The sequence below is a fragment of the Telopea speciosissima genome, chromosome 10, assembly GCF_018873765.1.
Source record: "Telopea speciosissima isolate NSW1024214 ecotype Mountain lineage chromosome 10, Tspe_v1, whole genome shotgun sequence".
Taxonomy (NCBI): Eukaryota; Viridiplantae; Streptophyta; class Magnoliopsida; order Proteales; family Proteaceae; genus Telopea; species Telopea speciosissima.
Genome location: NC_057925.1, coordinates 12060899 through 12132441, shown reverse-complemented (window position 1 = coordinate 12132441; position 71543 = coordinate 12060899). Strand labels below are relative to the sequence as shown.

The 71543-nt window shown below is 38.4% G+C and overlaps 7 protein-coding genes and 1 pseudogene across 9 annotated transcripts in view; 5 read left to right on the top strand and 3 right to left on the bottom strand.

Annotated features, from left to right (window-relative positions):
* The window catches only part of LOC122643261 (MDIS1-interacting receptor like kinase 2-like), a 3830-nt gene extending 3293 nt beyond the window's left edge, over positions 1-537 (top strand). Inside the window, exon 3 of the mRNA XM_043836901.1 lies at positions 51-537. Coding sequence (XP_043692836.1) covers positions 51-346 — 296 coding nt within the window. The 3' untranslated portion in view covers positions 347-537. The remainder of the gene's footprint in view (positions 1-50) is intronic.
* A 13314-nt stretch (positions 538-13851) lies between these two features.
* On the top strand, positions 13852-15524 carry LOC122643260 (probable leucine-rich repeat receptor-like protein kinase At1g35710). The gene is made up of 2 exons (XM_043836900.1): positions 13852-15429; positions 15516-15524. The coding sequence occupies exons 1-2, from the start codon at positions 13852-13854 to the stop codon at positions 15522-15524; spliced, it is 1587 nt and encodes a 528-aa protein (XP_043692835.1).
* LOC122642468 (MDIS1-interacting receptor like kinase 2-like) lies at positions 15379-23062 on the top strand. Its single transcript, XM_043835960.1, has 2 exons — positions 15379-17116; positions 22615-23062. The coding sequence occupies exons 1-2, from the start codon at positions 15529-15531 to the stop codon at positions 22947-22949; spliced, it is 1923 nt and encodes a 640-aa protein (XP_043691895.1). The 5' UTR covers positions 15379-15528; the 3' UTR covers positions 22950-23062.
* Positions 17834-20814, bottom strand: LOC122642156 (annotated as a pseudogene).
* A 12171-nt stretch (positions 23063-35233) lies between the features above and the next one.
* Positions 35234-36676, bottom strand: LOC122643258 (malonyl-coenzyme A:anthocyanin 3-O-glucoside-6''-O-malonyltransferase-like). The gene has a single exon (XM_043836899.1). It carries the CDS (start codon positions 36674-36676, stop codon positions 35234-35236), a length of 1443 nt encoding a protein of 480 aa, XP_043692834.1.
* Positions 36677-42262: 5586 nt separating this feature from the next.
* Positions 42263-46195, bottom strand: LOC122643257 (probable glutathione S-transferase). The gene is made up of 3 exons (XM_043836898.1): positions 46134-46195; positions 42733-43054; positions 42263-42623 (listed from the first exon to the last, which is right to left on the bottom strand). Exons 1-3 carry the CDS (start codon positions 46193-46195, stop codon positions 42270-42272), a joined length of 738 nt encoding a protein of 245 aa, XP_043692833.1. The 3' UTR covers positions 42263-42269.
* Positions 46196-58695: 12500 nt separating this feature from the next.
* Positions 58696-59694, top strand: LOC122643256 (probable leucine-rich repeat receptor-like protein kinase At1g35710). Its single transcript, XM_043836897.1, has 2 exons — positions 58696-58943; positions 58980-59694. Exons 1-2 carry the CDS (start codon positions 58696-58698, stop codon positions 59692-59694), a joined length of 963 nt encoding a protein of 320 aa, XP_043692832.1.
* A 195-nt stretch (positions 59695-59889) lies between these two features.
* Positions 59890-68225, top strand: LOC122642466 (MDIS1-interacting receptor like kinase 2-like). 3 transcript variants are annotated; one of them, XM_043835958.1, is made up of 2 exons: positions 59890-61541; positions 68080-68225. In XM_043835958.1, the coding sequence occupies exons 1-2, from the start codon at positions 59903-59905 to the stop codon at positions 68181-68183; spliced, it is 1743 nt and encodes a 580-aa protein (XP_043691893.1). In that variant the 5' UTR covers positions 59890-59902; the 3' UTR covers positions 68184-68225. The 3 variants fall into 3 exon arrangements, with proteins under 3 accessions (XP_043691893.1, XP_043691894.1, XP_043691892.1); XM_043835959.1 differs by lacking the exon at positions 68080-68225 and adding an exon at positions 66371-66398; XM_043835957.1 differs by lacking the exon at positions 68080-68225 and adding an exon at positions 65368-65755.
* The last annotated feature ends 3318 nt before the right edge of the window (positions 68226-71543 follow it).

The window sequence follows — 71543 nt, the reverse complement described above, 5'->3', positions numbered from 1 at the left end:
TTTTGCTATTTATACATTTCCACTAAATCCCTTTCTTTCTTCCTTTGCAGAGCTTGCTTACACCATGGTTTTAACTGATAAGTGTGATGTATATAGTTTTGGAGTAGTGACATTAGAAACAATTATGGGAAGGCATCCAAGGGAGCTCATTTCATCTTTAACGTCATTAGTTGGTCAAAAGATACTATTAAGGGACATGTTAGACTCATGCCTCAGCTTTCCATCAGATCAAAAGGTTGCCAAGGATGTTATTTCTGTTATGAGAATAGCACTTGCATGCTTACGAAGTCACCCACAATCCCGCCCAACTATGCATCAAGTATCAAAAGAGCTGCTTGTTCTCTGACCGTCATTTGTGGATCATTTTCATACAATCACTATAGGTGACCTAAATGATATTGAAGTACAATAATTGTGATCGACGTTTCATTTCACCAACAGGGGACTAAGGCAATTCATTTGAGACTGCACTCAAAATTAAGCAATAGTTCTCAAGGTCAGCCTTTCGTTAATTGCATGATTTTCAATCTAGTTTCCCAAAGTATATCAGCCTTTTGGTATTTTGATAGGAAAGGCATGGCTGAAGTTCTCACTATAGACCACAAAGTTGGTCTTTATTTCTTTGGAGGTGATTCTTGTTTGAGAAAAAATTGTAATTATGATTTCTTTATTTAAATATGTACGTTTAGCATTGTAGTATCTGAAAATACCACCAGCGCCTGCCCTCCCTTGATTCCTTGAATACGAAATGTATCCTTCATTTATCATCTGTTGCGGAATTGAATTTTTTTGATATACCTTTAGTCGGGGTGATTTGATGTTTAATCTCTTATTTAATCTTTCAACAATTTTTATTTATGAATTTAATCAATCCTTGTAAGTTGTTTTTCATTTCTTTACCTCAATAAGGCCCAACATGTCAGTCTTGACTGAAATAGATTTTGGTCTATTTCTCTATTAATCGAAATAGACAAAAAATAGGGTGTAAACAAGAGGTGGACCCAAGATTCAGTGGGGTCTTAATTAAAGTATCTTTATAAATCTCAAGCACTAAGAAAATTAAGCTAAAGTTGGACAAGGATTTAGAAAATGGAAATGTTTGTCATGAATCTCGTGTGAGAGCCTAGTCAAAGTGCCTTTATGAATTGTAGGAATAAAATATCCTGGGCCGCAAGTATAAGACTAGAAATACAATAAATAAATATTAAATACAAGACCTATCTGATTGGCATGACAGATTGTATCGCACCACGTCAACAATACAAGTCCTCTTGTATAACCCGAACAATAAATGGTAGAGTTGAGTTGCATCAAACGATGCTCTCCTTAAGGTTTTTAGATGTCCGAATTCTGCAATCCGGGTTGACCATGCATCTATACCCCCCAAATAAAACAACTCTCTAATCACGTAGGTTGCAGTTCCAAATGTGATTACAAAGGGCGTCCAAAGTCTATATTCACTAACTCATCGACACTGACCAACTACGGTGGAAAAGAAAACATATACTTAAAATTGCTTCTAAAGATGTTTCCAAAAACAATTGTTAGAGAATGAGCAAGACCTCCTCTCTTTATATATGAGAGGAAAAGACACCACTAAGGGGTATCTCCAAGAGATATGTCCCAACTCATGTCTTTTCTCATAAGGCTTGTTTGTTAGCCACTTAAACAAGTCTTTCAATAAGCACCTATTAACTATTTAGGTGTCTATTAGGCAAGAACTCAACCCTCCAACAAAACCACATTTCGAATCTTTAATTTTAAAAACAATTAAAAATCCAACATGAATGACAAACAGTAGTAAAGTTAATCAAGTTGGAGAATGATTTAAGAAAAGTTAGAAGGATGTATATATATTTTTTTTTTGAGAGGGGGTTGGTTAAGACAAGAAAATATTTTGAGAACTACTAAAAGTGTCTTTTTTTAGTGAGAAGTGCTACGAAAAGTTAACCATGACATAGAAATTCATCATGAGTCTAGTTCTATCACCATCAACAATGTTTTCAAGATTAATTTTTTAATTGGGAAGTGGGGGGAGGGGTGCTAGGCATTTTTCAGTCCCAGACTTGTTTTCTCAAAAGCCCAAAAACTTTAGAATGGGTGACCTTGCCATATGTCTTGGAAGTAATTTTAGAATGGTAATAAAGTGGTCATCATGTGAATTAAATAGGAAAACGGCCGGTTCGGTTTTATGTTATTAGTGACTATTAGAGTGAATAATATTCCTTGATTTCATTCACTCAAAGAAAGTACAATATACAGATTACAAAGACTACATTCCTAGCTTAGTTTAAACTAGGTAAGATATTTCTTAGGATCACATAAAATATTTTTTTTGGGTGAATATCACATAAAATATTGACTTTACAAGTATATGAGGATCTCAATTCAATGTGCTAAATGAAGAAGGTTTATTATCACATGTAATAATAAACCGAGAAAGGAAACTCGACTATGGTTTCTCTCAATACACCCCCTCAAGGTGGAGAATCGGGCACCCGAATCTTCAGCTTGTCCCACAAAAAATAAAACCGCGCCGAAGCAAGAGGCTTAGTCAATCTATTGGCGAGTTGATCATGTGTAGAGTTACTGGATCTGGAGCTACTTCTTGGACACACGATCCCGAACAAAATGAAAATCAATTTCGACATGCTTTGTGTGTGCATGAAACCCTGGATTTGCCGAGAGGTAGGTGTCGCCAATATTATCATACCAGAGTATTGGGGGCGTGCCAGGGGATACCCAAGTTTGCCTAGTAATGATTCCAACCAAATTAAATCGGCCGAAGCATCAGCCAGGGATTTATACTCAGCCTCTATAGAGGAACGGACAATAGTCTGTTGCTTCTAGGAGATCCAGGAGATCAGATTTGCACCAAGAAAAATTGCGAAACCACTTGTGGGTTTGCGATCAGTGCTGTCACCTACCCAGTCGGCATCAGAGAATGCTTGAAGAGAACGAGAAGTAGAATGCTCAATAGGTAGCCCAAAATTCCTGGTACTTTTCAAATACCGAAGAATGCATTTTACAAGTTGCCAATGATCTTCTACAGGGGCATGCATAAATTGGCATGCTCTATTGATGGAGAAAGTGTCATCTAGGCGAGTAAGGGTGACATATTGCAGGGCTCCTACAACAAAGCGATACTTGGTAGGGTTGGACATTGACGCACCCCCTGAATCTGAAGGCTTAAAAGTGGCAGCCGTGGGAGTCTTCACAGTCTTGCAATCGACCATACCAATGTGTTGCAATAATTCCAAAATGTAACAAGACTGAGAAAGAATAATTCCACGAGAATGCTTGACAACTTCTATGCCCACGAAAAAATGCAGGTTGCCAAGATCTTTAATAGAAAATTCCTTGGATAGCTGCTACATAGGAGAAGTGACCATGCTAGAATCTCTGCCAGTCATCAAAATATCAACATAAACAAGAATATAGCACACATGAGGCCCAATGCGACGAATAAACAACGAAGTGTCTGTCTTTGAACCAGAAAAACCAAGGTGAAGAAGAAACTCTGAGAGACGAGAAAACCAAGCATGAGGAGCCTGTTTAAGACCATAGAGGGACCGATTTAATTTACAGACATAGTGTGGTTGAGAATTGTCAACAAATCCCGGAGGTTGAGACATAAAAACCTCTTCATGAAGCAAACCATGGAGGACTGCATTATGAACATCAAGTTGTCGCACCGGCTAGCCCTAGGAGAGCAATAGAAAGAACACACTGTATAGTAGTGGGTTTAATAACATGCAGGACAGAAGGTCTCAACATAGTCAATCCCATGTTGCTGGTGGAAGCCTTTCGCAACCAAACGCACTTTGTAGCACTCAAGAGAACCATCGGCCTTTCTTTTGATCCGATATACCCACTTGCAGCCAATAATGTTCATGTTGGGTGTCTGTGGCACAAAAGTCCAGGTACCATTCCAAATCAGGGCATTAAACTCATCTGCCATTGCAACCCGCCATTCTGGTAACTTATTTGCCTGTGTAAAACATGTAGGTTCAGTAGAAACAGTAATTTTAAGGGCATGGGGAACCTGAGGTTTGGACTGAAGCTGCATGGGATGGTGAGTAGCAGGCAGGGGTGGTAGTTGGGCCGTGGCTGGAGAGTAAAGGTCCTGGATGGGGCGTGTCCTAAGTGGTGGAGAGTCAGGAGAGGGGCCAGTCAGAGGGACAGTAGGGCTGGTTGTGGGTGTTGGGTTTGGGGTAGGCATAGGGCTTGTTGGCATCAGTGGGGAGGGCTGTAATGGTGAGGCCAAATGCAATGATGGTAAGGGCGCGGGCCGTAGTATAGAGGACTGTTGAAACTGAATAGGGGCTGATGCACAAGGCTATGAGAGACCTAGAGAAGAGGGAGGGGGAGGTCCCAAAATAGAGATTGAGAAGGGGAAAAAACTCTCATCAAACTCGATATGCCGAGCAATTATAATGCAACTAGTAGAGAGATTAAGGCAACGATAGCCCATGTTAGATGGACTGTAACCCAAGAATGCACACAACGATGAGCGATAGTCCATTTTATGCTTATTATAAGGACGTAAATAAGGAAAACAAAGACAACCAAAAACCTTAAGAAAAGTATAATCAGGGAGACGATGAAATACCAATTGAAAGGAGAAACACCAAGGGAGACAATTGAGGGCATTCGGCCGATTAAAAATACTGTCGTTTCAAAGGCAAAATGCCGATACATTTGGGGAATTGACCCATGAGCAAGCAGGGATAAGCCTATTTCAACAATATGGCGATGACGACGCTCAATGGCACCCTGTTGCTCATGAGTGTGGGGGGCAGACGGTCGATGAGAAATACCAATGTTGGAGAAATAAGTAGGTAATGTCCGAAATTCACCTCCCCAATCGGTCTGAACGGATTTAGTTTTGTGTTTAAATAAACGTTCCACAAGAGCTTGAAAATACTTAAACACATTAAATACATCAGATTTACACACAAGAGGATAAAACCAAAGAAAATTTGTATTGTCATCCATAAAAATAACATAAAAATGATGGCCATCAACAGAAGCAGTGGGTGAAGGACCCCAAACATCACTATGAACAAGATCTAAAGGAAATAAACTCTTAGTATGAGTCTCGACCAAAGACAAACGGCTGGCTCTACCCATCTAGAAAGCCTTACAAAGAGAACTAAGACGAGATGAAATAAAAGGTAAATTATTATTATTAAGCATAGTACAGAGTAAATGCTCATGTGGGTGTCCCAGGTGACGATGCCACATATCAAGAGAAGTGCGAACATCATGGTGAACAGACGGAGAAGAATGGGGAGAGTTCATAAAGACCCCCTTTGCTCGGACCGGAGAGAAGAGTGGACTTGGTGATTTGATCCTTCACAAGAAAATGAGACGGGTGAAATTCAAAGAACTTTATTATCACGTGCACATTTCTGAATAGAAAGAAGAGATTTAGACATGGATGGAACATGCAAGACATTATGTAACAAAAAAGAACGAGAAGAAGTAGAAGGGAAAGAAGAAGAACCAATGTGAGAAATAGGGAGTCCCTTACCGTTACCAACATGCAATTGATCCTGACCATTATATTCGTCATATTGAGAAAATGTTTGAATATCAGGAGTGACATGGTGAGAAGCACCAGTGTTACGGTACCATGGTAATGATGAAGTGAGATTTGATGTGGGTAAAATAGGTGGGCTGGGATGACCATAAGGGGAGGTGGGATAACTGGGATAGGTGGGGCAGGTATAATGGGCTGCCAGAGAGTTGGAGGAGGGGAAAGGTTGCGGGTTAGGGTAACCTAAGTGGGATCTATAGTAGCAGCTGTTTGTAGAGTGGTTTGTACGCCTGCAAATCGAGCACCAGAACCGGCAAGGGAACTGATTGACGAAGTCACGACCACCACGGCCCCTCCCACCGCTACCTCCACAGCCACCCCTATTGGGAGAAGGAGAGCCTGGATCACCAGGGGAGGAGGAGTGTTGAACAGTGTTGGCCATGGGAGGGGTACCAGATGGAGCGTCAGAAAGTGTCAACTTCGTCATGGATGTGCCATGAAGAAACTCATGGCTGAGTAGCATTGCATGTAAATCATCATCGGATATAGGATCAGTCTGAGTCAACAAATATACGAAATTCAGTCTTGAGACCACGATAGATGTGGAGATTAAAAATGCTCGGCCGTAGAGAATGACCGGCAACATGAAGTTCGACAGCGATTGATTTTGCTCACTGCAAAAATTGAGACACAGGTTCATTAGGTTTCTATGCTATGTCTTGTAAGGCCATAGTGAGAGACATAATATGGCTTTCAGAAGGAGAAGAAAAGGCCGTAGAGAGAGTCTCCCAGATTTCACGACTGGTTCGCCTGCCAAGAATAAGGGGAAAAACCTCCTCAGAGTGGGAGGCAATAAGAAAGGTCCGAATCAAAGAGTCTTGTCGGTGCCAAGTAGCAGCACCAACAGCCTCGGTTGGGCATGGTATAGTGCCATCAAGATGTCCATACAAGTTTTGACCCTCGGGAAAAGGTTCAACTTGAGTTTGCCAGAAAAAAAAGTTCTTGGAAGTAAGCTGGATAGAGATGTAGTGGTGTGCTTGATTGAAAGATGGAGAAGAAGTAGAGCCCGTGCGGGGGATGGGTTTATCATTATAAAAAATTAAAAAAAAAAAAAAACGTTTTTCGTTACGTTCTCTGAGAGGAACTTTGGTGATAAAGCCTCTAATTACCATATATCCCTTGTCCTACTCTACTTTCGAAGTCAAGAATCAAAGAGTTTTGATTACTTATGCATCAATTTAGACGACCAACTTGTAATGCAATATTGACCTATTTTTCGATTCTTTTATCAATCAAAGTCTTTCAGATATTTTGGGGTTCACACTGGCACATTCCCTTTTTCTTTGGACTCATGAGGTCCTCATGTGGTGATGTCATTCTTTGAATTATCCATTGGTGTAACGTGTAGATTCCTCCCCATCTTGGCATCGTGAAGAACCCTCTCTATTTGGTGAAATAAAAGACTTGATAGGAAATTTGATAAACCCAAACCTATTTTTGATAATTTGATAATTATACCAAAAAATAAAATAAAATAAAACATGTAAAAACTTACAATTGAGTAAATGAAAAATTGGTAGCTCAAATATGGACTATGGGTAAGCATGGCTAATTTCGTCATGTGTGGATATAAAATTTCAAATACTTTTATTATATCATAAAAAAATCATTTTTCAATAAATAAGTAAATAACATGTAATTATGATACTCTAAGGCTGCCATGGCTTCATCCATTATCACTGGACCGGCATAAAGGTCATATTAACTCTACTGACACAATCATAGTTGTTGAAACTGAACCAACTCCAGCAAATGACAAATTATATTGATCATCTCTCAGGTTCTCATTGAATATGAAAAATCATTTTTTTCCCATTTTCTATAACAGAGCTTCATATTCATGAAATGGCAAAAATTAGTACCTATTTAGCTTCAAGGGATATTGAAATCCCGTCCCATAATGCAAATATATGAAACATAAAAATCGAAAAAGAAAATTAGAGGAATTATAGTGTCAAGCTTAGAATATGCAGCAGTGCTTAGCAGGTAGGTGGTATGAACAAAGATGAGAATGGAGGTTCACCACGGTAGAGACTGAGTTCGATTTACCTCCCATGGATTTCAAAAAGCCTATTTGATTATGTAAATCATAAGAAGAAATGACCCAGGTGTGCTTCATCCTTTCAAGCCACTGGATCAACCTCAGCACACGTGGCACATTTTCCTGCCGTGCCAGAAGATGTCCGAGGCACCCCTGCGCCGTAGAGGAGCCTATGGTAAAAATCATGTTTTAATAACCTATCATGATTATACTTCTTGAAATTATAAACTCAGTTTTGACGAATTGGACATTGAAGTAATCATAGTTTGAATCACAAATTCAAAATTGAATATCAAATTTCCCTTAGATTAAGGTTTTAAATTTTGATCCAACTTGGCTAATTTTATTTTACTTGGATATAAACAGAGAGTCATCTTTTACTCGACAAACTCAAACCAAACTGGTCATTTTCTAACCTGGTTTTCACCCCCCAAAAAAAAAAAAAATGGCGAAATTGACATGACTAATGATCAAGTTTTGCTATTTTTTGACTTACATTCGGGTGACTCGCCCGAATCAAAAACCTGAATTTTCAATTATGCTTATTAGTAGTTTTTGGGCATCTCCAACGACATTGAAGAGATATCCTCCCAACTATAGGTACCTTCTCTCTCTCTCTCTCTCTCTCTCTCTCTCTCTTCTCCCAGAGTCCATTAAATTTCATTTGCACTCAAATAGGTCTAACGGGTTCTTTTTGGCGAGGTGGTGTAATATGCTCTTCCCATCTATAATCATATTCCAGTTGTTTAAAGCTTTATCACCGTTTAATTTAAAAGTTTTGACAAGACAGTTTAGTTTGAGATATCAGTATGGCCTCGACCGTATCAATATCGCAAGTCACCAATCCCAATACTGTGTTGATACCGTATTGGTGAAATAGTACAGACAAAGAGTAAAGCAGGAAAAAAAAAAACCCATTTTTTAAAATAAAATTAGGGGTGAACTTGTCTAATACGATTGATCAGTGCCGATACCATATTGATAACGTATCGGTTTTGCAGTTGATCGATACCCAATAAAATACAAGTGACCAATACCCAATCCGATACCATGCACTAAAACCATGATCTTAACCTACTTGACCTTTGTAAGCAAGCAACTCAAAGGGGTTTGGACGAGATACAACACAGAGAGAGAGAGAGAGAGAGATTTATTCAATTCAAGACTACTTATTAGTAGGGATGGATCGACCTCGTCCGTGGCTTGGGGTTGAGTGGGCATCATGTTGCGCTCAACTCCCAAGACACTACGTTGATTCAGTGCTGATCTAATTGTTGGTAGACGAGTTCAATTCCAAATTACAGCTAAAAATTCCACATTGTGCAATAATTTTGAATTTTGAATTGTGCTCATCTACCAGCCATTGGTTCGGCATGAAATTCACGTGGCGGCGTATGAATTTAGCGTAGCACGATTGCAATCTCAACCCTAGACCACACACGAGCTCGATCCACTTACTAGTAGGGGTCCTTTGTTGACTTAGTAGATCCTTTGCTGACTTGTACATATTTTTTGAGAAAATTACTTGGACACCCCCTAGACTATTGCCTGTTTTCTTACTATCTCCTGCATTTTAGCATTTCTTTCAAGTAGGTCATGCCTGTTAGTTTAGTGATGATGTCATTGGTTAAATTTTTTGTAATGCCTAAACTACGCTTGAAGGGTATTGAAGTGATAGATTTACCCCTCTTCTCCTCCTCCTTTTTCTTCTTCGATATTCTCCTTCTTCTTCTTCTTCTTCCTTCAACCCCAGCACCCCTACCCCTACAGCATTGCATCTACAACACAACTGTTCAGTGCCCGTGGAATGAAAAAAAAAATTGAAATAACCCTATTAATTCCATATTTCTAGATACAAAGGCTAGTTCTAGGGTTCCTAGGGATAGATTCAATCTCATTTTAAATTCAAAGACAGAACAGAAATTGGTGGTCAAGAACCCTAAAATCAGTCCTCAAGAAACCTAAAATCAGTCTTCAAAATAGAAATCTCCCCCTTCCCCTCTTCTTCTTCTGTGCGAGCTCTCTCTCCTCCATATCTCTTATTTCTTCTTCTTCTCTTACTTTCTGTTGTCCTTTTCCTTTCTATTTAGTTCTTTAGAAATTGCTTCTGTGTAATAAGTTCTTTGATCACTTCCGTGTTATAAGCTCTGGTCGTCATGCGGTAGAACTCCTCACATACAATTCCAACTGTTCTGAAACTTTGGATAGGAATTCCTCTTTCCTAAGTGCTTGAAATCCCAAGATTATGCTCCTAGAAACCACTGCCCCGTGAGGTTAGAATTAGAAAATCAATCTGCTTGTCAGATTTCCGCCCAACTTTTATCAGCCAAACTTTATCAACATGTTCCCTGAAATCTGGGTTTGCGCTTGGATGATCTTGAAAGGCCGGAGTGTTGCGGTAGCTTTGCCTAGAATTTCAAATTGATTGAGCCTCCAACGAAGGATCCTTGAAAGATCTAGTGTTCTCACCAAATCTGAAGAATAAATTTCATTAACGGCTGAGACTGAAAAAACGAGGGATTTTGTTTAACTTTCATTTAATTCCTCGCAAAACTAAAATTTTAAGTCAAGTTATGGGGGTAGGAGTGGGTTGCAAGAAGAAGAGGAAGAAGAAGGAGGAGGATCATGGAGGATGGTAAGTTGGTCATTTAATTTCATAAGTTTCAGTTGAATTACTCAGAAGGGTAAAATGCACATTTCCATTTAAACAGTAATAGTACGGGTGTCAAGTAATTGTTTGAAAAGTTAAGTATTGTAAGAAAACGGGCTATAATCTAAGGGTTGTCCAAGTAATTTTCTTGTCTTTTTTTCTCGGAGAACAAACTATTTATTACCATTAATGGGTAAAGCTGTTTGTAACCGAGATGGTTACAACTGACTATTGTAACCACTTTTTTATTCTATTCTTACCCTTGAATATATTTTTCTCTCATCTTTTAAGTACATTTTTTTTCGTAATTTCTTTATCCCTCTTTACCCATCTTCCCAGTGTCTGTCTCAGTCTCTGTTTTCCCATCTTCCGCACCTCTTCTTAGCCTCCGTTTCCAGCCCCCTCCTACATCCTCTCTCTCCGAGTTCCTCCGCACCCACTTGGCCAGCATTATGTGAAATGATGGATGATACGTTGAAGTGAATTTTATTGGTGAATCAAATCAAAACCCATCCTCCAGATGAGTTTCAACAAACATCGGTAATTGCAGAAAGTAAATGAAAACCTAAATGATATACAAAAGAGTTTGGAAGTAGTAGAACGATATAGAACTAAGAAAAAACAATTAGGAATAAAAGATGCAAATCATGACAACATGTGCTCCTTCTTAAGGCAGAGAATCTCCCATAATGGGAAGAAAATGTAAACTCCAAATTGGTGCATCAAATCGAAGTTTAACTCCAACAAAGATGAAATATTCAAGAGGATAAATCACAAGTATCTCTTATGCAGTTCAAGTTGCAGAGTTCAAGCGTACGTATTTATGATTCATTACAGGGATGGGGGAAGGAAGTGGGAGAATGGAAAGAGGAGCCGAAGCTGAAGCCCAAAGAGAAGGGAGTGGGAGTAGCGGACCTGGAAATAGGATGCCTGCAATAGAATCAAGAAAAAAAGCCAAGTAGCAGGAGGAGAAAGAAGAAGAAGAAAATCGTACAATGTTGAGAATTTACAATATTAGATGACTTGTTATAGTAATTAAGCACTCTTTGTTTACTTGATACGTTTTTCAAGGGTAAGAATGGAATAAAACAGTGGTTACAATAGTCACTTGTAACTAGGGGTGTAAATGAATAGCCGAAATCCGTTTTTGTATCCGTGTCCATATCCGTTTAGCACTATCCAAATCCATCTGAAAACTAAATGGATGCGGATACGGATAGGCTATAGCTATCCGAAAATCTATATTTACATGTAAATGGATAAAGTATCCGATCCGTATCCATGTCCGTATCCGTTTAGCAATATCCGAATCTATCCGATAGCTAATCGGATGCGGATGCGGATATAGTACTATCCAAGTCGAATCCGATCCGTTTACAGCCCTGTGTAACCTTCTCGGTTACAAACAGTTTTACCCATTTATTAGAAAGGAACTTTATTGACTTGCAGATTCATTTTTCTCATGTAAAAATAGAGAGATATAGCTAGGGCTGTAAACGGATCGGATTTGGCTCGGATAGTGCTATATCCGCATCCACATCCGCATCCGATTAGCTATCGGACGGATTCGGATAGTGCTAAACGGATACAGACACGGATACAGATCAGATATTTTATCCCTTTACATGTAAATATAGCTATTTGGATAGCTATAGCCCATCTGTATCCTCATCCATTTAGCTTTTGGACGGATTCGGATAATGCTAAACAGATACAAACAAGAATATGGAAACGGATTTTGACTATTCATTTACACCCTTAGATATAGCTAGCCTCCAGCGTGTGGAAAAACGAATCCTCTCAAGTGAATCTCTTTTGTTGATTGAGTCAAGAATACATATTAATAAGGACCATTATTGACTTGCAGATGCGTTTTTTCTCACGTAAAAACAGAGAGATATAGCCAGCCTCGAGCGTGTGGAAAAATGAACCTTCCATGTAAATCCCTCTTGTTGATCGAGTCAAGACTACGTACTAATAAAGACCCTTATTCACTTGCAGATGCGTTTTTCTCATGCAAAAAAGAGAGATCCAGAGAGCCTCGAGCGTGTGGAAAACGAATCCTCCCAAGTGAACAATCGTTATCCCTTGTAATTCGCCGCCTCTTTCAATTCTTCCAATTCGTCACATGGAGACGGGAATGACTACCCTACCTCTTACCCGAAAACACTGATCAAGGTGAGGTCCACCCCCCCTTATTAGAGGAATTGGGGATACCCGCGAATTAAAAGTGATAATTATACTTCGGGATGTAGTTCTCTGTTTGGGAGTGCTGGCGTAGGGGAGTGTGGCCTACGCTAGCACTCCCATGTGTCTATCTCTCTCCTCCTTAAAACAAGGGGGCAGAAGTGTCTTTTGATATGGAGAGGAAAGAAATAGACTCATGGGAGTGCTGGTGTAGACAAAAAACTTTTTCCCTTATTCTCCTAGTGAATACCTTTTTTTTTTTTTTTTGGTAAAAAGATTTTCATTCAGATAACGGATATGGATTACACAAGGTTTCAACACACTGTATTAAAAACTAAAGAATAGAATATAGTCTAACTCTCTTACATGTCATTGATAGGACCTTCCGAACTAAGAAATGGTTAAAACCAGTTGCGTGACCGATGTCACGAAGAGACTTTTAGGAAAAATAAGACTACAAAAGTGAGTTAGCGTTCTTTCACAAAATATATCAACAGAGACAAAAACGTATGTAATAAGTAGTAGTCCAAACTCCTTTTCATTAATAACCGTTGGATTGAGATTACTTTATTCTCATGTTCCTTCATGGGACCAACTAGAAGTTTTTCCACAATAAGCGACCGATAAGGTCAAGGCTCAAAATCTAGGAATCGGTCATTGTCAAAATCTTTCTCAAAATTGTTTTTTATGGATCAAAGTTGATGAGTGTTTTGATCTCAGGATCGGATCGATCGATATTATCTAAATCGAATTGATCAATATCGATTGGTATCGGCTAATATCGATGAATATCAGTCAAGATAATTTAAAAAATTAAATACTTTAAAAAAATAAAAAAATATTCAATCAAATCGGACAAGGATTGGATCGACAGATCCAATCGAATTGTCCAATGCAGAGAACGATCCAATCAAATCTTACAATATCAGTCGAATCTTGAGATCGACCTCAACCAATATCGATCCGATCCGATCCAATCCGATCTGATCCAATATCGATCGATGTGATCTGAGATTATGAACCATGTATATGGTCCTTTCCTTCACGCAACGAAAGAGAAATGATTTGAGGTACATGTGGAAAAACAAACCCAACTAGGTAGGCAATCCAACTAGGTAGGAAATCCCTTTCGGTGACTGACATCGTTGTAGGTACATGTGGAAAAACAAACCCAACTAGGCAGGAAATCACTTTCGGTGACTGACTTCGTTAATTAATTAATTAGCAAGAGACTTTTAGATAAAAATAAAATAAAAAATTGATACAACTTTTTCAAAACAACAGGCCGTCTCTATAAATTCGCAAAAGGTATCATGTGAGAATTTGTGAGAACTAAAGATTTTTAGAAAGGGAGATACCATCCACCCATCCATGGCTTACTCCACCACAACCAACACTCCTTCTACTCGATCTCTCACGACTCCTCCGTTCTTATTCTTCTTTCCGACCGTTGTAGCGTTTCTTTGCCTTGTAAGCTTCTTCACTTCCTCTACTGCGTTTAGTAGTGAATCAAGGCTGGTCGTCTCTGATCAGCTGTCAAGTGAAGCAGAGGCTCTCCTCAAATGGAAAGCCAGCCTTCTAAACTACTCTGTTGCTGCTCTCGATTCTTGGAAGCTTACTATTACATCACCATCTCCGAATGTGAGTACTATGGCTTCATCACCAATCTCACCATGCAAGTGGTTTGGGATAACTTGCAACAAAGTCGGAAGTAGTGTGGTTGAGATAAGCCTTCCAGAAGCAGAGCTGCAAGGTACGCTTCATAACTTGACCTTCTCTTCCTTTCCCAATCTCCTCCGTCTCAATCTCAGCCTCAATGGACTCATTGGACCCATACCAATGCATATTGGTAGCCTCTCCAAGCTCACCCACTTCGATCTCTCCAATAATAATCTTTCGGGCGTTCTGCCTCTCACCTTGAGTAATTTAAGCAGCCTGCGCTTCTTAGTCCTCCATGCCAATGAAATCACTGGCAGGATTCCTTTAGAAATAGGGAATATGAAAAATCTGATTAAATTATCAATAGGTTGGAATAAATTCACTGGTTTGATCCCCCCTGTCCTAGCTAATTTAACCAACCTCAAATATCTATACCTGCATTCCAATGAATTCAGTGGTTCAATACCTTCAGAAATTGGAGATCTGGAGAATCTGATTGGTTTGGCACTAAATCAGAACAAACTCAGCGGTCCAATCCCTCGTTCTCTAGCTAACTTAAGTAAGCTAGAGAAGCTCCATTTGTATGAGAATGAATTTTCTGGTCCGGTGCCTTCAGAAATTGGAGATTTGGAGAATCTAGTTGAATTATATCTACCTCAGAACAAACTCAACGGTCCAATCCCTCGTTCTCTAGCTAACTTAAGTAAGCTAGAGAAGCTCTATTTGTATGAGAACGAATTTTCTGGTCAGATGCCTTCAGAAATTGGAGATCTGGAGAATCTGATTGAATTAGATCTATCTCAGAACAAACTTAGTGGTCCAATCCCTCGTTCTCTAGCTAACTTAAGTAAGCTAGAGAAGCTCTATTTGTATGAGAATGAATTTTCTGGTCTAGTGCCTTCAGAAATTGGAGATATGGGAAACCTTATTGAATTATCACTAGGTCAGAACATACTCTGCGGTTCAATCCCTCGTTCTTTGGGTAACTTAAGTAAGCTAGAGAATCTCTATTTGTATGAGAATGAATTTTCCGGTCCAGTGCCTTCAGAAATGGGAGATTTGAAGAATCTGGTTGAATTATATCTACCTCAAAACAAACTCAGTGGTCCAATCCCTTGTTCTCTTGCTAACTTAAGTAAGCTAGACAAGCTCTATTTGCGTGGGAATGAATTTTCTGGTCCGGTGCCTTCAAAAATTGGAGATATGGAGAATCTGATTTTATTATCATTAGGTCAGAACAAACTCCGTGGTCCAATCCCTCATTCTCTTGCTAATTTAAGTAGACTTGAGGTGCTCGCTTTGTTTGACAATCAAATATCTGGAAGCTTACCACAACAAATATGCCAAGGACGATCACTTCAAATTTTTGCAGCTAGCAACAATAATCTCATGGGTCCTCTTCCAGACTTTAGAAATTGCACAAGTTTAGCAAGAGTTCGACTTGACAACAACTTCTTTGTTGGAAATATAAGTGACAGTTTTGGTGTCCATCCACATCTTTCTTTCATTGATATGAGTTTTAATAGACTCTACGGTGAGCTCTCACCAAATTGGGGAGAATGTAAGAATTTGTCAGTGCTAAAGATTTCTGGAAATATTATTAGTGGGAAGATACCACATGAAATTGGCCATTTAACTCGACTTGGACAACTTGATCTTTCTTCCAACAAACTTGCTGGAGAAATACCAAAGGAACTTGGTAACTTATCCACTTTGCTTTGCTTGAATTTAGGTGGCAACCAAATTATAGGGCACATACCACTTGAAATCGGCAAATTAATCAATTTGGAAACTCTAGACCTCTCAGCAAACAGGCTAATTGGATCAATTCCGGCTCAACTTTGTCAATGCTCCCAACTTTTGTCATTAAATTTGAGCCAGAATTCATTGAATGGAAGCATTCCATCTCAAATTGGTGATTTGGTGTCCCTACAAGCTGAATTGGACCTTAGTCATAACTCAATTAGTGGACTAATACCACCACAACTTGGAAAGTTGATAATGTTGGTAATTTTGAATCTATCCCACAATATGGTCACAGGCTCGATACCCCTTTCTCTCATAGAGATGGTTAGCTTAATATCTCTTGATTTTTCCTATAATGAGTTGGATGGTGTTGTTCCTAACAATAGGGTTTTCAAAAGTGCTGCTTCACCACAAGCATTTAGAAACAATAAAGGGTTATGTGGTGAACTTCAAGGTTTAATCCCTTGCCATCGTTCTCATACAAGCAAGGGATCGGAAAAAAATGGACACAAAGTCATCATATCCATCGTTGCTTCTTTGATAGGAATTGTGTTCCTTGCATTTGCAATTGTTGGTGTCCTTTTCCTCATGCAACAAAAAGAGAAAAAAGCAAATATAGAAGCAACAAGAAGAAACCATGGCAATATTGTTTCAATATGGAATTTCGATGGAAAGATTGCTTATGAGGATATTATAAAAGCAACAGAGGATTTTGATGCCAAATATTGCATTGGAAATGGAAATTCTGGGAGTGTTTACAAAGCAGTGCTACCTACAGGCCATGTAGTAGCCTTGAAGAAGTTCCATCCATTAGAAGGCACGACAATAGTGGATGAGGAAAGCTTTGGGAATGAGACACGCGTGTTAACAGAAATAAGGCATCGAAACATTGTCAAACTTTATGGATTCTGCTCTCATCCACGGTGCACATTTCTTGTTTACGAGTACATGGAAAAAGGAAGCTTAGCACGTATATTGAGCAATCAAGCAGAGGCTGTGGAGTTTGATTGGGTGAAAAGAGTAAATGCCATTAAAAGTGTGGCCAATGCTTTGTCTTACTTGCATCATGATTGTATTCCACCAATAATTCATCGGGATATTTCAAGTAAAAATATATTGCTGGACTTGGAACTTGAGGCTCATGTATCTGATTTTGGCATTGCAAGACTATTAAAGCCAGACTCATCTAATTGGACGTCGCTTAAAGGAACTCATGGATATATTGCTCCAGGTATTTAAATTTACTACTACCATATACTATGCTTTTAATGTTGTTTATCATGATTTCTTTATTTTCACTTCAGAATTTAAGACTTTGGATTTTTTTTGCTAAATTGGGTCATTCAAGCATTTGTTGTCATAGTATCGAGAAAGAAAAAAAAAATTAAATGTGTTTCTACCTCATATCTTTGATACCAAGTGGAAGCAGAATTTTCATTATTTGATAAACATCTTATTCAAAATTTGAATGATCTAATACACAATCAACTAAACTTCAGTGAGAGAAAAATGTATGTTAGTTGCTTTGAATTGCAATCCTTTTAGAGTATTAGGATGAATGGTGACACACATCAAAATTCAAAACTTAGGTAATTTTTTTTTTAGTTTCTTCTATTTACAATCATTTTAGAATAATAGGTTGAATGTTGCCACGTCTTATTGTTATGATATTTATATTTTTTTTGCGCTAAAGCTTAGCAAATTGTGTATTAAAATATAGGAATAATTACAAGATCAGAAGTCCCCAAAAGGGAAAATCCATAGAAAAACCAAAACAAATCCTCTTCGGCAGGTAACCTTAGAGGAGCAAAAGAGATTAGAGCTATTACTCTAGAACCCCACCTTCGGCATGGCCATCAACAGGGTTCTAGAGAAACAGACTAACACAAACTCGAACAGATAAACTTCAGGCCTGAGCAAAACAAAATCGACTTCTTTTCTGTAGGTCTCATTCAATCTCATAATGGACGAAAGTTGGAGAATCTACCCAACAATGAGACACCTGAATTGTTGCAATCCTTTTAGCCAATAGATCTGCCACTGTATTTGCCTCTCTAGAGCTATGGGTTATTTTCCATGTTATAGCTAGAAGATAATTCACCACATCAAACCATTTTTTCTTAAACTCCCACGGGATCTTGCCATTCTTTATTGACGTAATCACCGCTTCAACATCTCCCTCAACCCAAAGAAGGTTGATATTTTTATTCCTAGCCATTTGGACTCCAAAGAAGAAAGCTGAGAACTCAGCGAAGAAATTTGTAGAAATCCCCAAACAAATAGAGAAACTGTCTGTTGGAATGCCCTGAGGATTCCGAAAAATACCCGCAGCACTTGAATGACCTAGATTTCCCATAAACCATCCATCTATGTTAAGTTTACTCATCCAATATCCGGCTTCCTCCATATTATTTCAATAATACGGTGGGACTTAGACTTCTAGAAGGTGGCACCGATCTGTCGAGCAATTACCAGGTCTTGAAAGAATTGGATTTTGCAATGCATGAAGGTTGAAGCATCTTTGAGGTCCAATTTAATGAAGTGCATAACAGTACTAGAAAGATTACCTTGGCCATCAAAACGTCACTTATTCCGCTCCTGCCATATGTGATAAGCCACCAAAATGAACCCAACCATCCATACACTTGAAAGAGAGATATCATTTGATTTTTCTTTCCACCAGAATAATAAATCCATAATCGAAGATTCATTCGGCCACACCATCTGGAACAAGGAAAGGAAGTCCTGCCATACCTTCAAAGAGAATGAGCACTCAAGAAAAATATGACGTTGATTTTCAATAGCGTACAGGCATAAACAACAACGAGAAACTATCTGAACAGCTCTTTGAGAAATCATCACGTCAGTTGGAAATTTACCATGCATCAAACGCCAACCAAATAAAGATTGTCGTGGCTGTAAAAATTTTGCCCAAACCATGGAGTGCCACGAAATTTTGTTAGCCGCTGATCTAATGCCTTCCCAAGCTAACTTCACTGTGAAATTTCCCATGTTGGATAGCGTCCAGACCCTCATATCATCCACACTTATCGATGAAAGTTTGATATTTGATGCATATGTAAAAATCTGTTGCAAGAAGGGAGAAGAAATTGTAGGAAAAAGCCATTGAGATTGCACAATAAATCTTGCAAGGCAGGTGTCGAATGATTTAAAGAATAAAGTAGGGAGACTTGAACGGACTGCATAGATCCTTCGCCTAACCAGTTATCATGCTAAAAATCAATCTTGGAACCATCGCCTATGATCCAAGATTCTTGCGCAAAAGCAAAAGCCCACATTTTCTTGATTCCTAACCAAATAGTTGATGAGGAATTGATGTGATTTTTTATGTGGCCCTTGGAAGTGAATCTCGCATAAAGAAACCTACCCATCCTAGAGGAGTCTGATTTGATCAGCCAACAAAGCTTACAAAGGAGTCTGTTATGATATTTATCTGTTACATGATAAATTCTTAAAATTTTCCATCAGTAAATAATTTTTAGATTCGTTTTTACTTAAGCTGATGCATTATATAAATTAGGGTAAATTACACTGCGACCCCCAGAGGTTTGTCCTAAATACAGAGCAACCCCCTATATTTTTAAATTATACAGCCGCACCCCCTCTGATTGGACAGTGTTAAATAATACAATGTAAAATATCAATTTTACCCTCTTCTAATATTATTAACCAAAAACTGTTAAATAACACAATGTAAAATGACAAGTTTGCCCTCTTCAAATCCTCTTTCCTCTCTAACCCTTTCTTCTTCTTCTTGATTTTCTTTTTCTTTTTTTTTTGGCTTCTTCTTCTCCTTGGTTGCCGTCATTGCTTTCGACGGGTAAGGGGAACCCTGCATCTCCAATTATGTACTCATTTACTTCTGGCCTTTCAGACAGCTCTATCTTCTTCCCATTTAGCCTCTTCCCTTTTTCACAAAGCTTGAAGAAGCTTGAGCTGCGGAGCACAAGGGAGTCACTCAGGCTTCATGGCCATCCAGTGACAATGTCCCTGAACCTCATTTCAGGATCAACAATTGCCTGCAAGACCATGCTGTGATTCTTCTCATGATCGAACCATAGATCATTTGTGCGGTCCACTGTAGGCAAATACATCATGATGTGAGTGGTATCAATTTCACCACAACAGTTTGTGAGGCCTCGGATCCTTTCAAACTTGGATTTTACCTGTGTCATCACCTCTTCTGTGGCAGGCCATTGGAGGTGGTGAAACCCTCTCTCTTCCATGGCCTCCACAAACCTCTAGGTAACTTGAGAAACAGTTGATTGATTCATTCCAGATGATTCACAAATTGTTTTTTTTTTTTTTTAACCCCAAATATTATTTGGGACCTGGGTGGCCCCTGAGCTTTTATTAATAAAAACCAATATTTTGGAAATACATGGGTGGCACATAGCCCGCCTTACCCCAAACCCAAAGGAACACAAATAGTACTCTCTCTCAAATGAAACAACATACCCTTCCTTTACACATGAAAAGATAGGAAAAACTACTTACTTAATGCCTGAATACCGGCAGGCCTGCCTTATCCTCTCTGACAATCCTCCAGAGGTCAGCGGGTAGCTGCCCGGTAGTGAGAAACTCACTATTAGATTTAGTCTCGCAGGCCCTGTTTGCAAGAAAATCTGTCGCACAATTGCTTTCCCTGAAGGAAAAAGCCACAGTCGCCCCTAAAGTATCCACAAGGCGGAGGAATGATTCACCAATTGTCACCAGTGACTCACCAGAGCTTAACCTTCGTAGAGCAACAGCAACCTGGTCATTTATAGAGAGGGGCTTCCCATTTGTACGAGTGAAATTTGATGGCTTAGATGTCAAATCTTCTTTCACAAGTGAACAGATGTAGTTGAAGGTCTTTCTTGAGATCTTGAAGACAGACTCAAAATTATCCAAACCTTTTGATACAAGAAGAAGAAGAAGAAACGGTTAGAAAGGAAAGAGGATTTGAAGATGGCAAAGTTGTCATTTTACATTGTATTATTCAACAGTTTTTGGTTAATAATACTAGAAGAGGGTAAAATTGGCATTTTATATTGTATTATTTAAGACCGTCCAATCAGAGAGGGTGCGGCTGTATAATTTAGAAACACAAGGGATCGCTCTGTATTAAGGACAAACCTCAGGGGGTCGTAGTGTAATCTTCCCTATAAATTAAGATGAGTACAAAATAATTTATTTAATTGAGTAATTCAATATGAAAACTAAGAGATATCATAGATTGCTTATATACCCTTGAATTCCTTGGTGTTCGTAAGGAAATTGGAAAACAAATCTATTGCAAACAAAAAGAATTCAGAACTATAAAGGGGGGAAAACAAAATAGAACAATGAAATTACTCATTTCAAGTGAAAAAGAAGCCTTACTATAGTTCGTAACCTACCCTATTATATTTTGTAATAAAATATTATATTTTTTCCATATTCTTATACAGAAAATTGGTACCCCTAGCACTATTGTGTTTTTCTATTGAATTAAAAATATGTTACAATAGCCACAATTCTTTTTTGAATGTCCAAAGTTTTAGAAGTCTAAGCCAAGAAATTAAAAGAATTTAGTGAGGAGGAGTCGAGGGGCACATACATACCTATCCTCAAACATGGAAAGAGCCCCTTGAATTTATATATATTTATTTTGTTTGGGGGGGGGGGGGGGGAGGGGGAGGGAGAGGAGGTGGGCTCTTGGGTAATTTGATCACACCGATTTTTTGGATTGGTAGTATTATCCTTGGTAATCTCTATACTTTCTTTTTTTTTTTTTTTTTTTGAAGTTACAGAGGGGATAAGGGGGGACAAACGAGGATAAAGGGTGGGTACGTTGAGGAACAAGAGGTTTGAGATTGAGAACTCTTGGGACCCTGGGCTCTACTGTGCCATGATCCACCCAACTACATTAGCAGTTGTCGTCTTGGCCGGTAATCTCTAGTCTAAGGTCCCATCTCTTCCATATTGGCTCATATTGGCCCAATATGTATTTAATGTTTACTTTGTATTTCTTACCATTTAATGTTTTACTTTTGATATAGAAATCATATCCCCAAATAAAATTTGCACTGACTAAAAGGACCAGAATTTCAAGCGAAGCAGCCCCATATGCAGAGTTTTTTAGGCACGTCCTATTTTTGCTACATGGCATGTCAGAAAGGCCCATATCTTTGTGAACAAGTGGACCTATGATCCCCCACTCCTATCTGAAATTGTATTTTGACACATGATGAAATTTATCTTCTGATGTGAGTAGTATGCAAACACTAGTGTCAAAATCCACAATTAATACTCATTAGTAATAGAGGATTGTTGGGCACAAGTTCCTTCAAAGTCATGGAGAGCAGCTTCTCTGCATGAGCCACTCTTTTTTTTTGTCACGTGCCCTATTGGATGGGACCCAAATTTTGTGGTGGGGTGGACACCCTAAGATCCCTTATTCACATGTGAAGTTTCAGCCTCACGGAGCTAGCCCAGTAAAAAAAATGAAGCATCAAAAGATTTATTTTGGTAAACAAATATCAAAAGATTAATGATTATAAAGATAGCACATGGATTACTGAGATAACTGAATCTGAGCTTTGAAATTGACATCTGATAAATTCAGACCATGCTCTATCATATCCATCATTTAAAATATATTGTCGAAACTCGTATCTATTCTAGAACATTTTTGTTGTCCTCCTCATACATTTTCATTAATCCCCTTTCTTTATTCCCTCGCAGAGCTTGCTTACACTACGGTTTTAACTGAGAAGTGTGATGTATATAGTTTTGGAGTAGTGGCATTAGAAACAATCTTGGGAAGGCATCCAAAGGAGCTCATTTTATCTTTAACATCACCAGTTGGTCAAAAGATGCTATTAAGGGACGTGTTAGATCCAAGACTCACCTTTCCATCACATCAAAATGTTGCAAAGGAGGTGATGGTTTCTGTTGTAAGAATAGCACTTGCATGTTTACACAATCACCCACAATCCCGTCCCACTATGCATCAAGTATCAAAAGAGTTACTTGTTCTTCGAACATCATTTGTGGAGCATTTTCATAAATTACTCTAGGTGACCTAAATGATATTGAAGTACAATAATTGTGATTGACGATTCATTTGACCAACAAGGGATTGAGGCGATTCGTTTGAGACTGCACTCAAAATTAAGCAATAGTTATCAAGGTCAGCCTTTTCTTATTTGCAAGGTTTTATTTCCGATTTCCAAAACTATATCAATCTTTTGGGCTTTTGATAAGGATGTCATGGCTGAAGTACTCCCTGTAGACCATGAATCTTTATTTCTTTGGAGGTGATTTTTTTTTTCAGAAAATGATTTCTCTATTTTAATATATATATATGCTTAGAATTGGTGGTTACCTAATTTTTATCTTACTAAATGAGGTTTTTCTTATGTCAATTTAAGTCATCCTGATCCCTTTCTTATTTTGGAACAGGGAAGTGGTAGTTTAATTTGAAGAAAGCCACAAAGGCTGCCCTTTTGTTTCGGCCTTATGTTGTATTGACAATTGACTCCAAGGGGTTCTCTTTTCGCCTCCTTAGACAATTTCATGGTAACATTCTACCACTTTTCTTCTTGACACTCAAATTTTGGTCGTATTAGATATTGTTGTAAAATGAGGGAATGTTATGCTATTTGATAATCATGTTCCCTGTCTTATGCTCTAGTTATCATGTCTATCAGGGTTATCTGATGCATCATTTTATGGATACAGAGGGAATATGAAGAATTCAAGGTTTGAATAAATGAGTTTGTTTCCATGGCACAAAAGGTTCTCGCAAGATGGAACACCATGGTTAGGAAACAATCTACGGAAACAATCTACGGGATCATCCAGGAATGAATCAGGTATGGTGTTATATAAAAAAAAAAAAATAGTACGATCCAAGTAGAATTAATTGTATGAGATCTATTAAGATTAGGCCATTCTATTTGGTTGTTTGTGTTAAAATACCATAATTTAATCTAGAAGGTGTTCTTCATGAGAATGTTGTCAGGCTTGGTATCCTTTTGTCATGTTTTTGGTTCATAGACTAGGGAAAACCCCAATATGTAGAAAATTTGATAAATAGGTTGAATGTTGCCACATCTTATTGTTATGATATTTATATGTTACCTAATAAATTCTTAAATTTTCCATCAATAAATAATTTTTAGATTCTATTTTACTTAAGCTAGTGAATTATATAAATTAAGATGAGTACAAAATAATTTATTTAATTGAGTAATTCAATAAGAATACTAAAGGATATCATAGATTGCTTATATACCCTTTAATTTTCTTGGTGTTCATAAAGAAATTGGGCAAAAACCTAATGTAAACAAAAGGATTTCAGCAGTATAAAGAGGGAAAAACAAAATGGAACAATGAAATTACTCATTTGAAGTAAAAAAGAATCCTTACTATAGTTCGTAAGCTACCTTATTATATTTTGTAATAAATTATTATCTTTTTCCAAATTATTATACAGAAAATAGGTATCCCTACCACTACTATGATTTCCTATTGAATTAAAAATAAGTTACAATAGCTTCAATTATTTTTAGAATGCCCAAAGTTTTAGAACTCTAGGCCAAGAAGTTAAAATAATTTGGTAGGGGGGAGTCGAGGGCCATATACATAGGGCTGTAAATGGATAGCCGAAAATCCAACTCCGATCCGAGTTCTAATCCGTTTAGGAGGTTCCGAATCCGGAATTTTGGTTTCCGAAAAATATCCAAATCCGTCCGAAAGCTAATCGGATTCGGAGTCGGATAATAATCTGATAATTTGTTATCCGATTGTAAATTATGATTATTTAATATTTTTTATAAAAATATATGAATATTAATATATCACCCTTATTATTAATATTTTTACAAGGTTATTATTGTAATATGATCCTAACTCTTAACCTAAAACTAGGAGTGTAACCCTAATTGAGTAATCCCTATTCTCTTCTTCCCTCTTTCACTCTCGATTCTCAAGCCTCAACATTTCAAGCCCTCAACGGCGCCGGCACTCTGCACTCAAGCCTCAAGCAGTCAAGCCTCAAGGTCACTCAGTCTTGATTCTCGACTCTTAGCGGCACTGGCAACGGCACACTCACAACCCTCTCGATTCTCGATTCTCGACTCTCAATTCTAACCGGCAGCGACACTCTCTCTTGGTTCTGTCTCTCGCTCTCTTCTCTTTGCTCTTTTTCATTTTTTTTTTCTTTTCACCGAGTCGAACTCTAGAAGGGGTTGATCGAAGTTTCAAAGGGAAAAAAAAGGGTGGTGGGCGTTTTCAATGGGAATCGACAGTGGGTTTTTTTAAGTCAAATGGGTGGGGTGATTTTCAATGAAAATTGAAGAAGTCATCTGGTTTGGTGTCAAGGAATTGGGTGGGAATGAGAGTCGAAGGGAGGAGTGTTTTGCTGTGAACATGGAGGGTTTTTGTTTGTTCGTTGTTACAGGCTTACAGCAGGGGGTAATGAAAGGACAATAGGTTTTTACTATTGGAGTCGAGAGGGGGGGGTTTGGGGAGATGGGGCTGCTGACCTACTGTAGATGATTTTTTTTTACAGCTCTTTACAGTCGAGAGGCGGGGTTTGGGGAGATGGGGCTGCTGTAGATGATTTTTTTTACAGTTCATTACAACTCTTGGTGGCAAAGGGCAAAAGCATGGACGACAAAACTGGGTGTAGAATGTAATCGGAGTCGGAGATCCATAACTGTGATGTTCACAATCAGAGAGTTTATCGGATCGGATAATGCATTCGTTATCGAATAATGCCTTTTAAATTTCTGTCGAATATTGGATCGAATTCAGATATTGCATTCGTTAACCGGATTCGGATTCGGATAGTAGTGAATCCGAGCCATTTACAGCCCTACATATGCATAATTATCCTCAAACATGGAAAGAGCCCCTTTAATTTATGTTGTTTTTTTTATTTTTATTTTTTTTTGGGGCGGGGGGGTTTGGGGAAAGGGAGGTTGGGCGGGTAATTTGGCAACACCGACTGTTGGATGGGTAGTATTATCCTTGGTAATCTCTATATTTCCATTTCTTTTTTTTGTCTTTTTGAAGGTACAGAGGGGATAAGGAGGGACAAAGGGGGATAAAGGTGAGTATGTTGAGGACCAAGAGGCTTGAGATTTAGAACTCTTGGGATCCTGGACTCTACTGCACCATGCTCCACCCAACTGCACTAGCGGTTGTCCTATTGATAATCTCTAGTCTAAGGTCTCATCTCTTCTATATTGTCCCAATATGCATTTAATGTTTACTTTGTATTTGTTACCATTAAACCAAGCTTGCCAAAATTGATATATCATTTTTCTATGTTTTATATTTGATGGGGAAAGACATATGGGATGAAGTTACCATTTAATGTTTTATATTTTGATATAGAAATCATATCCCCCAAAAAAAAATTAGCATTGACTAAAAGGACCAGAATTTCTAGCTAAGCAGTCCCATCTGTAGAGTTTTTCCGGCAAGCCCTACTTTTGCCACATGACATGTCAAGAGAGCACATGGATTACCGAGATAACTGAATTTGAGCTTTAAAATTGGCATCAGATATAGACCATGTTCTACCATATCCATCATTTAGAATATATTGTAGAAACTTATTTATATTCTACAACTTTTTTTGTTGTCCTCTTCATACATTTCACTAAACCCCTTTCTTTATTCCCACACAGAGTGATGAGCATATTTATGTGTGAAATCTTAGGGCATAAAGTATACATTTTACCACATTGGACAGAGTTGCTTGGTGTTTTTTTGTGCGTTTCAGGTTTTTGGGCTATTTATTGCTATTCTGGACTATCGGAGGCTACATCTCCAATTTTACACGTAAAGCTGCCCAATATTTTTGCATGGCTATAAAGAGGACTAAATTTAAAGCAGGTTGGACGTGACGGAACGCAAGTACGCATTCGTTTAGGCCTCAATGCAGTTAATTATTCTTTTCAGCCCAAGAAATGATAATGGGCCAGAAATGAGCAGAAACGCAAACCCGGGCCAGTTTGAATTTTTGGAGATTTATATTTGGCATCGAGGAAGGTGATTATGATCAAGGGTTGAGATCCTCTCAAGCATTTACCTCTTTTTGCATTGTTTTACAATTGGAGGCGAGAGAAAAGCCAAATGGAACCCACACCTGTTCACATGTGACCAAGCGTAGGATGGGAATAATTCTCACTAAAGCTACCAAGGACAAAGGAGGAATTTCATATCCAAAGTAGAAGTTTAGTGGGCTACAAGCAAAGATCGGCCAAGATGGGAGAAATAGTAGAAGAGATAAGAGGAAAAAGAGATAAAAAAGAAGAAGAAGAGATAATCTCTCTTTCCATCTCTCTTTCTTTTTTTAACTCTCTCCCACTCACGGCCTCTCTCTCTCTCTCTCTCCCTCTTTTCTATATCTTCTCTCTCCCACTTCCTCTTAAACTCTCTCTCCCTATCTCCTCTTACCCATCTCCCACTCACGTCTCTCACTCCCTCTTTCCTAACTTATTCTTTTCTCTCTCGTCCTCCCTTCTATACTTAGATTTTCACATTCTCTCTATCTCTTTTCTCTTATCTTTTATTTTTTATTTTTTTTTCCCACCTTATCTCCTCTCCACGGTTTTTAGAGGAAAGAAGCCCCAAATTCGTTGGAAGCCTCCCTCCCCCTCTTCTCTTATAAAATAATTCATTCAATTAGTGAAATTTTCTCTTCTTTTCCTATTTTTAGCTTTAGTTCTTAGTTTTGATTTCATAAATTAGCTCTTTCAAGTTCTTAGTTTTGCTTTCATAAGATTTGTTTAATGGTTGTAATTTTGATTTTCATAAATTAGTTCTTTCAAGTTCTTAGTTTTGCTTTCATAAAAGTAGTTTAATGGTTGTAATAGTTTTAGTTTTAAGCTTCCTAGTCTAAGCTCCTATGTTGATGACAAGACTTGGAGATTTAGAAGAAGAAGTCATGGTAAGTTCATGCAAGTATTCATTCAAGGTTCTTCAATTAATCCGGTTCAAGCATATCTAGGTTTGCATTCTGTAAACTCTCAATCTCATTCTCTCCTTCTCCCTCTATTTCTTTTATTTTTTTTCGTATGTGGTTACTTTGTTTATGTGGTTATTTTGTTTATGTGGATGTGGATGTGTGGCTGCATTTTTATTACTTCCAACTTGCGTTAGTATAGGATTTTATTTTTAATTACTCTCAATTTGCGTTAGTTTGATAGGTTAGATGTTCATGTGTTAGGATGCCAACTTAATCCCATAGATGCGTAATTTGTTAGACCCGTTAATTTAATTACCCTTAATTTGGTAATTTAATTAATTTGGTTCACTTCACATTATTTTTAAGATTAGTTAAATAGAGTGGCGTATATCTCCTCGTGTTCGACCCGTAGCTACGATTGACCCGTACGCTTGCGGTTTTATTTTAACTTAAACACAGAGCTTGCTTACATTATGTTTTTAACTAAGAAGTGTGATGTATATAGTTCTGGAGCAGTGGCATTAGAAACAATCTTGGGAAGACATTCAGAGGAGCTCATCCTATCTTTAGCATCACTAGTTGGTCAAAAGATGTTAATAAGAGACGTGTTAGATCCAGGACTCACATTTTCATCACATCAAAAGGTTGCAAAGGAGGTGGTTTCTATTGTGAGAATAGCACTTGCATGTTTACACAGTCACCCACAATCCCGCCCAACTATGCATCAAGTATCAGAAGAGCTACTTGTTCTTCGAACATCACTTGTGGAGCATTTTCATAAAATTACTCTGGGTGACCTAAAAGATATTGATTCCAATAATTGTGATCGACGATTCATTTGACCAACAAGGGACTGATGCGATTCGTTTGAGACTGCACTCAAAACTAAGCAATAGTTATCAAGGTTAGCCTTTTCATTTCTGATTTCCAAAACTATATCAGCCTGTTGGGCTTTTGATAGGGATGTCATGGCTGAAGTCCTCATTGTAGACCATGGATCTTCATTTCTTTGAAGGTGATTTTTTCAGAAAATGATTGCTCTATGTTAATATGTATGCTTAGCATTGGTGGTTATCTAATTTTAATCTTACTAAATGAGGTTAATCTGATGTCAATTGAAGTAATCATGATCCTTTTCTTATTTTGGAACAGGGAAGTGCTGTTTAATTTGAAGAAAGCCACGAAAGCTGACATTTTGTTTCGGCCTCATTTTGTATTGATAATTGACTCCAAGGGGTTCTCTTTTTGCCTCCTTAGACAATTTCATGGTAACATTCTACTACTTTTCTTCTGTAGTCACACAGATACTAAAAATTTTGGTCGTATTAGATATTGTTGTAAAATGAGGGAATGTTATGATATTTGATTATCATGTTCCCTATCTTATGCTCTAGTTATCGAGTCTATCAGAGTTATCTGATGCATCAATAGAGGGAATATGAAGAATTCAAGGTTCAAATAAATGAGTTGGTTTTCATGGCACAGAAATTTTTCACAGGATGGAACACCATGGTTAGGGAACAATGTATGGGATCATTCAGGAATGATCCAGGTAAGGTGTTATTTTTTTTTTTTTTTAAATTGCATGATCTAGGTACAATTAATTGTATGAGATCTATTAAGATTAGGTCTTTCTAGGTGGTTGTTTATGTGTTAAAATACCATAATTTAATCTAGAAGTTGTTCTTCATCAGCATGCTGTCTAGCTTAGTATCCTTTTGTCATGTTTTTGGTTCATGGAGTGAGGAAAACCCCAATACGTAGAAAATAGTGTTTGTTATGTTAAAAGAAATGAATTTCCATGTTTGGTTTATATTTCTCAAGAAAAGCAACTGGATTTGGTCTTCACAAAAAAGCCCAAAATTTTTTATTTTTTTTAATTTTTGTTTTCTTTTTGTTTTTCTCCTTCAATTTTCACCAATAAATCAAGACTTAATTCAATTCTTATTACAATAATTTTTTTCCCCAGTGGCACTTTTTGTACTGCATAGGGGTCTGCTCCAGATTGTTTGCACCAGATTCTTCATGGGCTCTTGGATCTGTAGAGATTTTCTTGGGTCTTCCGTTTGAATTAACATCTTCCATGTGTCGAGCTCTCAGTCCTAAACTGCATAGTGTACCTTAATTACCATCTGTCTACCTTCTCACCGAGAAGTTCATCATCTCCAAGGTAATCTGAATGGCTTGCGCTTCAATATCTGTCTCCCCATAGAAGTTGACTATTTAAGGATCTGTGGCTTTCTATAAATATCTTTGAGAGTGCTGATGATGTCATTTATTTTATACAAAATAATACTTGAAGGATAAGAAAGAGTTAAACATAGGATACCTTCGTAATTTTATCAATTAAGAGCTCCACTGATTAATAGAGAGGTTCAAGGTGCCTCTTTTGGTAACAAATATGATTGTTGTTTAATGAACTGACTTTGATTTATTTCCCTGCAGTGGTTTGCTCCAACTACCTATCCATGTTATATTTTTTTTGCTCAGAGAAGGCCGGGATGTTGAAGCAGTAAATAACTTGTATTGGGTTTTGCTATAAATTTTTAGTAATAGTTCTTTCTCTGTAATTAATTTCAGAGAAGTGTGAGGACGAGCGACTGTAACCCTTTCTGCATTGATAATAAAACAGATCTCATCCCACCGTGGACGTAGGCAATCTTGCCGAACCACGTAAATCCTTGTGTTCGATTGTGTGATTGTTTATTTGCAATTCCATTCTTTTCTGTGTCATTTTAGGTTAACTTTTTTTTCTACGTCATCTTGTCCTTCTATAGAAGATATAAATTTTGTAATTTTTCCAAGGCTTTAATACTTAAGTTCAATAAATTTTAAACGTATGGAACTGGCAATAACCACATGCAACTTTTAGACTTGAGAAAAACTAACATCTAATGAAATTCTTTTATTCCTAATCTTGAAAAATGGAACGTGAAGACCATCCTACCAATTGAGCTTGTCTCCATGGAGCATCCAACCATTGGGCTGTGCCGCACACATTTCTAGGCATGAATCGAGATGTGTGCAACACAATCACACCCTTGGATGCCCCCTGGGCGCTGAGCTCCCTGGAGAGGAGCTGGATCCCCATCCTACACCCTTAGAAATTAATGGTTCCCAAATTGGGTGTGCACGTGAATGACTTGTGCGTAGAAGAGACTGTGCCAAATTGGGGCTCCATTTAATTTGGTTTGATAGGCCTACTTGTAGGTGCAAAGGGTTGAAAAAATCCGAACTCCATTCCTCTGGGGAGGAAGCATCGGACCACTAAATGGGGTCGGCTACATGGATCCTTACCCTCCAATCAGCTCTATTCGAGATCATACTTGATACAAGGCCTAAGCTATGCATTAATCTGACAGTACCTGCAAGTGCTACCTTCATTGTGCAACACGTGACACAAAATGAACTAATTGGCCAAGAATGGTTTGAACCATTTCATGAAACTCTACTCGTTTTGGCAACTGGATCCTCTAAAACCCGAGTAGATGGTAGAGATGTAAATGAATAGCCGAAATCCGTTTTCGTATTCATGTCTGTATCCGTTTAGCACTATCCGAATCTGTCCGAAAGCTAAACGGATGCGGATATGGATAGGCTATAATTATCCGAAAAGCTATATTTACATGTAAACGAATAAAATATCTGATCTGTATCCATATCCGTATCCGTTTAGCACTATCTGAATCCGTTCAAAAACTAATCGGATGCAGGTGCAACTATAGCACTATCCGAGCCAAATTCGATCCCTTTACATCCCTAGTAGATGGTAATGGTAAACTCAAAAAAATAGAAAGTAGAGAAAAGATTAAAAATATAACGCAGAATGAAGGAAACACTTTCAAATCGCAGAGACTCCCCCATCTTCCCTGTCCTAGTTCATAGTTCACAGTTCTCTGAAGCAGAACAGAAGACTTCAAAGCTTTGAAACTTTGAACAGTTGGAACGTGCTTAGTAAGTGCAAGAGAAAGGTGGTGGTCACTGCCAACCGAACTGTGATGGTAGAGCCGTTCGTGAAGGATTTCTTGGGAGGAGATAAGGGATCAAGATGCTTGGAACGGAGATCGAGGTGAACCCCAAGACTGGGAGAGCCACTGGATTCGTGAAGAAGCCCGAAGTGTTAGTCTGAGAGCTGAAGAAATTGGCTCTATTGAAGGAAATAGGAATTCACCGACCATGATTTGCCTCATCCTGGGTTTGGGAGATCGTTACATGTCCCTTTGCAAGATTCGTACTTTAGGATTTAATTCAATTTTAATGGCGAAAATAATGTGTCCATTCTGTTTCGTTTTCTAGTTTCAGCTACATCCACCAGGTTGGAAAATGAAACAGAGAAGGGACAATTCTGAATTCTGGTCCCTCTATGACCAATTAAAAAGTAGAAGTAGTGATTGTAATAATGTCATTCACCTAACAAACCTACATTTTGATCCGTAAAGGATAAATTTTTATTTTTATTTTTATTTTTGGTTTTCTGGGTTGTTTCAATTTAATGATTTAGTTCCTTATAAAGGAAATTCATGTTAGAATAGTTTGATTCAAATAGGGACAAAATCATAAAAGCCAGGATCTCCATAGGATGTTTAAGAATACAATCAAACAAATAATAGAGAATCAGAGATAGAACCACTAACCTTGTTTCGAATCCATAGTAATGATAATCATAGCGGAAAACAAAAATCAAAGATCTAGGTGTTTCCCCTCAATTCCCAAAGATAAAATTCAGACGATGATGATGGTGAAAATTTGATTAACAGGAAGGATACATGGTCAACCATGACCCATTAGCGAAACCGTTCCTGCTCAGGTTCAATGCGCTCTCCGCAAAGCTAAGTGATCGGATAGTGCCGGTGGCGATGAAGACGGAACAAAGTATATTCTACGGGACGGCAGTGCAGGGGAAAAAGTTCTAGGATGTTTACTTCTCCTTCATGAGCCCAAGGCGCCCTTCTATGAGGTCAAGTTCATGGACAAGCTTCCCCAGGAGATGAAAGGAAGGCAAGCAACCAACGAAGAACTCAAGTCGGTCATTGTCCTGAAAATACTATGATAAGAGAAAAGACAAGCACCCAAAAAAATGCCATTGTTGCAGATAAATAAAAAGGAAAGTAGATCTGGTGTAACCTCTGCAGCTCTCCAACGATGGGAAGAAAGGAAGAAGATGAACCGAGAGAGGGAAGCTTGCCATTTGAAAGTGTTTCCTTCTTTCTTTCTGCGTTTTATTTTATTTTTCTTATTCCTTCGTTTTTGGGTTTGCCATCTACTCGGTTTGAGAGGATCTGATTGCCAAAACGGGCAGAGTTTCATGAAATGGTGCAAACCATTCTTGGCCATTAGATCATCTTGTGCCACTTGTTGCACAATGAAGGTAGCATTGCCAGGTACTGCAAGATTAAAAATTGGAGAGGATTTTTATCCCAGTCCAATACTGATTTCCCTTAGTTGGGCCAAGGGCTGGTCCAATCTTGACTCAGAGCCTGAAAAACCCAACTCTGACTTGTTCTCAGGACCGAGCCAGGCTGACCTTGATTGGCCCTGATCATGGGGGGGTGAGAAGGGGCTGGGCCAGGCCGGGGAGAAGAAGAAGAAAGAAGAGAAAGAAGGAAGAAGAAAAAGAAGACAGGGTCGGGCTGGGACGGACCGAACTCAACCTAAAGCCTCAACCGTGGCCCAAACCCAACCCTGACTCAGGGCAAATAAATCCCAGGCCTTACCCACCCCTCAGGGGCCGGATATCTCAGCCCAGACCATTCAAGCTCAGGGCAAGTCATGGTGGGCTCGGCTGACAGGTCTAAACTTGCATCCCTATTTACATCTCTTTGAGGTTTGCCTTCGCAGTTGGTTCAAAAAACCAATTATGCTGTGTACTCAGTTCACTTGCTTTGGCTTGGCCATTTGTTTAGTCTTCAATTATGATAACTTGATAACTTTGACTAGGAATCTTTGGTGTACAAAGTTCCAAACTGAACGTTTTTGTTTGCCTTATTCTCATGTCACTTCCCCTTTGTTATAGCAAACACCAACAAAAACAGCAAATAGAAACAAGAACAAAACAAGAGGACACAGAGATATAATGTGGTTCACACACCAGTATGGTGTGCTACGTCCGCGAGCGAAGACGAAGATGATTCACTATGTAAAACGGAGACAGATTACAATGGAGATCTCAAGAACACCCAAAACGGCGCTGCAACTCTCACCCAAAAACCCTAGAATGAAAAACCCCAAATCTTACACACTCCTTACAATAAAGCGGGTAAGGAACATAAATACTCCTCCATCGGATCTAGGTCGATCCATCGGCCCAAGCCCTCTGCTACCATCACAAATCTCAGAAAAAAATTCCATTCGGGTTGCCACCAAAAACTATCGGAGTGGGTCATTCTTCGAAACGGGTCCAAGAATTCGAGACATACATGACACCCTTTTCTCATGAACGAGTTGCATTCTACTTCTACTTTGCCATATATGTCATGTCAGCCCAGGAGATTTCATCCATTCTCCTTCTAGTAATCTATTGATTTAGGTGAGAAATATGATCCATCTATTTTTAGTAGAGGAAATTGCTAACCTTAACTCTCTTGCACTCTGTTTGTGTGGCCTGGTTACAAAACTAGAAAGAATGATTTTGGAAAAAAGAGAGGGTGAGGGTGGGGAAGACGTTTTGAAAGATATTATATTATGAGTGTAGTTGCTTACTCAGCCTAATCTGAGAAAACCCACTTTTATCACTATTAGTTAATATTTAAATCTAGGATAAGTTGCTCTGTTTGATACCATTAAACCTGACAGGATTACCCAAGTAAGCCATTTAACAGCATCTCATAGTTTAGTCTTCTGGTGGAATTTCTTCCAAGTAGACATTTACCATAAAATACAGCTACTTTGGTTGAGTAAATCCAATTAGGTTCTCATTTTTTCCACTCATCTGGGATTTCTATCTGCAGAGAGAAGTGCCATTAGATCAATTTGTAGTTGCTATTGTTCCTAAAAAATGTTTACAAGTGGAGGAAATTGATTATATTATAGTTGGAAGAATGTGTTCAAGCTTGTTATTATCTAGTAATTGCTTACAAGGGGGTTGTCACCCACCAGACCTCCAATCTCCTGTAACAGGGGCTGGTGGACACATGAAAACTGTGGACTTCACCTAGACTCCCTGAATCTGAAGTACTTGTAAAACTAACCAATAAAACTTTTACCCACTCATGTATTGGGTGGGGGCTTTTGCTTATGTCCACCACACCATATCATAGGAAATTCAACTTAGAATATCTTAAGGTTTTTTTTATTTAAACATTATTAATTTGGCCAAAGATGCCATTAGAAAATCTCATCAGAAATGAGAATGTACTTTACTTGGAACAAAACAATCTATCAGGCAGCATTAGGCTGAAATCTGTAAAACAGAGAAAAAAAATAATCCATTTGAAGCTTAGGGAAAGCAACCCCAACTTCCAGGCTGCCTTCTCCATCTTTGCAGTCATAAAGTGAGATAAGTCTCCCACCAACTCTGAGTGATTCATACTTCTTTGGCCTTCCCCACCCAAAATCTGTATCATATATTCTATACTTAGGAGATCCTGCAACTGCAAAAGGCTCCTTAGTTACTGCTGCACTCATCTCAGACATCAAGTACTCTGCTCCTTTCAGTACTCCATCATCCAATCGCTTCTTTATTGCCTTTGTGATCGCTTCTGCTGCTATGCTGATCCCATCTTCTCCCATTAAGTCACTCCTTTTCACTGTTGCAACACAACCTATCAAGCAATTTCCAAAATATGTTTCTGGAACTGGAGGATCCAGGCGATCCCTGATGCGGCAGTCCATGGCAATGAGGAAGATCTCCATATCTTGACTCTTACCAGCAGCACCATCGATTGATCTCGATTTAATTGAGCAAACCCATGAGTGTGCACAAATTATAGTGTATGTTGATAGATGTGATAGGGTGATTGATGTCTGATCCTCATCCTTCTTACGTATAGCCAAGATCCATTGCCTCAGTCGTTCGACATCGTTTTGGTTCACAACAAATGTTGCCTGGACTATGTCAGATGGGACCATATGATTGTCTGAAACCTTAGATCTTTTCTGTTCAATGGTTCCTCTGAGGTTTTTAATCTCATTCAAGTAAATCGTCTTGAGCTCCTTCCGATCATTTATTACATTCCTGTTATGGAATGGCAGAGAGTCTAGTGGCAAAGAATCAACTCCTGATTTAGAAACTGATGCCCATGACTTCATGAAGTGGACAAGGGTCCTAGCATCAAGGGCTACATGACTAGCAGTTACTCCGATGCAAATGCCAGAGTTTGGAAACACTGTTACTTGCAAAGCCAAAAGTGGAATTGAAAATTCAGGATCAACCATGGATGACGGGGTAAGCGTAGGGACAAGACAATGGAATTGATTGACATCTCTTGCATGATTGCCTGAGAGATGGTGGAAATCACCATCTGATTCTGCCAAGGTTAGGGAGACAGAGTCTCCATCAATGTAACAGAACTCGGGCTCGGATAATTCTTGAGACCATACTAGATGCCCGGAAAGCGGATAGAAGTGCTGGAGTGTGAGGGAAAGTGAGTGTTTAAGGTTGGGAAATATGGTATTTTTGAAGTGGTGCATAGAGTAAGAATATTCAGAAAAGAAAAGGGCCTTCACATGGGGATAGGGTGGCAACCAGAAAATGTCGAAGAAGGTGAGGGGAAGGATCTTGTTTCCGAGAGATCCCGGTGGTGGAGAGATTTTGCAATGCTCCAGTACCTTCACTGGATTAGTATGAGCCATATCTGCTGAAGTACTGTGTACACTCTGCATTGTATATGCACTTCACAGTTGAAACAGGAAATATTGAAAAACATATTGTCAGATACATCTTTTGTGAAGAAAGTAAAGTCGCGACAGACCATCTATAAGACCATATACTGCATTTTATTTGTCATACATGTTAAACAAGTTATATGAAAAAAAAAAATGTATCAATTGGGGATTCCATTTCATTACTGTTCCTGAAGTACAAAAATTGGAAGATATCATTCATAATTCTGGAAAATACTGATACTATTTCCAGGACACCCTCAAAGTGTAACAGGACAGCATCAGTGAACAATTTCTAAAGTAGATGAATACTGACAGAGGCAAAGAGGCCTAGTTTTGACATTCTGTTTGTTTTGAATATTCATCTTTGGTCCTTACAAAAATCAAATTAAGATAACCATGGAGCTCCTCAAACAATTTTTTTTTTTAATAAATATCTATATATTTATATTGATGCCTTAACTTTTTTTTATTCTTATGTAATTAAGAACCCAAATGGAAAATATTACCAGAAAAAAAAAAAAAAAAAAAAGACCCAAATAGAAACACTCTTGCACTTGATGAACCAATGTACAATGAAGTCTTTAATCCTTTTTAAGTATTCACTGCTAAGCAGATAACCAAAATGATTTTCAGCATACATGTTCAAAATGATCCAACAAATACAATTTTATCTAGAACTACCTTTCCTGATCTTAAGGGAACTCTTATCTTTTCTTTCTCATATGTGGGTTGTTTTAGCTCGTATCACATTGGTAGTTATTTTGAATATATTTGACTTCTTACCCTAAAGGAGTTGGATTGTGCTTGATAAAATGCTTAAAATTGTCAGAACATCTTCAGATTTACAGTCACATGTGGCTCTCAATATTTGCAGAGAGATAGGTGCATAAGAGAAATCAAGCCTTATATCACCATCTTGATATGTAGGATTGACTGACTCTAAGGTTATCAAATATTGAACTAAACCTTGATTTCAATAAATAGTTTGATATTATTGCCCATATGTGAGACATACACTGTATTGAAAGGATCTGTAGAATAAGTAAACTAATAAGAGGTAAAACCTGAATGACTTTGCTTAGTTGAATATCTGGAAACCTCAACTCAATTAGCTAAATAACAGAAGAAAATTGGTATTTTAATGGGGAAAAAAGGTTCTGAGCTCACCTTTGCCCTTTTCCAGATATAGAGCAGCTCAGATTGGATTTTGAAAGTAGAAACAAGCACAGAGAAAGAGAAATGCTTCTAAACAGGATATCTACTCGATCTCTCTAGCTCCTTCCAGATTCAGGGAGATAAACAAGTGAATATATGTAATACTATATGTGTTGCCATATATCAGCTTAAAGAAGAGACACAGTTTGACTACCCAACGTAGAAACCAAGAAGCAAAAAATAAACTAAACAGTAGGTAGTAGGGACTAAAATAAGAAGAAGAAATAACCGAGACGAGAAGAGGGGTTAGTGGGGAGAGGTGCTCGTGGTGGTTGGGGATTTTTCTTACATTTCTTGGTAGACAAGGTGGTGGCGCCGCTCAGGATGACTGGAGCTCCTCAGAATCGGTAGTCAATCGAGCAAAATATATTTGGTGCGTTTTCTACTTGGATTGCGAGGAAGAACTAGAAGAGCAAAGGAAAAAAGTAGAACTAATTATCGTTATCATCAACTGTGCCAGAATAGAAAATGTTCTGCGCGTGAGGTCTATCTCTTTCTCTGCGTCTCTTTCTGGTTTTTATTATCTGATTCTGATTCTGAATTTTGATGTGGAAACGACGATGAATAAGAAGAAGGGAAGCCGCTGCCCCCTTTCGCCTCTCAGGTGACAAATGACCTTCCTCTGCCTTTAACTCTTTCGCTGCTCTCCACCTCACTCAGCTTCAATCCAGATTTCTCCTGTTGTTGTTTTCCGTCAATCAATAGTAAAGAGAACGGAGAAGGGTGGGGTATTTTGTAAAATTATCGCCCCCAGTACTGGGGGTACTGGGGGCGGTCAAGTGCGCATCATGCGGCTGGGGCACCGCCATGTGTGCACAGTGGGCCCCACCGTGCACACATGGCTGGTGCTCCAGCCGCATGATGACACTTGACCGCCCCAGTACTGGGGCGATGAAGATCCAGGGTATTTTAGTTGAAGATGAAGGAACGGGAGGGATTGAACTCCTCTCCCGCGCACATCGTCCGGCTTAGGGCTGCTAGTTTGGCCTTGTCGACCCGAACCTGACCTGAGCCCGAACAGGGCCTGGGCTAAGATTTCTGGTCCTGAGGGCGGGTTAGGACCAGAAATTCCTGGCCCTGAGTCAGGGTCAGGGTTGAGACCTCGGGCTCAGCCCGACCCTGATTTTGACCCTGATTTTTTATCCTGATTTTGGCACTGAAGAAATTTCTTTATTTATTAAAAAATAGAAACTATTACTAATATAAACAAGTGCATAGGGCACTTGGCCGTTTGTGTTGTGAAAAAATCAATTGTTATCGAAAGGTCTTGGGTTCAAGCCTCCTCTTTCACATCTTCTCTAGAATTGTTATTTTAATTTAATTACTGTAGGGCTAGGGCCATTAGGCCAAGCCCCAATCAGGGCGGGCTTGGGTTGGGCTTGGCCCGTCAGGGTCAGGGTTAGGGTCAAGGTATTTAGGCCCTAAGTTAGGGTCAGGGCGGGCCTAGGCCCAGCTAAGGGGACTCAGGGTTGGGCTAGGGTTTTAAAAAGCCAGGCCCAACCCGACCCTGTTGTAGCCCTAGTCTGGCTAGAGAGGTCTCGGTCCACACGCCACTGCACCAGCATGCATGCGGTGGTGTGGATCTAAGCCCCCCAACCGCACGATGTGCATAGGACACCTCAAGTGCACTAGAGAGCAGCTGGATGGGGAGTGGGGTATTTTAGTATGACAGTTGACCTTTAGGCTTTAATGCTTTATTTCTTCATTCTTATGTTGCAGGATACTCTTTACCCTCCGAAGTTCCAAGTTTCAACCTTCTCTAATTTTTAAAAGGTTTTACTATCTCTATTCTCTATGACTCCTCGTCTCTCCAAAAATTCCAAGTTCCAACTTTTTATAATTTTTTAATTAAATGAACTTTCAAAGTGTGCATTTAAAATTGTAAGGCCCAAAAATACAAGATGAGCATGTGTAGGACTTTTGGTAACTGGGAATTTAAAGCCAAATAGTAGAACTGTTTAACAAAAGGAATGGGAATTGAGTTATATAACCGAATTAAAATCGTATCAAGACCCGAATTGGAACAATAACCCAATCGAACCGAGTAGGTTTGGATTTGGCTTTAATTCTAAAACTGAGGCACTTCTCGATTCGGATTTGGATCACACTATCACTTCATAGAACCAAACCAAAATCGAACCAAATGATCAAAACCGAACCGATTGACACCCTTAGTCTTGATAATCTTATAAAAAGTAAGTGATTTTGGTAATAAATAATTATGTATTAAATTAAGGAAATAAATTTCCAAAATAGATAATTTTTTTTTTTGTTTTTTTTTTTTTTTTTTTTGTGAAAGAAAGGAAATTTTATAAAATTAAAAAGGGGGCAAACTAGTTCACTTTTCAATCATACAAGGGACGTTCTGATTAGCAACTACAAGGGCCTTGGATTTCAGCCAATTTAACATGCTGATATCATCTATTTGTCTGAAAGAAACATCCTTAGATAGTTGTGATATCTACAAAAAAAGAGTCAGCAGGTCGGGATGGAGTTGGAAGAAGTCCAGGCAAGTATTTATCATCACACCAAACTTCTTTCAGCTTCACTCTCCTCTTTTGTGCCAAAATTAGTCCATTAAAAATGCCAGTCAACTTAGATTCCAAAATATAATGTTCCCTAATGAAAGCAACACTTTCCAAAAAGAGTTTGCCACCTATCAAAATGCCAACGGCCCAGCCCGTGGATTTCAAATTGGCGGAGTCAAATCCTACGCATAGCAAAACAGCAAAATCCAAAATAGGTAAATCAGGCATGGATAAAAGGATGAAATCCTCATCATTAGAGTTGATTACAGGGAGAGGTGAAGTGTAGGGGGAGAAACTTGGAGTTCCTGCAGCCAGAAAGCAACTTTTTTCATCCATAATAATGGACTAGGAGTAGTAGCCTTAAACAGTAAATTGTTTCTAAAATCCCAAATACAATAGCAAGTTATTATCAAAACAGAAAAAAATCAAATGAGTGAGCCCTTGTCGAGGCTGCAGGAAAGAAAAGTAGAGAAGAAGAAATGTTCCAAAGATGGGTGGTTGAGAAACTCGATTCTGAGACCCAGAGGACCATTTGCCCAGATATGTTTAATCCAATCACAGGAGAGTAAGATATGCCAGAGGGTCTCATCACAAGTGCCACAGAGAGCACAAGTGGGATTGATCTCAATCCATTTCGACACAATATCCTTAACTGAAATTCCTACACTTAATACACGCTAGAAAAAATTTTTAAACATAGGGAGTAAATCAAGTTTCCAAAAAAAATTCCACCAATTGACAGAAGACAAATCATGCTTAGTGGAGATAGAGTTGAGAAAATTAGCAACTCTTTTAGTGCTAAAACGGATCGTGGCCAGGGTGCACCACCACGTGTCATCGACTTCCTGAGACAAGGATGAGGGATATTGTATGGGCAAGACCAGGGGCAGCCTGGTCAAGTCGATTAAGGTCCCACGTGAGGGTGTCAGTCAAATAGATAATTAGATGTATTGATGATAAGATTTGAATTAAATATCTCATGATGAGCTGGCAATGAACAAATAGTGTCTCCAGGAGCAAGAGAGGACATATATAGCTTGCTCACCTGCCCAATTTAATAAGGGAAAAAGGTATTTTAGTATGGGATTTTGTTATTGACCCTTCTTAAGGTGCCAAATTATTTGTAGCCTTGTTTATAAAATAAAATAAAAAAATTGGAACCCTACTTTTTTATCCTTTAGGTGTATAACATTTGTTCTTTCAACAAGGATAAAATATGATGTCATTTTATGTATTCGAAAAATATGCAATACAATAATAACTTATGATATGTCACTCTCAAATAAATATTGAAAACCCTTTTTATCCCTGACTTAAAGATTTTTGAGAATAATACAAGAGGCAATTAAAGAATGTATCAAATTTTAAATACACTTATGGAGATGTCATTTAAAAAGTTCCTTTAAGTATGGTTCTTGTAAAAAGCCTACCCAACCCATCTATTGTCATAAATACCCTTAGAGACATTTTCCCCTCATGTGGTCTAATGTCTAATATCTTTTTCCCTCATGTGGTTTAATGTTTAATACCATTTCACTAGTTTAGTTGATGCCTAGGATCATGAATCACAAATTTTCTAGTCCATATGGCGATGAAAGACTTAAGGAGGGTGGTGAGCTTATAATGCCCCAAGTAGAGCAGGACCATTAGTAAAGACCAAAGTTTTAGGAATCGGTATCAGATACAGGATTGGTCTCAGGTTCTCAGTCAATATCGATCCGGATTGCCTGTATCAGTCTAGATCGGACAGATTTATCCATATTTTATTTAAAAAAAAATTGGCTTCTACAAGCTTAAAATACATACAAACCTAGAGAGAGAGAGAGAGAGTTATTTAATTTCTTGAGTCAATGAATCCCACACTTAACTTGCCGAAGATCATGAAAAAAAGAACGCAAATCATCAGGAGATGGAAGGTTCTCCCTAATGACATGAACTTCCAAAAAGTTGTTCATCCATGAATGAAGTGAAGGGAACTTCTTGGAATTCCATACTTTGAAACAAGCAGCTTCTTCCACCATCTCTAACCAATAAGCAATCCAACCAACCACAACATCCACAAACCCAATTCTATCACCTCCAAAGAATCTCTTCCCCTTAATCTCTCCTTCAAGTACTTCTAAAGCCTCTGTTGCTAATTCTACCGCTTTCACCTGATCATCTCCAGTAGAACTGAAAGCCATCTCAATCTCCGGCAAGAACTTACCAATTAAGAACAACAAACCCATGTCAATTTTTATCATATAATTTGGAGAGAGGAAAATTAAGAATGAAAACAAATTCTAGCTAGGAATTGAAGAAAGCCCTCACCTTCTCATCTGCAAATTTAGCCCAAAAAAGGGCCTGTGATCTCTCATAAGGGTCATTGGGCAATATGGGATTCTTTAACCATGTCTCTTCTATATATAAGAGAATAATTATTGACTCAGGTATGGCTTTACCACCATGAATGAGTACTGGAACTTTCTTATGAACTGGGTTAGACGAGAGAAGCAATTGGCTCTTGTTTCTCAGATCTTCTTCTATGAAATCGTATTCGATTCCCTTCAGTTTCAATACCCATATAATTCTCCAGCTAAATGGGCTTAACTTTGTTCCCAAGAGCTTCAATTCCTCTTCCTTTCTCCTCCATCTTCATGATGCTCTCTTGGTAACAAAAAATCTGCTTTAAAAGCATAATGGAAGCCATATGACCAAACTCATCAAAGATAAATTTGAAACCCAAAAACCTGAGCATTTTACAGTAATGTGATTGGATTATTGTATATCTTGTAAGGATTCGGAATCTAGTGGTTACTTCTGTTCAAGTTGGCCACATTTCTCTATTCTTTCCCTAAAATTTTCCATTTTTAGTCACTATCTTTCTTTTAGTTGCTCAACTGCTTATATTCAGTTAAAGCCAAAACATAAAAGTTATTGGTTTTATGACGTTGAAGGATACGATAAAAGATTGCTGGAAGGAGTTTTGGAATACGATTTGGACCCAAATGAGTTGTAGACTTGTAGTGGCCTAGTGGGTAGCACAAAATGGCCTGACTAATGGCTACCAGATGCCAGTGGGTCCCTTCTGTTTTGGAGAATTCTTTTTTGGGTAAACTGTACTCCAAGTTTGATCCAGATCAGATCGGAATCGGCAAGAATTGGTCCTTAGATCTGAATACTTGGCAATTCTAGGGTTTCTTGGCATGAATCGACGGTGTCGATCTATCAGAATCAGGATTGTTCACAACCGATTCATCGATCTGATTCCTGATTTTTTGAAATTTTGGTTAAGAATGTATAGTATGCTTCACAAAATAGTAACTTGAGTCATCATCTAAGTTTCCTAGAGTATCAAAAGATCCCAATTATGAGAAAGATAAATACTATGGTGCAATAATCCCAAGGGGATCACGTGGAAAAAGAGCATCACAACACGCTCCAAATCCTCCATGCGGGGTTGCACCATGCCTGTTGCAGCCATTTATGAGAAAGGGATTTAAATAGCGGACCAAACATGTGACTTTAAAAGTCTTTCAAGGTTAAATTGTAAGAATTATTTCAACAACATTCTCTGAAGCTATCATAAATAGAGTCATAATGATAATTGGCCTTGCCAAGCAGATGCAAGCTTTGAAGAGTTCTGTAAGGCCCAACCCCAACAAACTTCTTTCCTACAGCCATGACCAGGGGAAAGATGAGGCTCGGCTTCATCATCCGAAATTCTGACAGCGATCCCATAACAGCAGTTTTAGAACCTTCTCACTTCTTCTCAGTGCTGCAGGGAGAAGAAGCGTTGGCTCTACGTGCGTGGTCTTCCGCAAGGCATCTCAGCTGGTCTGCAATTTGTCATGGTGGAATTGGACAACTCAGACCAGGTGGGCCTTCTATCAGGCCGTATTCCAAATCCCCCTCGGATGATTCTTACTCCATTGTGCAAGACATATTAGATCTGAGTTCTTCTCTATCTTCTTGCACCTTCTCCCATATTCTAAGAGAGATTAACAGCTTGGTTGATCATAGCTCGGAGCCACGGAGGGCCTTGTCCGTTGCATGTAAGACACAATGACTTTGCTCCACACCTTGATTATCTGACTTTTGTAATTCGGATACCATGTGTTGGTCACACGTAAATATATAGACATTTTTCTAACAATTGGCCATGTTTTGTTTTTAAATTAGGTAAATGACACTTGAGTTACCTAATGTTTTGAGAAATTTTACATTGAATACCTAATGTTTGTGAAATTACATTTGAGATACCTATTTTTATATTTCCAATTATACCCCAATCTCTTCCACCATCGCCCCAGCTACCGCAGCCACCGCTGCTATTGTAGTGGTTGATGTTGGGATGGAAAGGGTCATGCCTGCAGAGAAAACAGAGGCGGCAACGGCTCGCATGAGGGTCTCGTTCTAACGCCAAAGAATAAAAGGGTTCCATTAATTGTTGTGTTAAACCTTTTCACTCAAGCTCAGAGAGTATATTTCCTCCCATGTTGCTTATGATTTGGACTCTGAGTACTGGCTAAATGAGTTAGGGGAACACTTCCTACAAGATATTTGCAGTTAGTTCTGCTATGTGGGATAGGATCGGTTCACAGGTTTATCAGTTTTTGATTCAAGATCGAACGAATCATTGGGAGGCAAAGGTTGAGGTTGAAGTGAAATATTTGTCAATTTTGAATATCTTGGTGTATCGTTGGGATCTAATTTTTTTGTCTAAGGCCATGTGGAGTTTGGAGTGAAGTGAGGGATTGGCATTTAATTGGGAAGAGAATTTGTTCCAAATTGTGCCTGGTCATTTATGTAAGTTTGGCCAGAGGTGTTGCAGCAGGGGTGGAGTGGATGTGGAGATTGTAACAAGGGGGGTGGGTTATGCAGAGGAGAAGATAGGGATGGGGTCACGATTAGGGGTGGGATTGGGTTTGCAGGTGAGGGAGAAGGGTGGCGGGACGAGGGAGTCGATAGGGGAGGGGTAAAATCAGGATTATACAAAAGTTAGGCACCTCAAACAACATATTAGGAGACATGAGATACTTCAAACCAAACAACAAAATATGAAACGTAGTCTCAAGTGAAAGGATTTCAAACGTTGGGTATCCAACATGTAATTTCATCAAATGTTTCATGTTTGGTATCCCAAGTGTCATTTACCCTTTTAAATTTGGGTTTTTGACAAATGCCCCCTAAAAATAATGCCCATTTATTCAAATGCCTCCTACAATTTTTTCTAATTGTAAATTTCCTTTACTTTCAAAACATTGTAGCATTTTGGTCCAATCCGTTAGAATGGAAAGTGGAACGTTATGTGCAAACGGTTGGACTCTTTTAACCATTATGCCCTTGATATGGTAGAATTTCCAAATTACCCTCATTAACACTCAGCCCTGCAACTCATCTTCCAAGCCCAATCGATCTACAATTTCTTCTAATTGTAAATTCCCTTTACTTTCAAAACATTGTAGCATTTTGGTCCAATCCGTTAGAATGGAAAGTGGAACATTATGTGCAAACGGTTGGACTCTTTTGACCATTATGCCCTTGATATGGTAGAATTACCAAATTACCCTCATTAACACTCAGCCCTGCAACTCATCTTCCAAGCCCAATCGATCTCCATGATGGGTACTCCTGCAATATGAACTTCTCTGTTTCATCCCATGGAGGCTCGTTGAAGTCAGATTCAGGCGAAGACCCTGCAGACCATCTCCTTCTTCGTCATCATCAACCTCAACTGAACCTCAGCAATTGTTTGGGCTTTTAACGAAGAACTGCTCTGCCCCTCCGCCATCTTTATCCCTCTAAAAGCAATAAGTAATCTTTATCCCGAGTGGTCTCTGTACCTTTCTCTTGACCTCGTTAAGTTAATCTAATCCAATTGAGAATGCAAATTAATATAAGTGATTCGGTTCCCTGATCCTCTCCTCTCGTTCTCCCCCATTTTGTTTCTCTGTTTCTTATCCAATTGAAATCTGTATTCTATATTCTAGTCATTGGATGCCCTAAATTTGAGTGTTTGAAAAGAACGATAGGGAGGAAAGGCATGGAACTTTCGGGAGCTGGTCTCCGATTATGGATTCCAACTGTACTTTTGCCAAGAGAGAAGAGATAACTAGGGTTTGGAAGATGAGTTGCAGAGAGATGGGTTGGAGGGATTTAATGGATATCGAGATGGGTTCGGCTGGGTTGGGATTTTAGAAAACAAAAAAAAATAGAATGAATTTGTGCAATACCGGAATTAATTCGTTCCATTACCAAGATTTTCATAACCAAATTCACCCCATCCCAAAAAAAAATTTGTAATGCTGATTGAATTACATCCATTTTTCTTCATTTTCCTTCAAAGTTATTCCCAAATTCGAATTTGCTAATTTATGGATATGTGCTTCTGCCTAATCAGAAAATCTGGCAAAAACGTTTAGACCCAGTTTAGGAAGAATTCAAAACAGAAAAATGATGGAAGGTGAAGAGTGGTAGAAGAAAGGAAAGAGCTATTGGGGTCGTATTCATGTTTTGAATCCCTTTTCAGTGGTCGGAAGAGGTGGTGATTTTGAGATCTGCAGGCGGAGATGATGAGCAATATAGTTGCAGAACAATTGCCGAGCTTAGTAATGGAAGTTAACTTTTAGAACAATTGCTGAATTAAAATCGATTAGCAGCGGCAATTCGAATTTGTGGAATCGTTTAGGTTTCAGTTTCAAACCTAAATTATTTGGGGAAGATGAGGGTAATTTGGTAACTTTACTCTTTAATTTTGGTTGGTTTTCATCATAAGGGCATTTTGGTCATTAGATTCCCTGAAACTAACCTCTAACGTTCCATTCTAATGGATTGGACCAAAATGCTACAATGTTTTGAAAGTAAGGAAGAATTTACAATTAGAAAAATTACAAGGGGGCATTTGGACAAATGGACATTTTATGAGGGACATTTGTTAAAAACCCCTGAAAAATTAAAACCTTGTTTTATTTTAGGTCCAGTGAGCCCAACACCAAGTCCATACAAAACCCGAGCCTAGCCCAGTCTATCTGGACTTGGCCCAATGTGCCCAAACCCATCACAGTGGGTTCACTTAAGCCCATGTTATGTTTTAAGTGTCTCTTTAGAGATTGTTTGGATGCGGTGCTATGGGTTAGAGGTTTTTTGTTTTTTTGACATTGACGTTACTCATAAGGGGTTGTTTGGTTAAAAATTTGATAGTAAGTTCCTATTTGTCTGTTAGGTTACTAATATGTGACTATTTGGTTGTTATGATTACGGAATTATCATTGACACCCTATTTTATAGTATAACTTATAACAGGGTCGGGCCGGGCCGGGCCGCGCCAGGCCTAGTCCGAGGCCTCAATCCTGGCCTGACCTGACCCTGACTCAGGGCCAGAAATTTTCAGCCCTGACCCGTCTGCAGGGCCAAATAACTCAGCCCAGATGCTATTCAGGTTCAGGGCAGGTCAGGGCCAACAGGGCCAGACTTGCACCCCTAGCTAGTAGAATTAAGATATTTACCCAACGTTATAGTTTGTATGAGTCTCCACAATAGGAAATCAAAAAACAAAACCAAATCAGTCAAACTGATCGAACAAACTCAAAGCGAACCAATTTCTTATTGGTCTGGTTTCAATTTGGGGTATTATGAAACTAATTGAAAATTGGATCAAACTTGATTGACCAGAAATCATAACAAAATTGAAAACCAGACCTAAATAGATACATGATAAAACCCCATACAGACCTGAACACCAGAAACAAAAAAAAAAAAAAAAAACCATATATTTTATAGAAAAGGTAGACTATCCCGAAGGTGTGAAGGTCATTTTGCATGGCCCCTGTGTTTGCCCACTTGTATTGAAATCATATCTGTATTAGGGGGCCCAAAGTATCTTTCGATGGGTCACACAAGGAGAGAGCATTCAAGACTACTTACTAATAGGGGGGACCCTTAACTGACTTGCAGCTACGTTTTCCTCACGCATAAAGAGAGATAGAGCCAACCTCGAGCGTGAAAAACAAACCCTTCCAAATGAATCCCTTTCGCTGACTGACTTCATGAAGAGATTTTTAGGAAAAATAAAAATCGATAGGACTCAGGATTAAGACTACAGAACGACTATACAAAACGTTTAGAATTTAGCAATAATACATTGCAATGTGTGGACCAACCAACAACGTAAGTGAGGCGTGGTCGCTATTCCTAGTGAAGCATCGGTTAACGTTCTTTCTCCCTAGAAAATATCAAACGGTGCTATCCATTATGCAAAAGTAGCTGTTGACCAATTTGCTGAATCAGAGTGATATAAACAGTGGCAAAACATATAACCATGTTAATTTTGAACTGAAATTATTTACCCAAAATCGAACAAAATCGTTTAAATTGGAACTGATAGACATGTGTCATTGATACCCTATACCTGAGGGAACCCTGTCACTGTAAAGTATGATCGCATTCTTTGGTTCATCAATGACTGAGACTCAAGTGAGTCAAAGCCGTTGTTCTGGGAATGCGTGAACACTTTGTGAGGAGTTATCCAACACGGTCACCACTGCCCGATTGGGGAACACCAAGATAGAGATTGTCTGTGCATGGTCGGATCAGAATCTGGATCCAGTATCATTTTGGAAATGGTTTTTGCAAAATTTATTTTACATAAAATAATGCATTATTTATAGTTATTTTAAATAAAGTGTTTAATCGAGTTTTGCAGGACCCGATGAGATGCACAGACGCTCGTATATGGACATGTACTATGGATTGGGGTTTGACAGTATATGTGTACATGCCCTAAATTCCATAATGATGGTGTTGATTAGTGGGGGGGAGTTGTATATGATAATAGTTATCATATAGGGAGTTATTTGGAATTTGCTAAGTTAATGGGCTCTTTATTTAATTAATGGATTTGGTGTTAATTGTATTTATCCATTAATAATTAAATAAAGAATCTAATTAACACTTTTCCTATTAGATTCTTCTTCACCTTTAAAGCACTTTGAGTTTAAACAGAACTGCCAAACAAAGAGAGAGAGAGAGTCAAACTCCCACTAGGAATTTTTTTAAATCCTACTAGGATTTAATTAATTCAAATTATTATATATAGATGACCAAAATGTAGAAGGGAGAAGGAGTGCTCCACGTTTTGGGCAGACACTCTCTCTCCCTCTTGTGATCTCTCTTCTTCTTCTTCTTGCTTCTCTCATCTGTGTTTGAGAGTTAGGGTTTGTGAAACCCTAGATTTGTGCTGAGGAATTTGAGAGCATCTGGGATTGGCATGTAGAACCTTGGTAGCACCATTGGAGGTTCAGATCTGTTTGCTTGGAGCGCTCACTGGAGGAAGAACCACTGTCTATTGGAGGAACAACACTTGAGGCTCACCAGGTTAGCAGTTCTTTAATAATTCTTTCAGTTATTTAATTATTAATATTTATGGGATGCGAAAGAAACTCGAATCGATTTATTTTCGCTGCGCATTCCAGTATGGGATGGATCCCTCTTGCCATGTGATGGACTAGAGATGAATTTCTCCATCCCTATTGTGATAATTAATTTTATAGGACGCAATAGGGAAGGAGAATCCCTAATACGGATGCACCAGGGTTCCCGTGGGCGACCATGGGAAACCCTAAAAATTAATGGGGCTCCCATGGAACACCATGGGATAACCCAGGGCGTGCAAAACCCTAATTTTTTTGTATATTGGTTTTCCTAGGGAACCATGGTTTGATCCCTGGACTGTTGTTTAAACAACAGTGTGGTATCAGAGCCACCTTTCACACCCATGAATATTGAATAATTAATAGTTTAATATGATTTTCATGAGTGGGATGCACGTTGCACATGGGAGGTTAAAATTATGGTTGTTGTAACAACCTTCCCATATGCACATGGGTAGTTACAAGGTTGTTAGTGTAACAACCTACCCATGTGATGATGGATTTGATTATTTGTTTGTTATTTCCAATTATTGAAACATGTATCTATTAAGATGTGATTATTAATTTTTAAATTTAAATATTTTTAATCATGATTGTATGGGGGGGGGGGGGAGCGCCCCTCCCCCTTTTTTCCTGCCCATTTGCATATTTTTTTGGGCTACTGCCTACGATGTCAATCAATTCTGTCTATGGTGCCAATGGCTATTGCCTACGGTGCTAGTCAATTTTGCCTACGGTGCCAGTGGCTATTGCCTACGGGAAAAATAGAATTTTTGGTATTAAAGGATGAAGATGGGTGAAGGGATCTCTCCCTCCACTCACTTGCAATTAAAATATGATTTTAATTTTTGAGTTTGGATACGTGTTATCACATGTGATGTGGTGATTCAATAATTGAGAAAATCCATGTTAATTTTTATTACTTGCTTTAACAATGCCCATGCATGAGATTATGTTATAATGTGATTATGGGAATGATATTTTAATAAATGGATGGATTGTTTATGTATGTGATACATGGGGTTATGGGTGGATGTGATGCTTCTCTCTCTTTCTCTCTCTCCCCCTATCTTTTTTATAAACAAATGTACTCCACCCCATGGGCAGCCCAAATGGTGGGTTGGTTTCTCCATGCGGGGTTTCTTTATTATTATGGAAAGGAAAGTGTATATAATTTTTCCTAGGTTTCCATTGTAATTTTAGAGGAGTTAGGACTCCCAGGGCATGTTGATGGTGATCTACAAGTGACGCTCAAAGTTTATGGAGATGCAAGTCAGCTACTTTGAAGACGTGATCGGTAGGAGGAGATGATCGAAGCGTGGCATCTATGGCATGATAAATGCACCCAAAGTTATTAGTTTTTATTTTTATTTGGGAGGGTTTCTAAATTGCTTCTAAATAAAAATGCCATCATCCCATAATCACTATTAATTAATATTGATTAATTATGAATGTTTAAATCTGTCCATGATATGTGAGAGTTGACTAATCCCTCTTTATTCATAATACATGTCTGATATGGACTAGTCTAAACTAGTAGACATGTCCATGGCCTCCTATTGAAAATAAATGTAGAAAGTGTGTGACATGACCCCGTATAAGCCGACAGGACATTGCTACGATCTCTGTCACACATTTATCTATATTTACCTCTATCTAGATACGTTAGGGAAGGGATAGACATGTGTCACCGACACCCTATACCTGAGGGAACCCTGTCACTGCAAAGTGTGATCGCATTCTTTGGTTCATCAATGGCTGAGACTCAAGCGAGTCAAAGCCGGTGTTCTGGGAATACGTGAATACTTTGTGAGTGAAGGAGTTATCCAACACGGTCACCACTGTCTGAATGGGGAACACCAAGATAGAGACTGTCTGTGCATGGTCGGATCATAATCTGGATCCAGTACCGTTTTGGAAATGATTTTTGTAAAATTTATTTTACATAAAATAATACATTATTTATAGTTATTTTAAATAAAGTGTTTAATCGAGTTTTACGGGACCCGATCAGATGCACAGCCGCTCGTATATGGACATGTACTATGGATTGGGGTTTGACAGTACATGTGTGCATGCCCTAGATTCCATAATGATGGTGTTGATTAATGGGGGGGTTGTATATGATAATAGTTATCATATAGGGAGTTATTTGGAATTTGCTAAGTTAATGAGCTCTTTATTTAATTAATGGATTTGGTGCTAATTGTAATTATCCATTAATAATTAAATAAAGAATCTAATTAACAATTTTCCTATTAGATTCTGCTTCTTCACCTTTGAAGGACTTTGAGTTTAAATAGAACTGCCAAACAAAGAGAGAGAGAGTCAGACTCTCACTGGGAATTTTTTTAAATCCTACTAGGATTTAATTAATTCAAATTATTGTATATAGAGGACCAAAACGTAGAAGGGAGAAGGAGTGCTCCACGTTTTGGGTAGACACTCTCTCTCCTACGTTTTGGTCTCTCTCTCTCCCTCTTGTGATCTCTCTTTTTCTTCTTCTTGCTTCTCTCATTTGTGTTTGAGAGTTAGGGTTTGTGAAACCCTAGATTTGTGCTAAGGAATTTGAGAGCATCTGGGATTGGCGTGTAGAACCTTGATAGCACCATTGGAGGTTCAGATCTGTTTGCTTGGAGCGCTCACTGGAGGAAGAACCACTATCTATTGGAGGAGCAACACTTGAGGCTCACCAGGTTAGCAGTTCTTTAATAATTCCTTCGGTTATTTAATTATTAATATTTATAGGATGCGAAAGAAACTCGAATCGATTTATTTCTGCTGCGCATTTCAGTATGGGATGGATCCCTCTTGCCATGTGATGGACTAGAGATGAATTTCTCCATCCCTATTGTGATAATTAATTTTATGGGACACAATAGGGAAGGAGAAACCCTAATAGGGATGCACCAGAGTTCTCATGGGCGACCATGGGAAACCCTAAAAATTAAAGGGGCTCCCATGGGACACCATGGGATAACCCAGGGCGTGCAAAACCCTAATTTTTCTGTATATTGGTTTCCCTAGGGAACCATGGTTTGATCCCTGGACCGTTGTTTGAATAACAGGAACTAGTAAAGAAATTAACTATATAGAACTGATAAATCGTTAAATTGAATACAATTGAGATAAAATTACTTAAGCCCAAAAGAATTCATTATGAATTGAATAAAATCAATTAAATCAATTACAAACCAAATAACAAAAAAAAAAAAAAAAAACCCAACAACAAATCAAAACACATTGATAATATACCATATAACAATAATCAATTACAAACCGAATTAAACCTATTGACACCCTCACTCCTGCCAACGGGTATGACAGGAAGCACCGGGATTGAGGAGTAAGCTGGAAAGAAGTTTAATATGGGAAAAGATCAGTAGGTTTTATTTCATCCATTTTGTTGGATGAAACCAATTTAATGGAGTAATTAGATAAATGCACAGAGGAAAAAAAAATTCCTTCCATCATATTTGTTGATTTATGCATAGATCCCAAAAAATGTAATCATAAGAGAGTGAATTGCTTGTGTGAATGTCCTATCGGTGGCATATACGATAGCATAGCCTGTTTTGATCCATGGTTACTAAAGTTATGTAATCCTCAGCCACGAGTTTTCACGTTATCTAATAAGGGTAAAGCTGTTTGTAACCAGTCCGGTTACAACATAACTTGTAATCTCTTTTTTTGGCCCAAGGTGTACTATTGTTGGGTTTCTTATCTTTTGGGGTACATCATTTCACTTAAAGTGCATGACATAAGCAAAGAAATTAGATATCAAAATCTTAATGTACTTTAAGGGTATTAAAATAATTTAATCATAGGTGTTTGCTTGACCTGACCGATCAACGGTCAACCCCATTCTCCAACAATCATGATGATTTCCCGAATCTAAGGTTGAAGAAGATAGTTCTCTTCTTACCAAAAAAACAGAAGAAGATAGTTCTTACAATTTACACATTATGACAGGATTTTTTTATTATTCGTTGTTTATGACCTGAATGATTTCTATTATAAATTAGCTCCAATCAGATTTTATATTTCAAACACACCCCTTGTCCATAACAAATTACATTTGTAATAGGAAACTAATTTTGCCTTTCCCCAACACATCGGAATAGTGTACCACTAGGGTTTGATGTAAGGTTTGTAATCGGCTGGATCGGATTGGGATCCCCCAAACTCGGTAAATATGACACTTTTGCCCCTGATTTTTGTTTTACCTTTTTACTCTTGTCAATACAGGTGGATCAGTATCGGGATTGGTCTCGGCCTATACCAATCCGATCTAGCCAAAATCGATCGATATGGATCCGATCCGATCTGAGATTACAAATATTGGTTTGAAGAATCAGAATTGGATCAGCGAATCACCTTATTCGAATTGAAATCAGCAATCACTGATCATGATTTCTAAAGATTCGATACGACCAATTCCTGGATAAAAACACTATAATCGATGGAATATCATCTCTAAGTATGGTTTTAGTAATCGGAATCGGTATTGATATCAGTCTCTTCCGGTATTGATCCAGATTGGTTCGTATAGGTCTGGATTGATTATGTTTATTTTTTTTTTAAAAATATATATATTTTTAACTCTTGTCCATACCGATCAATCGATATGGGATCAGTCAAGAACGGTATCGATCTCCAGCAATATCGATACGAATCGATTGATCTGGTCCGATACCGATTCCTCAAACCATGTATTTGCACCTATTCTAAGCTTTTCCAAACCTATTCAGATAGCGGATCGAAATAGGCATTGTTCGATTCCTCGTTTTAAAGCCCTATGTACCACTCCATATGCCTCCTCTCATATCAAGAGTGTCATCGTTCTAGGAGTGTAAGTTTGGACTCGTTGACCCAAGCCCGTCCTAGCTGGAATAGAGCCTGGGCTGGATTTTTCAACCCTGAAGGTGGGTTAGGATTTAATTTTTAGGGCCGGGGTCAAGGTCTGGCTAAGGGTTGAGGCCTTGGGCTAAGGCCAACCTAGCCCGCCCTGTGTTAGGTTATGCTTTACAATTTATTGATTACATTTTGCAAATTTTCTTTCGTATCTAATTATATATTGGTTTACCCCCTCCTTCCCCCCCCCCCCTCCAAAAAAACCAAAAAAAAGAAGGCTAATTATCTATTGAACAAAAGTATTTAAACTTTCAAGATTGGGCTAAGATTTTTAACCCAAAGAAAAGTCTAGTAGTCAATTGAGTATGAAACAAATCAATACCCAATCACATGAGACTAGCCAATCAGGGCTAACCCAGCCCGACTAGGGTCGATCAAGGTCGGCCTAGGCTGGGCTGAGATATTTCAGGCCAACCTATGGTCGAGTTGGGCTTGAGTTGAATTGAGAGGACTCAGGGTTGGGCTAAGGTTTTAAAAAACCTGGCCCAACCTGGCCCTGTTTCACCCCTTCGCCTCTCCATGGTTGATTTTAAAACCAAGTTTGTGATATCTCAATCAACGTTGGATAATCCTAGAGATGTAAATAGATCAACCACGGATAGGATGTGATTGGATCAGGATATCTCCTGATCAGATAGATGCAAATTGAATTCAATTTTTTGAGTAATTGTTTACATCCTTGACTTTTGTAACCTAGACCTTCCTTCCTTGCAAGATACGATTCACTCTCATCCAAGTTTCTCAGTTGTCCAAGCTCTTATCCTCGTTCTCTATAATCAGTCGAATCTTCAAGAGTCTGCAAAATCATTAGCTAGTTAATTTTATAATTATTAATTGGATATCTATTCGAATCGGATAAAGTGTGTTCCAAATTATCTGAATTGGATCAAGAAACCCTCTAATCATATACGGATATCCTAAACAGATACATATACGTTTTTTAGGACTTTCCCTCCAGGATCCCCCATGATAATTTCCTACCATATTAGACTCCTACAAAGATTCACCTTCCATGGGGGAGTCAGCCTACCAATGCTGGACTCCCAACACTGACTTTTGGTGGGATAACAAACTCTTACCCTATAAATACAAAGACCAACACCTAGCTAAGGGGATCGATTAATCTCTATTCTCTTGCGCAATTACTTTGCAAAAATTCGTATCTTTGTTTGGGAACCTAACTTAAGCATCAGAGAGTCTCCCTTGTAGTTTGCTCGGGTGCTCTCTTATGTTCTATGCTTCCTAGCCTTGTAGGAGTGTTCATCCACGTCAGCCCGGTCAGTTTCCTACGGCAACAAGTACATTTGACATTTTGCAAAAAGCTGTAGATTCTTTATTTTGTTCCGCTTAAAACGTAGGTTTTTTTTTCTTCCTAGGAATCTCCAACTTGCCCGTCAAACCTGATTTTTCCAAAGCCTATCTTGCGGTCGATAAGCCCCGGGCTAAGATTTTCAGCCCCCGAGATGGGTTAGGATTGAGCTTTGGAGGTTCAAGTAGGGTTGGGCCGGGCTTGAATTGAGCCCAGCCCAGTATAGCCATGTACGATATTATTAGTATAAATAATAAGATCATACTTATCATAATAACAAGGGGGAAAAAGTATGGTACCTGATCCCATGGCTACTGCACGCAAACATAGGAGCACACAAAAGTACTGCTCTACCCCCCTGAAATAAAAAATGACATCTAAGTTGATATGCCCAGGGGTACACTCTCATTGGCCCTTACATTGCTGCATGTGCAATACAACCAACTAACGATCTCTTGCCCTAATAATAATAACATGGGGTGGTTTTCATGCAATGTCGTATGAGAGGGAATGGGTTACGAAGTGTCAATAGGGGGTTTATCAATTTAAGTCATTTTGACCCCCTTAGTGGGGGGGATAGGACCGTGCACATAACCTTTTGCCATTATAATGTCATACATTCAATTATAAAAGGGCTAGTGTGACATAATTACCTAGCCAAAAAATGACAACAAAAAAAAAAAAGATTCTCAGGGCCAACCCAAGCCAGCCTGTCCCAATCAACATCAATTAGGGTTAGACAAGGTTGGGTTGAGCTTGGGCAGCAATATCCCAGCCCGACTTAGGGTTCAAGACTGGGCTAAAGGGACTTAGGGTTGGGGTTTGAAAAAATCCGGCCCAACTAGGACCGGTTGAACCCCTAGATTTTTCTATGATGCATTAATTTTGTAGGATACTAGTGCAATGTTAGGGATAGTTGTATCTTAGAACACCTACTCGACACATTTGCACATTTGACTAGTAGCAAAAAATTTCTATTTGTTGAATTTTTTTTTCATAGTTTTGTATAAATATGTATATTAAATCGAATTTAAATCGAACCGAAACCAAAGTTGATCCTAGTAACAAACAGATACAAGAAATCAATACAACATGAAACCGAACTTTCTTTATTGGTTTGATTTTGGATTTTCCATTCCCACACCATAATCAACTCAGCCGAATCAAAACCAACCCAAACTGACTTATTGATACCCCTAGGATTGAACCTTGGAAATGGGTTTATTTTCTCAACCAAGAAATCAAGTTTGTACAAGAAATAGCTGAAAGCACAGCCTGTGTGTGAAGTGCTATAGGTTCAGTGCATCTAAAGTAAGAGTAATAATTAGTTAGTTCGGTCCGATTTTGATCAGGCTTGTCTTTTTTTTTTTTTTGTAACCTTTTATGGGTTTTAGTTTGTTTTGGTTCGGATTTTACGGTTTGGATGAAATTGGTTTAATATCGGTTACAACTAATTTCATAAAACCCCAAACCAAACAAATTGAACCTGTCCGTGTCAATCGATCTAATTGAATAGGGATGAAAATTGACATCACTCCCCATAAAAAAGACATGAGCTTGAGTTAAACCAACAAAGACCAATTTTTTCACCGTCCAATAAAAAAACTTGTTGCTATTTTTTTTTTTTTGGTAGAAAACTTGTTGCCATTTGCTAAAGCCATATAGAGTACATCTGTCATTTATATAGAGGATGAAAAAAATAAAAAAACTAAGACGTTAGGTGAGCATTTAAGGCCACAAGGCCTAGCTAATCCCTACCCTAGTTATTAACAACGAAGACCAATTTTTTTGCCGTCCAATAAAAAGACTTGTTGCCATTTGCTAGGTTAGGTGAGCATTTAAGGCCACAAGGCCCAGCTAATCCCTACCCTAGTTATAAAGTGAATGTCATTTACGGCCGCTGTCATTTATATAGAGGATAAAACAAATAAAAAATTGAGAAGTTAGATGAGCATTTAAAGTCACAACCTCCAGCGGTCATCTATTTGTAACTCAGGGAGAATGTCCTATTCAAAACTAAAAATTGATTATGCATTTCTTATTTTATCCTTTTAATTCAAAGAAACATAAATAATATAGTCACTTGATTATTTTTTATGTGAAGTTACACTAATTGTCCTTACATAAATTGTTATAACAGTTATATTAAAAGACATGTAAGTCCGATTATAAAATCTATTTGTAACCTTCTTAATTATAACCAGCCGCACCCATCTAATAATATGTGTTACAGATAAAATAAATCTTTTCAAACCGCAGAATGACACGTGGTTATCGTTGGATTGAGATTACTTTATTCTCACGTTCCTTCCTGGGAGTTGGGACAGAATAACCAAAAGTTTTTCCACAATAAGGCACAGATACAGATAGGATCCTTTCCCCACAACGAAAGAGAAGTGAATTAAAGGTACATGTGGAAAAACAAACCCAAATGGGAAATCCCTTTCGCTGACTGACCTCGTTAATTAATTAAGAGATTTTTATTAAAGCAAAAAATAAATAAATAAAAATCGATAGGACTTTTTCAAAACAACAGGACGTCTATAAATTGGCAATGAAACAAAAGGTCTTTTCACATATGAGCAAAGTGCGAACCAACCAATCAACCAACCAACATCGTAAGGGAGGTATCACCCATCCATGGCTTACTCCACCACAACCAACACTCCTTCTACTCGATCTCTGACAACTCCTCCGTTGTTATTCTTCTTTCCGACCGTTGTAGCGTTTCTTTGCCTTGTGAGCTTCTTCAGTTCCTCTACTGCGTTTAGTAGTGAATCAAGGCTGGTCGTCTCTGATCAGCTGTCAAGTGAAGCAGAGGCTCTCCTCAAATGGAAAGCCAGCCTTCTAAACTACTCCGTTGCAGCTCTCGGTTCTTGGAAGCTTACTACTACATCACCATCTCCCAACACAAATACTACTAATGCCGCTTCATCATCATCAGCAATCTCACCATGCAACTGGTTTGGCATAACTTGCAACAAAGTCGGAAGTAGTGTGGTTGAGATAAGCCTTCCGAAAGCAGAGCTGCAAGGTACGCTTCATAACTTGACCTTCTCTTCTTTTCCCAATCTCCTCCGTCTCAATCTCAGCCTCAATGGACTCACAGGACCCATACCAATGCATATTGGTAGCCTCTCCAAGCTCACCCACTTCGATCTCTCCTTTAATAATCTTTCCAGCGTTCTGCCTCTCACCTTGAGTAATTTAAGCAGCCTTCGCTTCGTATACCTCCATGCCAATGAAATCAGTGGCAATATTCCTTTAGAAATAGGGAGTATGAAAAATCTGGTTGTATTATCAATAGGTTGGAATAAATTCATTGGTTTGATCCCCCCTGTCCTAGCTAATTTAACCAACCTCGAATATCTATATTTGCATTCCAATGAATTCAGTGGTTCAATACCTTCAGAAATTGGAGATCTGGAGAATCTGATTGGTTTGGCACTAAATCAGAACAAACTCAGCGGTCCAATCCCTCGTTCTCTTGCTAGCTTAAGTAAGCTAGAGGATCTCTATTTGCGTGAGAATGAATTTTCTGGTCCGTTGCCTTCTGAAATTGGAGATCTGCAGAATCTGATTGATTTAACACTAGGTCTGAACAAACTCAGCGGGTCCAATCCCTCGTTCTCTAGCTAACTTAAGTAAGCTAGAGGATCTCTATTTGCGTGGGAATGAATTTTCTGGTCCGGTGCCTTCAGAAATTGGAGATATGGCGAATCTGATTTTTTTATCACTAGGTCAGAACAAACTCAGCGGTCCAATCCCTCGTTCTCTAGCTAACTTAAGTAAACTAGAGGTACTCGCTTTGGATAACAATCAATTTTTTGGAAGTTTACCAAAACAAATGTGCCAAGGACGATCACTTCAAATATTAGCGGTTTTTAACAGTAGTCTCCTGGGTCCTATTCCAGACTTTAGAAATTGCACAAGTTTAACAAGAGTTCGACTTAACAATAACCTATTTGTTGGAAATATAACTGACAGTTTTGATGTACATCCACATCTTTATCTCATTGACATGAGTTTTAACAGACTCTATGGTGAGCTCTCACCAAACTGGGGAGAATGTAAGAATTTGTCAGTGCTAAAGATTTCTGGAAATATTATTAGTGGGAAGATACCACCTGAGATTGGCCATTTAACTCGACTTGGACAACTTGACCTTTCTTCCAACAAACTTGTTGGAGAAATACCAACGGAACTTGGTAACTTATCCACTTTGCTCCGCTTGAATTTAAGTGACAACCAGATTACAGGGCACGTACCAATTGAAATCGGAAAATTAATCAGTTTGGAAAGTCTAGACCTCTCAGCAAATAGGCTAATTGGATCAATTCCGGCTCAGCTTTGTCAATGCTCCAAACTTTTTTCATTAAATTTGAGCCAGAATTCATTGAATGGAAGCATTCCATCTCAAATTGGTGATCTGGTATCCCTACAAGCTCAATTGGACCTTAGTCATAACTCAATTAGTGGACTAATACCACCACAACTTGGAAAGTTGATAAAGTTGGTAATTTTGAATCTATCCCACAATATGGTCACAGGCTCGATACCCCTTTCTCTCATAGAGATGGTTAGCTTAATATCTCTTGATTTTTCCCATAATGAGTTGGAGGGTGTTGTTCCTAACAATAGGGTTTTCAGAAATGCTGCTTCACCACAAGCATTTAGAAACAATAAAGGGTTATGTGGTGAACTTCAAGGTCTAATCCCCTGCCATCAATCTCATACAAGCAAGGGATCGAAAAAAAATGGACACAAAGTCATCATATCCATCGTTGCTTCTTTGATAGGAACTGTGTTCCTTGCATTTGCAATTGTTGGTGTCCTTTTCCTCATGCAACAAAAAGCAAAAAAAGAAAATATAGAAGCAACAAGAAGAAACCATGGCAATATTTTTTCAATATGGGATTTCGATGGAAAGATTGCTTTTGAGGACATTATAAAAGCAACAGAGGATTTTGATGCCAAATATTGCATTGGAAATGGGAATTCTAGGAGTGTTTACAAAGCAGTGCTACCTACAGGCCATGTAGTAGCCTTGAAGAAGTTCCATCCATTAGAAGGCACGACAATAGTGACTGAGGAAAGCTTTGGGAATGAAATACGTGTGTTAACAGAAATAAGGCATCGAAACATTGTCAAACTTTATGGATTTTGCTCTCACCCACGGTGCACATTTCTTGTTTACGAGTACATGGAAAAAGGAAGCTTAGCACGTATATTGAGCAATCAAGCAGAGGCTGTGGAGTTCGATTGGGTGAAAAGAGTAAATTCCATTAAAAGTGTGGCCAATGCTTTGTCTTACTTGCACCATGATTTTATTCTACCAATAATTCATCGGGATATTTCAAGCAAAAATATATTGCTGGACTTGGAACTCGAGGCTCGTGTATCTGATTTTGGCATTGCAAGACTATTAAAGCCAGACTCATCTAATTGGACGTCACTTAAAGGAACTCATGGATATATTGCTCCAGGTATTTAAATTTACTACCACTATATACTATGCTTTTATTGTTGTTTATCATGATTTCTTTATTTTCACTTCATTATTTAAGACTTTGGATTTTTTTTGCTAAATTGGGTCATTCAAGCATTTGTTGTCATAGTATCAAGAAAGGAAAAAAAAATTTAAATGTGTTTCTACCTCATATCTTCGATTCCAAGTGGAAGCACAATTATCATAATTTGATAAACATCTTATTCAAAATTTGAATGATCTAATACACAATCAACTAAACTTCAGTAAGAGAAAAATGTATGTTAGTTGCTTTGGATTGCAATTCTTTTAGATTATTAGGATGAATGGTGACACACATCAAAATTCAAAACTTAGGTAATTTTTTTTTTAGTTTCTTTTATTTACAATCATTTTAGAACAATAGGCTGAATGTTGTCACGTCTTATTGTTATGATATTTATATTCTTTTGCGCTAAAGATCAGCAAAAAATGTGTATTAAAATATAGGAATAATTACAAGATCAGAAGTCCCCAAAAGGGAAAATCCATAGAAAACCCAAAACAAATCCTCTTCGGTAGGTAACCTTAGAGGAGCAAAAGAGATTAGAGCTATTACTCTAGAACCACACCTTTGGCATGGCCATCAACAGGGTTCTAGAGAAATAGACTAATCCAAACTCGAAGTGATAGAATTCAGCCTTGAGCAAAGTGAAACCGACTTCTTTCCTGCAGGTCCCATTCAATCTCATAATGGACGAAAGTTGGAGAATCTACCCAACAATGAGACACCTGAATTGTTGCAATCCTTTTAGCCAATAGATCTGCCATTGTATTTGCCTCTCTATAGCTATGGGTTATTTGCCATGTTATAGCTAGAAGATAATTCACCACATCAAACCATTTTTGCTTGAACTCCCACGGGATCTTGCCATTCTTTATTGACATAATCACCGCTTCAGCATCTCCCTCAACCCAAAGAAGGTTGATATTTTTATCCCTAGTCATTTGGACTCCAAAGAAGAAAGCTGAGAACTCAACGAAGAAATTTGTCAAAATCCCCAAATAAATAGAGAAACTGCCTGTTGGAATGCCCTGAGAATTCTGAAAAATACCTGCAACACTTGAATGACTTGGATTTCCCATAGAACATCCATCTATGTTGAGTTTACTCCTCCGGCTTCCTCCATATTATTTCAATAATATGGCAGGACTTAGACTTCTGGAAGGTGGCACCGATCTGTCGAGCAAGTACCAGGTCTTGAAAGGATCGGATTTTGCAATGCATGCAGGTTGAAGCATCTTTGTGGTCCAATTTAATGAAGCGCATAACAGTACTAGAAAGATTTCAAAACGTCACTTATGCCGCTCCTGCCATATGTGATAAGCCACCAAAATGAACCCAGCCTGCCATACACTTGAAAGAGAGATAGCATTTGATTTTTCTTTCCACCAGACTAATAAATCCATAATCGAAGATTTATTCGGCCACACCATCTGGAACAAAGAAAGGAAGTCCCGCCATACCTTCAAAGAGAATGAGCACTCATGAAAAATATGACGTTGAATTTCAATAGCGTGCAGGCATAAACAACAATGAGAAACTATCGGAACAGCTCTTTGAGAAATCATCACGTCAGTTGGCAATTTAACATGCATCAAACGCCAACCAAATAAAGATTGTCATGGGTGTAAAAATTTTGCCCAAACCATGGCGTGCCATGAAATTTTGTTAGCGGCTGACTAATGCCTTCCCAAGCTGACTTCCCTATGAAATTTCCCATCTTGGATAGCGTCCAGACCCTCATAGCATCCACAGTTATTGATGGAAGTTTGATATTTGATGCGTCTGTAAAACTCTGTTTCGAGAAGGGAGAAGAAACTGCAGAAAAAAGTCATTGGGATTGCACAATAAATCTTGAAAGGCAGGTGTCAAATGATTTAAAGATTGAAGTAGGGAGACCTGAACGGACTGCAATAGATTCTTCGCCTAACCAGTTATCATGCTAAAAATCAAATCTTGGAACCATCGCCTATGATCTAAGATTCGTGCGCAGAAGCGAAAGCCCACATTTTCTTGATTCCTAACCAAATAGTTGATGAGGAATTGATGTGATTTTTTTATGTGGCCCTTGGAAGTGAATCTCACATAAAGAAATTTGCCCATCCTAGAGGAGTCTGATTTGATCAGCCAACAAAGCTTACAAAGTAAGGCCTTACAAAGGAGTCTATTATGATATTTATATGTTACCTAATAAATTCTTAAAATTTTCCATCAATAAATAATTTTTAGATTCGTTTTTACTTAAGCTAATGCATTATATAAATTAAGATGAGTACAAAATAATTTATTTAATTGAGTAATTCAATAAGAAAACTAAAAGATATCATAGATTGCTTAGATACCCTTGAATTTCTTGGTGTTTGTAAGGTAATTGGGCAAAAACCTATTGCAAACAAAAGGAATTCAGAAGTATAAAGGGGGAAAAATAAAATAGAACAATGAAATTACTCGTTTGAAGTGAAAAAGAAGCCTTACTATAGTTCGTAAGCTACCCTATTATATTTTGTTATAAAATATTATCTTTTTTCCAAATTCTTATATTGGAAATTGGTACCCCTAGCACTACTGTGCTTTCCTATTGAATTAAAAATAAGTTACAATAGCTACAATTCTTTTTTGAATGTCCAAAGTTTTAGAAGTCTAGGCCAAGAAATTAAAAGAATTTGGTGAGGAGTCGTCGAGGGGCACATACAGACCTATCTTCAAACATGGAAAGAGCCCCTTGAATTTTTATATATATTTTTTTGTTGCAGGGGGAGGGAGAGGAGGTGGGCTCTTGGGTAATTTGGTCACACCGATTTTTGGATGGGTAGTATTATCCTTGGTAATCTCTATACTTTCTTTTTTTTTCCTTTTTGAAGTTGCAGAGGGGATAATGGGGGGAAAAGGGTGATAAATGGTACGTTGAGGAACAAGAGGTTCGAGATTGAGAACTCTTGGGACCCTGAGCTCTGCTGTGGCATGCTCCACCCAACTACACTAGCAGTTGTCGTCTTGGTAATCTCTAGTCTAAGGTCCCATCTCTTCCATATTGGCCCAATATGCATTTGATGTTTACTTTGTATTTGTTACCATTTAATGTTTTATTTTTTATATACAAATCATATCCCCAAAAAAAAATTGCACTGACTAAAAGGACCAGAATTTCAAGCAAAGCAGCCCCATCTGCAAAGTTTTTCAGGCACATCCTAGTTTTGCTACATGGCATGTCAGAAAGACTATCTTTGTGAACAAGTGGACCTATGATCCCCCAATCCTATTTGAAACTTTATTTTAACACATGATGAAATTTATCTTCTGATGTGGGTAGTATGCAAACACTAGTGTCAAAATCCACTATTAATACTCATTAGTAATGGAGGATTGTTGGGCACAAGTTTCCTTCAAAGTCATGGAGAGCAACTTCTCTGCATGAGCCACTCTTTTTTTGCCACGTGCCCTATTGGATGGGACCCAAATTTTGTGGTGGGGTGGACACCCTAAGGTCCCTTATTCACATGTGAAGTTTCAGCCTCACGGAGTTAGCCCAGTAAAAAAATGAAGCATCAACAGATTTGTTTCTTAGGTAAACAAACATCAAAAGATTAATGATTAAAAACACAGCACATGGATTACTGAGATAACTGAATCTGAGCTTTGGAATTGACATCTGATAAATTCAGACCATGCTCTATCATATCCATCATTTAAAATATATTGTCGAAACTTGTATCTAATCTAAAACATTTTTGTTGTCCTCCTCATACATTTTCACCAAGCTTCTTTCTTTATTCCCTCGCAGAGCTTGCTTACAGTATGGTTTTAACTGAGAAGTGTGATGTATATAGTTTTGGAGTAGTGGCATTAGAAACAATCTTGGGAAGGCATCCAGAGGAGCTCATTTTATCTTTAACATCATCAGTTGGTCAAAAGATGCTATTAAGGGACATGTTAGATCCAAGACTCATCTTTCCATCACATCAAAATGTTGCGAAGGAGGTGGTTTCTGTTGTGAGAATAGCACTTGCATGTTTACACAGTCACCCACAATCCCGCCCCACTATGCGTCAAGTATCAGAAGAGTTACTTGTTCTTCGAACATCATTTGTGGAGCATTTTCATAAAATTACTCTAGGTGACCTAAATGATATTGAAGTACAATAATTGTGATCGATGATTCATTTGACCAACAAGGGATTGAGGCGATTCGTTTGAGACTGCACTCAAAATTAAGCAATAGTTATCAAGGTCAGCCTTTTCTTATTTGCACGGTTTTTTTTCTGATTTCCAAAACTATATCACCCTTTTGGGCTTTTGATGAGGATGTCATGGCTGAAGTACTCACTGTAGACCATGAATCTTTATTTCTTTGGAGGTGATTTTTTTTTTTAAGAAAATGATTTCTCTATTTTAATAAATATGCTTAGAATTGGTGGTTACCTAATTTTTATCTGACTAAATGAGGTTTTTCTTATGTCAATTTAAGTCATCCTGATCCCTTTCTTATTTTGGAACAGGGAAGTGGTATTTTAATTTGAATAAAGCCACAAAGGCTGCCCTTTTGTTTCAGCCTTATGCTGTATTGACAATTGACTCCAAGGGGTTCTCTTTTCGCCTCCTTAGACAATTTCATGGTAACATTCGACCACTTTTCTTCTGTAGTCACATAGAGACTCAAATTTGGTCGTATTAGATATTTTTGTAAAATGAGGGAATGTTATGATATTTGATTATCATGTTCCTTATCTTATGCTCTAGTTATCGAGTCTATCAGGGTTATCTGATGCATCATTTCATGGATACAGAGGGAATATGAAGAATTCAAGGTTCGGACAAATGAGTTTGTTTTCATGGCACAAAAGGTTCTCGCAGGATGGAACACCATGGTTAGGAAACAATCTACGGGATCATCCAGGAATGAACTAGGTATGGTGTTATTTAAAAAAAAAAAAAAAGTATGATCTAAGTAGAATTAATTGTATGAGATCTATTAAGATTAAGCCATTCTCATTGGTTGTTTATGTGTTAAAATACTATAATTTAATCTAGAAGGTGTTCTTCATGAGAATGTTGTCTAGCTTAGTATCCTTTTGTTCATGAACTAGGGAAAACCCCAATATGTAGAAAATTTGATAAATAGGTTGAATGTTGCCACATCTTATTGTTATGATATTTATATGTTACCTAATAAATTCTTAAATTTTTCATCAAGAAATAGTTTTTAGATTCTATTTTACTTAAGCTAGTGAATTATATAAATTAAGATGAGTACAAAATAATTTATTTAATTGAGTAATTCAATAAGAAAACTGAAGGATATCATAGATTGCTTATATACCCTTTAATTTTCTTGGTGTTCATAAAGAAATTGGGCAAAAACCTAATGTAAACAAAAGGATTTCAGACGTATAATGGGGGGAAAATAAAATAGAACAATGAAATTACTCATTTGAAGTAAAAAAGAATCTTTGCTATAGTTCGTAAGTTGCCCTATTATATTTTGTAATAAATTATTATCTTTTTCCAAATTTTTATACAGAAAATAGGTATCCCTACCACTACTGTGATTTCCTATTGAATTAAAAATAAGTTATAATAGCTACAATTATTTTTAGAATGCCCAAAGTTTTAGAACTCTAAGCCAAGAAATTAAAATGATTTGGCAAGGGGGAGTCAAGGGCCATATACATAACTATCCTCAAAGATGGAAAGGGCCCTTTAATTCATGTTGTTTTTTTTATTTTTTATTTTTTTGGGGGGGAGGGGTGGGGAAGGGAGGTTGGCTTGCGGGTAATTTGATCACACCGATTGTTGGATGGGTAGTATTATCCTTGGTAATTAATCTCTATACTTCCATTTTTTTTTTCTTTTTGAAGGTACAGAGGGGATAAGGAGGGACAAAGGGGGATAAAGGTGAGTACGTTGAGGAGCAAGAGGCTTGAGATTTAGAACTCTTGGGACCTTGGACTCTACTGCACCATGCTCCACCCAACTGCACTAGTGGGTCTCCTGTTGGTAATCTCTAGTCTAAGGTCCCATCTCTTCCATATTGTCCCAATATGTATTTAATGTTTACTTTGTATTTGTTACCATTAAACCAAGTTTGCCAAAATTGATATCTCATTTTTCTATGTTTTATATTTGATTGGGAAAGACATATGGGATGAAGTTACCATTTAATGTTTTATATTTTGATATAGAAATCATATCACACCCCCCCCCCCCCCCCAAAAAAAAAAAAATAGCATTGATTAAATGGACCAGAATTTCTAGCTAAGCAGTCCCATCTATAGAGTTTTTCAGGCATGCCCTACTTTTGCCACATGGCATGTCAAGAGAGCACATGGATTATTGAGATAACTGAATTTGAGCTTTAAAATTGGCATCTGATATAGACCATGTTCTACCATATCCATCATTTAAAATACATTGTAGAAACTTATTTATATTCCAGAACTTTTTTGTTGTCCTCCTCACACATTTTCACTATGCCCCTTTCTTTATTCCCTCGCAGAGCTTGCTTACACTATGGTTTTAACTAAGAAGTGTGATGTATATAGTTTTGGAGTAGTGGCATTGGAAACAATCTTGGGAACACATCCAGAGGAGCTCATCTGATCTTTAACATCACTAGTTGGTCAAAAGATGTTAATAAGGGACGTGTTAGATCCAAGACTCACGTTGTTGGTCAAACAACGGTCCAGGGATCAAACCATGATTCCCTAGAGAGACCAAGATATTTATCCTCAGGGTTTTGCACTCCCTGGGTTAGCCCATGGTGTCCCATGGGTGCCCCATTTAATTTTTAGGGCTTCCCATGGTCGCCCATGGGAACCCTGGTGCATCCCTGTTAGGGTTTTTCCTTCCCTCATGTGTCCCATAAAATTTATTATCACAGTAGGGAGGAAGAAACTCATCCCTAGTCCATCACATGGCAAGGGGGATCCATCCCTAACTCGAATGCGCAGCGGAAAAGGTCGATTCGAGTTTCTTTCGCATCCTATAAATATTAATAATCAATAAACTGAAGGAATTAATAAAGAACTGCTAACCTGGTGAGCCTCAAGTGTTGCTCCTCCAATAGACAGTGGTTCTTCCTCCAGTGAGCGCTCCAAGCAAACAGATCTGAACCTCCAATGGTGCTACCAAGGTTCTACACGCCAATCTCAGATGCCCTCAAACTCCTCAGCACAAATCTAGGGTTTCACAAACCCTAACTCTCAAACACAGGTGAGAGAAGCAAGAAGAAGAAGAGAGATCACAAGAGGGAGAGAGAGAAACCAAAAACGCAGGAGAGAGAGTGTCTGCTCCAAAAACGTGGAGAACTTCCCTCTTCTACGTTTTATGGTCCCCTATTTATAATAATAGGGTTTAATTAAATCCTAGATAGATTTAATAGAGCCCTAGTGAGAGTCTGACTCTCTCTCTCTCAGTCTGGCAGTTCTGTTTAAACTCAAAGTGCTACACAGGTGAAGAAGCAGAATCTAATAGGGAAAATATTAATTAGATTCTTTATTTAATTATTAATGGATAATTACAATTAGCACCAAATCTATTAATTAAATAAAGAGCCAATTAAATTAGCAAATTCCAAATAACTCCCTATATGATAACAATTTATCATATACAACCCCCCACTAATCAACACCATCATTATGGAATCTAGGGCATGTACACATGTACTGCCAAACCCCAATCCATAGTACATGTCCATATAAGAGCGTCTGTGCATCCAATCGGGTCACGTAAAACTCGATAAAACACTTTATTTCAAATAACTATAAATAATGCATCATTTTATGTAAAATAAATTTTGCAAAATCATTTTCAAAACGGTACTAGATCCAGATTCTGATCCGACCATGCACAGACAGTCTCTATCTTGGTGTTCCCCAATCGGGCAGTGGTGACCGTGTTGGGTAACTTCTTTACTCATAAAGTGTTCACGCATTCCCAGAACACCGGCTTTGAGTCGCTTGAGTCTCAGTCATTGATGAACCAAAGAATGCGATCACACTTTGCAGTGACAGGGTTCCCTCAGGTACAGGGTGTCGATGACACATGTCTATCCCTTCCTAAATCTGGCAGTAATACATGAGGGAATCGACAAAGTAGATTCTTCGCCAATGCACACATCAAACATGTGAGCACTCGCATTCGTACCCTGACATCATATGTCTAGGCATACCCAATGCGACGACTATATGATAAGGGTGCCCAACCCAAACCCTAGTCGTGACTACCATTTTAAGTATAACTTACGGACACATAATGCTCAAAAAGTTTATATCGCATGTGACAATATTAAACTAAAATGTATAAATGTTCAATACAAAGGTGAACCGGGTTGAACCGGACCGAACCGGGTTTGATGGACACACACTTGTCCAACAATCTCCCACTTGTACATCAAAGCCAATTCCCCATACATTTTAAACCCATGCCCTCCATGTGTTTCTCAAACACTCCTGGTGACAAACACTTTGTCATGGCATCAGACACATTTTCAGTTGTGTCCACTTTGGAGATACTCACGTCACCCTGCTGGATAATCTCTCTGATGAGGTGATACTTCCACTGCACGTGCTTGTTCCTTTGATGAGCCCTAGGCTCTTTAACTTGTGCAATGGCCCCTCTGTTGTCACATAACAGGGGAATAGGGCCCTTGACAAGATCAGGGACTACCTCCTAATCTGATAGGAATTTCCTCAGCCAAACACCTTCTTTTGCTGTATCACAAGCTGCAAGGTATTCTGCTTCGATAGTAGAATCGGCTGTAGACTTTTGTTTCGCACTCCGCCACACAATGGTACCTCCACCCATTAGATATACCATCCCGGACATGGATTTTCTGTCATCCTTGTCAGTTTGGAAATCCGAATCTGTGTATCCCAATACTGACAACTGATCAGATCCAAAAACCATGAAATATTCCTTAGTCCTTCTCAAGTACTTGAGGATATTCTTGACACGTCCAGGGTTAGAATGATAATGACTTACCATACCTACTGCATAGCAAATGTCCGGCCTCGTACACAACATAGCGTACATAAGACTCCCTACTGCTGAGGCATAGGGAATCCTCTTCATCTCTTCAATGTCTGTCTAAGACTGAGGACATTGAGATCTGGAAAGACTGACTCCATGTCTGAAGGGAACACTTCCCCTCTTGGAGTTCTCCATACTAAATCTGGCCAGGACTTTGTCTATATAGGTAGCTTGTGACAAGCCTAGCATCCTTTTCTGGCGATCACTTACGAGTTTGATCCCATGGATATAGCTAGCTTCACCAAGGTCTTTCATCAAAAACGTTGTGGATAACCACTGTTTTACTGATGAAAGGAATCCTACATCGTTACCAATCAGCAATATGTCATCTACGTATAAAACAAGAAAACATACTGCCCTCCCACTGATCTTCTTGTAAACGCATGGTTCATCCATGTTTTTTATCAAAACCAAACGATTTGATTGATTTATCAAACCTGATGTTCCAGCTCCTGGAAGCCTGCTTCAGCCCATAAATGGACCTCTGTAATTTGCACACCTTTCTTTCTTCCTCCAAGGAAGAGAACCCCTCTGACTGTTCCATGTAGATTTCCTCTTGAAGGAACCCATTTAGAAATGCAGTCTGCACCTCCATCTGCCAGATCTCATAATCAAAGTGTGCTGCGATAGCCAATAAAATCCTGATGGATTTCATCATCGCTACTGGTGAAAAGGTTTCCTCATAGTCTATACCCTCTTTCTGGGTATAGCCCTTTGCCACCAGTCTCGCTTTGAATCTTTCGACCTTTCCATATGCACCCTTCTTCCTCTTGAAGATCCATTTGCATCCAATTGGCTTGACGCCAAGTGGTGGATCGACTAGAGTCCAGACCTTGTTGGAATGCATCGAATCAATTTCAGAGCGCATTGCCTCCAGCCACCTAGTGGCATCAACATCCTTTAGAGCCTCAAAGTATATCATTGGATCAT

Coding starts and splice junctions, on each gene's coding strand:
- LOC122643257 (XM_043836898.1), bottom strand. CDS start 46,195: ATGGCGGAGGGGCAGAGCAGTTCTTCGTTAAAAGCCCAAACAATTGCT. Junction 43,055..46,133: donor ATTGCTGAGGTTCAGTTGAG/GTTGATGATGAC, acceptor AGCATCATGAAG/ATGGAGGAGAAAGGAAGAGG. Junction 42,624..42,732: donor CTAAATTTGCAGATGAGAAG/GTGAGGGCTTTC, acceptor TTAATTGGTAAG/TTCTTGCCGGAGATTGAGAT.
- LOC122643260 (XM_043836900.1), top strand. CDS start 13,852: ATGGCTTACTCCACCACAACCAACACTCCTTCTACTCGATCTCTCACG.
- LOC122643258 (XM_043836899.1), bottom strand. CDS start 36,676: ATGCAGAGTGTACACAGTACTTCAGCAGATATGGCTCATACTAATCCA.
- LOC122643256 (XM_043836897.1), top strand. CDS start 58,696: ATGGCTTACTCCACCACAACCAACACTCCTTCTACTCGATCTCTGACA. Junction 58,944..58,979: donor CTCGGTTCTTGGAAGCTTAC/TACTACATCACC, acceptor AAATACTACTAA/TGCCGCTTCATCATCATCAG.
- LOC122642466 (XM_043835957.1), top strand. CDS start 59,903: ATGTGCCAAGGACGATCACTTCAAATATTAGCGGTTTTTAACAGTAGT. Junction 61,542..65,367: donor TCATGGATATATTGCTCCAG/GTATTTAAATTT, acceptor ATTCCCTCGCAG/AGCTTGCTTACAGTATGGTT.
- LOC122642468 (XM_043835960.1), top strand. CDS start 15,529: ATGGGTCCTCTTCCAGACTTTAGAAATTGCACAAGTTTAGCAAGAGTT. Junction 17,117..22,614: donor TCATGGATATATTGCTCCAG/GTATTTAAATTT, acceptor ATTCCCTCGCAG/AGCTTGCTTACACTACGGTT.